We start from the raw sequence: 72,089 nt of genomic DNA on the forward strand, positions 1-72,089 counted from the left end.
AGCAGGATTTTATTTTCTTTTTTCCAAATCATGCAGATTTCACTCTGGAATGTAAAAACATTGTTTGGAAACCATACCAAATTGTCGGCTATATCAATGTTTCTCTTTAAGGGATGCATATGTCTGGAATCTAATTTAATTAACATAGCATATATCTGATTATATTAAATCATGAATGATTAAAACCCAAACATCAAACAAATTTTTATTAACTTTGTCTCTTTACATTACACCAGAAGCAGTGGTATGCTGCAGTCTCAGTGGACACTCAAAAGCAGTAGTGGATGGCTGCCCATCACCTCCCTGCTTCGATCCAGGCCAAGCTAGGCCCTGTAGCAAAGATTTTCATCAAAGGGAAGGGCTCAGTTCTGACCAAGAAACAACAAAATTACCACAGTTGGAACAAAGCCACATCACAAAGCTCCTATCCTGCACAGATTAAAACCAAGATGAAACATAGACAAGCACCTGCTCCTGCATGTTTTCCCAGGAGTCAATGTGCTTAAAATGCTGGTGACTAGGTTGCAATTCAATATGAATTCCTGCCTGAAAGTCCAAGGCTATAATCAAGTAAAAAGCCATTAAAAAACATAATCAGGCCTTCCCAGTACCAAAAGGTGGTTTACCCTACAACCACAACTGATGTTTAGGTGCAAAGTCACTCATAGATAATATTGTGACTCCACTCACTGCTAGCTCTTGATACTTTGACATAGATGCCTCACACCACAAAATATTTCAACTTTTGTGAATATAGACACAATTTGTTTTTAAGCACAGCATGGATATATGGGGAAATTTCATTTTAGGATATATTAAAGTAGTTCAGAAGTAAAAAATGTGCAATGGGAAATATGAAATAAATGGTCTCTTTCTGTACATGGATGTGTGCTGGTATAGCAAAGGAAAGCAAAACACATTGCTGGGTAGAACAATGCTACTGGATTTTTATGCTAATACTAAAAGACAAAAGACAAAAGTGATTGAAAGTAGGAGATAACAAAGTTTGTGAGAAGCAATTAATTAAAATGAAAAAGCATGCATGCTAGCTAACCATCTGCCATCAAGGGAACAAATTTACCTGGTATTAATTTTGGAGATAAACAGAGCTGAAAAACCAGATTGTACTTTGAGAACAAAATTATTCACGTGCAAAAGGAAGGAATATATCCCACAGCATTTAATTTAACATCTTTCACATAGCTCCGCTCTCTTGAAATGAAAAACAGGCCAGAGTCTGATACGAATAGGTGTTTTGTACAGACAGTGTAGAGCTACCTAATATGCTCCTTGTGACACTTTTTTGACCTGACTGATCAGCACCCAGTATAACCTACTAGAGCAAATTGATCCATGAATCTATACAAACAATGACAGTGAGAAATCAAGAATATTCCGGATTGGAGAGAGAGGTAGTTCAAGTTGCAACTATAAATAATACTTGAGTAATTTTAACATAACTGTTTTATGACTTAAGAATTGCCAGAGGAAAAAAAAAAGTATTTAACATACAGAACTGCAGATGACAAAGTTCACAGAGGTGAAAGACTACAGAAGTTGCATTAAAGACTATAAAATATCTGCCCAAAAATGCTGTGGATACTTGTCACAAAATATGAAATAGACCAGTTGAAATATAGGATGGCCAACAGACAAAGAACTTGAAGAGTTCAAAGTCTGTAAAAAAATTAAATCAAATTATTCCAGAATAACTGGAAAGCATGATCCACCATACATAGCAAGTTAGTTATCTGATATATCCGCAATCAAATCCAGTAATACCTGAAATCATGTTGACCACATGTTAATGGTATCCGAAAATCATAGCATCAGAGGTACTGAGAAAAGGCATACTGATGTTTTATAGCTTTGGAAAAGTACCAGCTTTCACGCTCCTGCTGATTCATGCTATCTTTGAAGTGCCTTTTTGAAAGAAAGAAAACCATTACAGAGCTATCCATATAGCTCTCCATTTGCATTTAGGATAATATTTAAAGGAAAGACAGTGTGGGAGGAGAAAATAAAGAACCAGGAGACCCGCTGAGAAGAGAACAGGTAAGGAAGGCTGCTTCTGCAAATAGCTAGCATATTAATTTACTATCCATGAATATGCAGACAAGCTGTATAGAACAAACAGTGTACACATAAAGCTGTAATTCTGACTGCATTCTTGTGCTGTAGGTTTTAAGATCCCTTGTTCACTTATTTGAAGTAAGAAAGTGGCCTGGTTCTCAGAGACATTTAAATTCAAAGGAGCACTCAGTAAAGGTACAATGTCTTAGACGAGACTAGTGAATCTACCCTATGAATGCAGTGTCGGGTGCCTGTGTTTATTTTGGTTCAAGTTCGGGTTTGTTGTTCTGGGAAGGGTTTTTTTTTGGTCATAATTGCTTGAATTAGATTATGAAAACAACATTTTAATACTGACTAGCACAGTAATCTCAGAGGCCATTTTATATTCTCTAGATATCCATGTAATGGAAGTTTATATTCCCAGAGATTGTCAATCTATTTCTTTAGTTAAAAAATTTCATCTGTTGTCCAGAAGCAAAGGTATAAAAATACCTCCTCAATGCTACAGAACTTTTTATTAAACATAATGATTTTTTTTCAGTAGCAATAAAAACATTATAAGGCTATTTTTAGTTGAAATGAAGTATTTTTTCACTAACGTTGCAAGTCCTTTGAATTAAGGTTTTCTTTATTCCACCACTGCTCCTTTCCCCACCATGTTTTATATATACACATGTATTTATTTTTTGACTCCTGCTAGAGTAAAACACCTGAAAATTAGACATTAGAATAATAGGCTAGATACAGTACTCTGAAAGAAGAATCACTTTCAACCCTATCAAACACTGACACAAAATCTGTTTCTTTAATTCTCCAACATTTATCCAAGTAGTTTACAGCACTGTCGGTCAGGAAATAGAAAACAGGGACATCCAGTAAAATTACTTGCACAGCTAAGATCAAAAATCAGCTTAGTCTCATGAAAATTCTGTTAATGAGAGTAGGAAATGCTAGAACAGCAATCTATACAAGGCAGAAAGTGGGAACACGGGAGAAAGGTACTTTCTGTAAAAGAAATGGGATGGTAATGATGCACTGCTTCTGATTACCAGAGTGAACCAGATGGAAGTGGTGGCTGCAACCTGCACCTAACTAAAGGGCAGTGAAATATATATATATATACACTGCCAAAATGAAGAGTATCCTTTTTGGAGGTATACATATAAGACGAGTACACACACAGGAAAGTTAAGAAACTTTTAGTGAAACTTTCAATTTGGAAAATGCTAAAGAATTACTGATTTTATTACTTAGAAAACAGTACAATTTTGAGCTCTAATATTTTATGCATGATGCTTTGTATAGGCACAGAAAATTATTTTACAAGGGACCTGAATCAGCAAAAATATCATGCCAATTTCTCAGCACTTCAATGAGACAGATTCGCTCTGTCAAATTCTGTTCTCGTTTATGACAATATAAATATAGAGTTAACCCTGCTTTGGAGGAGGTGGTGGCAGTTTTTAAGCTTTAGTTAGGAAGGTTCCTTGCAAATTACTCTAAATCCATTGCATAAATAATGTGTTTCTCATTTCTCTGTTTAGTATATTAATAGAACAGGATTTCCTGAGTGGTAAACAAAGTACTGTCTGTAGGACTCACTCAACTACACCTCACTGATAACTAACAGTGAAACTGCTACTGAGAGACGTTTGAATGCATTACAATTTTGATTTGTTTCTGATGTTAGAAGATATACTGTATTAACTCTGAACATATCTGGAAACAACATTTTTTTTCAGCTTCTAAACACTGACCTGTGTTGTAGTCATAAGGAACAAAATGCAGCATATAAATGGGATTGGTCCAGGACATGCAGCGGCTTGGGATGGGTTGAGGGTCTGGTTGTTGGGTGAGCAAATTGCATTCTGTATCACCTGATTGTATATTCTTTTATAAGTACTGCTGGTTTTTCCTCTCCCTTTGTAAACCATCCTTACCCCAACCCACCAGTTTTGCCTTTTTCTTTGAATTCTCCTACCCATCCCATTGAACAAGTGGACGCCTGGTGCTCAGTTGCTGGCAGAGCTAAACCACAACAGTAAAGATATTGATTTTTCAGATAACTAAAGACAACACTAACTTATCTTTATATTTTTTAGTTATACAGGTCAAATTTAAACTATAAAGTAGCTGCCATTGAAGCAAATCCAACTGAGTTATTCTAATTTGTGCTGTTACTGTTTTGTGCCTTTTATTCTTCTGCACAAACTGAGCTCTTTCAAATCAATATGCACCAATACCCTTGGAGCCCAGTAACTCATATCATAGTTCTTCAAGCTCCAACTGCAAGTCCACTGAATTAAAAACAAGTGAATAAACACATACATGAAACCTGCAGACTACCCTCTGTTGATATTTGTTTAGCAGTTCATACCTCTACTGTTAATATGAAATACATTTTAACTAAAAATTTTCATGATGTAAACATTAGCACTCAAAATCATTGGATTTACAACTTACAAATGAGCTGGCACAGTCAGCAGCTAGCAGACTCTAATTACTGTGTGGTCATTTCTAATGCCTTATGTCCCAGCAGTGGCTCATAGGCCATGGTCTGAATAGCACTGCAGTAGAGATTACATGAACTTCAAGTATCCAAGCAATCGATCTTTCACACATGCAGACACCCACACACTGTCTGTCTCTATTTTTTAACTTGAAAATTAAATGTGAACCAGATACTATTTTTAGCTATTACTTTTTATGTTATTAGCAGAATTGTACTGATGGAAGATCTCAATGTTTCCTATGAGATACACGTGGCTTTGATAAACATGCACCATGCCAGAATCTGACAATCTATTTCAGTCCTTGAATACCATTCCATTTCACAACAACCCTATTTACTTCAGTGGATATGCTCACGGAGATTTCCAGTTTGAAGCATGGGAATCTAGCCCTTTTGAGACAAGTGAGACTTCATTACACATTACAAAGTACTTTTTAGTCTCAATTTTGAAAAAGAGAAACTGTCTGTGGTTTCAGTGAATGAAGACCTGCAGAACTGGATCACAGATTTCTTTGGATGACTTGCAAGAAGCTACCAACTGTACATTGGTTACGTAAGGAGTCATCCATTCATAAATAACACCCCCTACTATCCACACATTAGTCCAAGCCCATTCTGAAAACACAGAGTTCTTTGAAACACAGATCTTTGATAAGTTTTTTCTGTGCACTCATATTTTCAAGCAAACAACCTGATGCTAATATATGTTTTTTTTAAAATAATCTAGGTTTTGAAACATGAAGTTCTTTTAAAACGTCATCAACTTTCCAGTCCAACTGAACCCAGAAGCTATTCTCCCCCATAAGGAGTCAAAAAAGACGAACTGTCTTTGAAGATTCTGGAAGCAAGATCAAACACACCTGGAATTAAGTCAGTTCTCAAGTACAGCACTACTTAACATAATCGAGTGTATTTTTTATTCTCAATGCTTGCCTCTGCATGACTGCAGGACTCCTAGCATTGCTTATAAATCCATCAGAACTTTGCAAATATTCTCCTGGGGCTTGACCAAACATCCTTAGCTCATCACAGCTCCCAAAATTACAATGTTGTAATCCCATCATGCAAACAACAGGGGTTCAGTGTCCAAATATCACAAGAAAGACAGGTTACTTGTATTTTTCTCCTGAATTTCAAGACAGAGAGAATAGCCCTCACCCTGATCCTATATAAAGATTCCAACCCTCCTGCATACTCCTCTCTTGATGCCTCACACCTTTAATCCTTTTTCATTCTGATCAATTTCCATGTATTTACTACAGAGAAAACACCAAGGAAGTCTGATTCCAATGTGCAATAGGGCTAAATATTGATGGAAAAGCTCAGTGTGTGCATATATCCCTGTATCAGCCCCATGTATGCCTGGGCACAGCACCCTTGACAAAATTACTGCAGGCGGTACAGCAGTGAATTTCCTTTGTGTGACCTGTGTAGCAAGCAATGAAGCCACAGAGTAGATATCCTTGTGTTTCTTGTTTTGAGTTTAACTTTGATGGCTAAAACGGAATTCATTCACTGTATTACAGACTTTGAAGTAAGGACAGATCCCAAAAGGATTCTAATCAATATATACCCATTGTCAAATCCACATGGGCACGTACACCTCTCTAAATTTTGTCTCCTGTAAGCTACACAGTAAGCTATTTTCTCAAGCAGAATAATACACTCCAAAGCACATATTAGAGGAAAGCAAATAACCCAGAATATTTCCATTAAAAAAGTATGACATATGAACAAAATATTTCGGGCTGCCTAATTACATTTTCCTCCTTATTTTCCAGATTACAGCTAAATGAAAAAGGTGGTCTAATAACTTCTAAGACATGCTGCTCAAATTCATATTGATTATCAATAATATTAAGGTCCATTTATTATAATATACCTAGCAAAGGTGCCAAAACTGGTAGGTATTGTGTACATCTTAACTCTGTGTACAACTTAACTCTGTGTACATCTTAACTCTGTAAAATTAGATGTGTTTGCTACTTTTGTAACTCTTTAGAATTTCTTCCTTTTTATCTTACCTACTTGAATATATATTTCAATTTCACAATGATCATCCCTCAGCCCATTATATATTAATTTCAGAAAACCATACAGTAAGAAAGCTCAATGTTATGCTAAGCCACCTAATGTAGCTTAATAGAGCCACCCTGCTAACGTTACAGAATGCAAACCTGTTCATTGGATCACAATGCACAACTGTAACTTTCCATGGTGCTGCACTGGGCTCAGAGGACTATAAAGGAGTTTTACAATGCAGGCAGTTAATCTTGGACTGCCTGGCCTTACGAGGAATTCATCCATTTCAGACATTATTTGTGCACTTTTATGTCTTTCTTCCTTTCTTTTCTTTAATGTCTGCTCTTCTTGCAGTAAAAGTTTAACTCTTGTTTGGATAGATATCTTGCGCTGGATGCAGCCTATATGTAGTCAACAAAACTGTATCATTTAAGTGCAGTAATGAATGAGAAAGGTTAAGGTAATATCTGAATATTGTCTATTAACTTTAAAAGAGAAAAAGCTATGAACATGCACTGATGTGGTCATGTGCAGTACCAGAGAAATGCACAAGCACTGAAAAAGAATGTGGATAGCAAAGGGAGCCAAATCAATCTGTTAACTTGCAAAGCATACCACTTTGTCTGGTCCATCATCTCCCAAAACCCACAGCTTTTCTTCTCATAACAACTCTAACCCACTTCCCAACCAAGCTAATTATGCTATGGCATGCTTAATTTTCTTTGCATCTCTAGCATGTTCAAACTGAAGAGCTACTCACTGCCTCTTGTTCACAAGTACATGAATAAAGGTCATGGACTGTGACCTTTATCAATTAGTTTTCCCTTTGCTGACTGAACAGACAAGGCAAGGAGCCTTTATCCAGATAGGCAGCATCACCAGTGACTTTGTCATCTTTAGAAAAGACCACAAAATTAAAGTTGCTTTTTTTTTCTGGGTAGCCTGTAAGATCTACTCTAAAATAATATTAAAAAGAAAAATCATATCTACAGATGAACTGAAAGATAGTCTCACAGTTTAATATTTCTGAAATGTTGATTTTTTAGGAACAGCAAATTTAGAAATAGAACTTGAATAACTTTGATATTTAGTTAACATTTGGCTAATAAATAGGAAGCTTTATTCAGAAAGATTAAAAATATTTAAAAATACCTCATTGTGTTCTTCACACAGAAGTGAAGTCAAAGTGCCAGATGCAAAGATTTATAATCATAAATCTGTATTAAGGTTATTCACTTAATTCTACTGCACATAACTAACATTAAGGGAAGTGTCTCAGTGACTTTCAGCAACTTTTTATTTTACCTAGTTAACCAAAAGACATGCTTTTGGATTATGTACACCTTTGCCTCAATAAACAGTGGAGCCAGCGTTCAAGAAATCACTTCGGTACTTATTTGTCCTGGTTTCAAATCGGACAGAGTCACCTTCCCCAGCAGCCAGCACAGGGGCCAAACTAGCTGAGGGTGTTGTCCATACCATGTGAGGCCGTGCCCCCATAAACGGGGTTCAGCAGGAAGGGATGAGTCTGTGTGGCTCTGGAATGGCCAGGGGTGTCTTGTCAGTGAAGTGCTCCGTGTTACCACCGTTGTTTTTATTCTGTTAGAAGTCCTGTAGTTGTTATTTCCCTGTCCCAGTAAACTGTCCTTATCCCAATCCATGAGGTTTGCCTTTCTCTACCCATTTTTCTTCCCATCCTGTCATGGGTGGTGCATGAGAGAGGCACGTGGTGCCAGCTGGGGCTAAGCCATGGCACTACTTGATTTTAAGCTTGCACATTTGATTGAAACTTTCAGCACAGCAGCCCATTTAAGCTTAGATAGGCATGTATTCTGAATAAGAACCTGTGTTACCAATAGATAGAAAATAGGTATTTATGGCAATTACAGCAAGCGCCTAGTCTCTCAAAGGAGTAGCTCAGCAGGAAGATTTCTTTTCTCCTTCACATGTGTGTCATATACCTTGCTTATTCCTTAATTGAACCTTGCTCTGACACAACATCAGAACAATTTGTGACAGTAACGTCATTTTTCATATGTATACAGTCCATCTGAAAACACTGGAAGAAAATTTAATGCTTACATAGTTGTAAAACTAAAGCTGGTTCTCTCTGGTCATTCTTTGGGTACCCCAAGAAACTCCCTATTGAGTTAAGGAGATATTTTTTTTAGTGTCTTCAATAACCCTATGACTGAAAATGATGGTAAAAAATTGTATACTGACATATATAAGCATAGGTCAAAAATATATTGTAATTGCTAAGGAAAAGGAGGCAATGGCAAAAATGAAATGTATTTTCATTGACTGAATTGTTCTAAGATGATGGAAAAGACAACACGGTGACAGCAGATGAAATGAAGAATGGTCATAAAATGTTAAATCATAAAGGGGTAGGGCACATATTTTTTCCCATCTAGTTTCTTACTATTTTTTCAAGGGAATATATAAAACAAAGACCTTAGTAGAATTAAAAAGTTGATTAAATATTCACAGCAAAGATCTAGATATTATAAAATAAAACCCATGATTTTGTGGAAGAGGTATGAAGTCTCAAACCCAAAATGACAAGCGCTAACTATAAAAGAACAGGTTGAAAAAAAATATATGGGAACAATGAAGGATGACATTCATGGGAACAAACTACTGAATTCCCAGTCTTGGTGACTAGACCAAAGATAGATTTTAGATCATCTGAGTCTCATGCAATCAGTAATTTTGTCACCAACTAAGAGGCGGGCTTAACAGATTTATTTCACCTGCACTTCAGATTGGTAGAATCTTCATAGGGCTGGTGAAGAGCTTCCTATGTCTAGGGGTTAATTATATTTCAGTGTCTCTTTCCTGTGGTTTCCCAAATTTCTGTCACATCAAAGCATCTCCTAACTAATTTCAGCATCAAGTTCTATATAATAAAAGTCTACTCATTGGTTCATGTTTTATCATTTTCCCTCTTTGATTCACAAAAGTCTGAGATAAAAGGCACTTTCTTCAGTGCTAAAATGGTAATTCAAGGATTTATCTCGGAGTGATTTTTAAGTCATTGTTATGGATGTTATTGATGATATCGATTTGTACTATGGCAGTGCCTGGTATGGTGCCCAAAAATTAGGGTTCAGTTATGCCACATCATTCACAAACACAGCGAGAGAGAATCCCTACTGAAAAAGATGACAACAATATTAAGGCTATCTTGAGACTTTATTTAGCCAGGTAAAAATGCCTGGAGATTCAGTGGCAGGATATATCTTACAAATTAATAGTACAATTTAAATAATAATATGACTAAATTAAACCTTTTAATGGATTGATTTAGACTACTAGTAGGAGCCATGCAGGAATAATATCTTTTGCAGCACAAAAAGCTTTTTTCTCTGTGCCATTTCGTTAATTCTTACTGTAGCATATGTACATTTGAAGACTATTTTTCATCTTGGCTTTAATTCAAGGTGTTTTACCAAATGATATTTCTCAAGTTGTTTTTTTCCCTTTTTTTTGTGGGCTTGTTTGGGGTTTTTTTACAACTTATGCTTTTTATTCTTCCGGAAGAGCTAATCAATATTTATTATGCACCTTTGGAGTATGTAAATAAATATAGCATTAGGCTTCTGTTTCACTGCCTTTACTAAAGGCACATTACTAAAATATCTAAAGACAGACTTGTAAGATTATTTTTAATCGACAATGAGACTTGTCAGGATTTTCTTTTGATCAGTTAGCTATGCAATACTGAGTCATGCTTCATTATCAACGGCTGAATTATAAAGATGTTACCTTGACTTTCATAGCAATGACAGTAAGTGTGGTCTTATAACATAAGCACCTGTGAGTTGAACATGAAGTTTATAAGTCTAGAAAACTTACAGATTAATATGGCCAAAGAGAATCCACTGCAAATCCACCCAAAGAGGAGGAGAGCTATGCAGCATTGACCGTGTTGCAAATATCTGGCTGTACTTAGCTAGAAGAAAGAAAAGGTATCAACAGTGCTCATGTGGCGTGTTCACTGTGTGAGCTGACTAGGCAGGTGTTTGCCTACACTGATGCTATTTCAGGGCTGAATCTAATGTTATTTTTGGTTATATAGCTGCCATGTCTGTGTCCCGTCCCACCCCCCTCCCTTTTTTTTTAATTGAGATGAAATCTTTTTACTGAATTTGCAGGAGCATTATCTGCTTGGAAGTGTGTCTTCTTCCAAGTTCTTTATCTTTTCTCTTTTAATACAATCAGCTTTGTGGGGCAGGAATTGAGTTTTCATGGCACATAGTGTTCTAAAACTTCATCAAATTTAATTAATAATACAGCACTGCTTTGCATACAGCCATATTTTTGTGCTGAAGCTTGTAGAAGGATGCTAATCCCTAAATAGTTGATTCATTTTTCAGAACCATGCTTTCCTCCAGAGTAGTACAAATTTCAACAGATCTACATTGAGATCTCCAGCTAGGAAAAAAATGAAATTTATAAAATGAAATTTGAGGATAGCAAATCTTAGAGTGTGCCTCTGATTTCTAACCATGCCAAGGGACAAAACTAATATATTTTTTGGTTATGATATGCCAATCTTTGGCTCGTTTAGATTTGTATTAACACAGTTTGAGAATTAGGTAGATGACTGTTTTTTTACCACAATATCCTGCTTGTGGATAAAATATAAAAAGTTCAGTTTTAAAATATTTGTACCAAGGGAACTATAACTATTCATCACTCTGCAGTAAGTTGCCAGCCATGTTGCTTATGTATTCAAGATAATCACATACTATGCACAACTTTCTGTTCAGAGAGCAGTAGCACATGTACTACAAAAACAGGCCACAAGATAACTTCTATAAATTCAGTTCCCTTTTTCAAGGGAGATGTATCAATATGAATGATCTACAGCTTTAGGCACACAACATGGAAAACCACCTCTGTGTTGTGAGAGCATTCCTTAGAGTTACAAGGTCAAGCACACATGGGTTAGGAAATGCTGTCTCCAGAGTAGCCTGCATAACCTCACTGTGACTTTCCTTTACTTGAGCAATCAGACATGATAATGCTGAGGGCCAAAGAAAAGCCCGAGAGGACACAAAGGTCCCTGGGTTCACTCTAAGGTTTGAGCAAGGCAGAGTAAATAAAGACTAAAGAGATCTAGTCTAGGATGTCTGGGGACATTGAATTTGGTCTGCTAGAGTCTTCCATAAAGACCACAGCCTTTTCCCCAGAGCAGATGGAGCCGCTCAACAGCTAACATCGCTCAATTAGGTGAAAAGGCTTCTCCCATCTCCTGCCCTGTAACACCCAGAGCTGGGATGTGGCAGTGGCTGCCAATGGCTCTGGAGGCCAGGCAGCACAGACAGCAAGATGCTGCAGCTGCTAGGGTCAGTGCCCTCCCCACTCCCCACAGGATGGGCAGCAGCATGGGAGAGCAGGGGAGCCTGGCTTTCCAGAATGGCAGGGATTCAACTGCGAGAGCTCAGCCCCCTGTCAGAGAATGGCTGTCGCAAGAGACTGCATTTGGCAGAAACTGCTGCCAGAGGAAGGTGGCCAAGGAGTAACCAAGCATGGAAGCTGCTACAGTGGGGATGTGAAGTGTGACACAAGAGATGCTGAATGCCAAGATCTTCATCCAGGCCCAAAATAACTCAGTGTGGATTATTCTGATGTTTGTGATCAAATTGCTCGTAATTCATACATTAACTCTGGGTTTTCTTCTTCCTAACCTCTATTCTGAGCCTCCTACTTTATCCTCTCTCCCTACCCACATCCCAATTTCCATCCTAGTTTCTCTATCCAGCTAAACCTGTCTTCTTCTCTGATCTCTGGTTTCTAGTAACAACTCGTCTCCAACTCTAGCTTTCAATTTGCTCTCTTCCATTTTACCTTTACCCTTTCCAGTATTTTTTTTTATTCCACTGACACCTCATTACCAAAGACACAGGAACCATGTCTGCTGCTCCTCGTGTCTTGGCCCAGAAGAAGATTGGTACAGTCTGCATGAAAGCTAGAACATACTGGTTTTCTCCCATGACCCTAGATTCACAAGTGAACAAAGGCAAACAATTTATTTCATTTTTTTTTTTAATGAAGACAAAAGAAGGTACTTGTCTGTCATTGGAACAACACTTTAAGTAAGTTTCTAGTGCCTGTTATAAAGCATGTAGGTCCCGGCCTGTCTTAACCTATATATTCATGGAGGAGAAAAAAATATTTTCTACTAAGTACATTCTCTGAAACAGCTGAATCATTCTGGTTGACACTGGAAAAATACAGCCTCAGGCAGATACCTGACAATGCAATTTTCAGACAGAGTGACTAAGGTTTTAAAAAGCTAAGGAGCAAGTTCTTGCAATAGGATTCATTGGACAGCCACATGTACAGGCTTTACTTACAACATTAAGTACCAAGATAAATATTTATTGCAGAGAAAAAGCCTTTTCAGATATCAGTAAATTCCCTAAGATCAGCCTAAATATTTAAATTACTATCATCTCTAACACTACAGAGTGAACACAACCTTGAGCTCTTGGTCTGTTCAGGAATTCTCTCCATTAAGCCAATTTTAAAGTCACAAACTATTATTTCCAAAATATAACTTACCTTATGATATTTTGCTTATAATCTCCCTTATCATGAACAAGTAGTTATTTCAAAACACTACTTAAGGGCAACTAAAACTGGAAAAACAAAGAAACATATGCTGACTTTGATGTTGTTGTCCCTCTGGTTCCCGTTAACATTTTGGAGAAAAACATCTTTGAAAACTAAGCAGAGGGAGAGTGAGGGAGGCATACATAGAGAAAAGCTCATATTCTGAAAAAGCCAGAAGGCACCAGATAAAAGCTGATAAAAAGTAGGTCAACTAATGATTCACAACACACAGTGCTCACAGAACCTTGCTAACAACAGTGGTGAAGATGCAAATGCAGAAACTAATAAAGGGGAAATGGATATAATGCAAACAATTGGCTATGCACACATCCAGGTATGGAAACTGCAGATGTTGAGAACAGAGCTCCACTAATAATGACCTTTATTTAGGGTGCGCTGGAAATTCAGAAGTCTGGACTTGAGCACCTGACTTCTTCCATTCCATTCTGGATGGAATGGATTCCCTCTCCCCACATCCCCTACAGCTTCCCCCCCACCCAGGATCACTCAGGGCTGTGAGAGTGGGTAATGCTCTCTGGAGTGGCAGAGGTGGTAACATCATCTTTGGCAATCATCTGTCGGATGGCTAATCAATCTGATGTGACACAGGTTCACTCAGTGGTGGAAACAACTTCTTTATAAGGTAGATAGCCAACACAGAAAATAAAGGACAAGGAGGAAGGTAACTCATTACAGAAAGCTCCTTTTTGTGTTTACAGACACCCTTAAAACTGCTGACAACAAGGATCCACAGTGTCTTCCACAGGGGAAAAAATCATGCTCTTTTGTAAATGAAGCCTCTTGCAGCCTGATTCTGCAATGAGCTTATTAAGAAACTTGAGTGAACTGATAGGAAAACAGACCAATTTCAGTTTGGGATTTCAGTGAAATCTCACCAGTGTAAACAAAGGTGGCCTGAAAGTACAGCAGTCCTCACGCTTTCCCAGTCAGCAGCGCTGACACACAAGCTTGAGGATATTTTTCTCCTTTACTGTTTGTGACGGCATAATAAGCCCGTGGCAACTGCATCAACTGCTTAGAAGCACAGGGAGAGTAATTTATTTTAGTTATGTTTTAATGTCTTTTGTCAGCTTGAAACCAGGGGAGTCAGCTCCCTTTGACCAGCTGGCTCTCCCCAGACCACAAGCACGGCTCCGTGGACCGCAGTCTGAGAACTTCCGTGGCAGACGTTATTGATTGCACCGTTCCTTTTACACAGAGAATGAAGCCTGTGACATTTATTACTGCAACAGCCTTTCTGTGCCAAATCATTCATTTTTTTGACAGTGTATATTTATATGAATTACAATCAACTCTTGAGCAATAAAGAGGCTTCATCACAAAAGCCACTAAAATTTACTTGAAAATCCAGGATCCCAAACCCTAATGAACCCTGGGTCACCGACTTTGTCTTTTGTGAAGTGACATCGGTTGACACCAGCTGAAAACTTGGCACATTTTCTCAGAGGTTCCTACAATAATTGTTCTGTTTCAAAAAATGTGAATTATGGTCAATTTTTCTTTGACAGGTCTTATAAACAGAACTAAAGGCTCTAAATTAGGGCTGACATCTTTATTTAATCAAATCTAGACACTAAATCTCCAAAACTTTAAAACAAATACTGATCAGAAATGTTGTTAACAATATGTATTAAAAAATTAATGTTATTGCAGTTGAAATTGCATTCAGAAAATAAGCACATTAAAGCTGACATTTTCTTTATGTTTTAATTATTTACAAAAAAGCTTAATTTTTTAAAAAACAAAATTTGTAAATCCAAAAGTTAATTATTCTATTCTGAACATGCAAAAATGTCTCAATTGATCCTCCCCAATAAAATTTTTTATAGAAAATATATATTTTTGTATTATTCATTCTAATTCAGGAAAAAAATTACCCAGTTCATTGAAAAAGTAATTTTTTTTTTTTGCCCATATCTGCTTAAATTAAGGTTATTGGGATATTCTTTCTGAATTCATATTCCCTCAGGATTCACTGGGCCAAATTAATTCCTTTTAATTAATCTCAACTGATTTCACTGTGCTTTCTTCCAAAGAAGGGTTTAACTTTTATTTCTTTAAAATGTCAGCGTATGCCATTGATATTTCTCAGCATTTAGGTCAATTTTATTTGCTTAAAAACTGCTACCAAAAAAGAGGAGGAAAACCTCCCAAACCTCTGGTACAATGTACTTTTTATTCCTTCATAGTGAACCAATAAAGTGGTTCAGAATGCCTTATTCAAAACAGATCACAATCTAACTTTTGTTTGGTATGGGATTAAAAATAAAGATTAAAATTCATTACATCAATGCATTTTTTATTACTACAAAATTTCTATTTTACTTAGTATAAATTTTAGCCAGAGTAATATGTCTTGTCATTAACCCTCAGAGATACTCTTTTCTCAAAACCCTTTTCATGCAGCTGAGTGCAAGATCACTGTGAAAGGAGCAGTAACGCTTCCGTGCCCTTTAGCACAACTTTAGAGCATTATATTTTACTCAGAAAATTATAAGACACACACCAGGCTCTCCTTCAATCTCAACAAGTGAGTCCACAAGCCATTCTCTGAAGTCCTTCACCACCCTGTATTAGCTCGGCCACTGTCACTTCGAGGCACTGCAGGCGGCTGAGGTAAATGGTATGTGTTGCTCCCCTTTATACGCCTGTATAAATTACATTGGGGAACTGACATGCTTCGCAGCATTAAGAATGATGCTGTGATGTTTAAACTCTAACCTGTCACCTGATGAGGCCATTGCTTTCACACGGGTAGAAAAGTTGTTGACAGACCCATTACAGTAGGACAATTACTAGTGTCTGGACAAGACATGGCTCCTCACCATCATGTCCAAGGGATATGCCAAAAGCCAGGATCTTTTAGAAATAAGCTTACTGGAAAAGTCTTAGCAATGGCTATGGCCATTAAATATAAAGCCTGTGATGTTCTGACAGTTCATTAGCAGGACTAATTGTACTGTGTCAATTGAGGTAGGTGGGCAAGTCAACTTTCCTTCCTTAGCTAATAGAAGACAGACTCTACTTGGAGAGAGAAGGATGCTCTTCGTAGGAAGGAAGCAAAAGCTCAGCAAACCACCACAGCTCCTTCCCAAGGTGGCATGACCCTGTTCACAACTCTGTCACAATTTTGTGTAAGCTTATATAGCTTATTTTCTTGCAGAGAACAGGGGATGTCCCTAAAATCCTTCTAAAGGTACCTTTCTAATTGTGGTGTTTTCTGCATGGTCAAGAAATACTTACGGCTGCATAATGATCCTTCCTATCATAAAGCTAAATAAATACAAACCACATTCCTAATAGTCCAAGCACAGCAATAAGAAATCTGAATTTAGGTTCAACAGACAAGGTAAATGCTCTTTATGCATGCACAGCTCCCCATTCAGATTCAGATCTTTCATCTAGATCACTGAATTATTTTGAGTTGGATATTTCTGTTGCATTAAAACCCTGACCTGAATTATTAATTGTATATAACAACATTTAAGGTTATCTATAACTGGGTTATAGATAAACATAAATCTCATGAAAAAATTCTCTTTGTTTGATGGTTTAATTTTTTCAAGGTTACAAGCTCAGAAAATCACACTTATAGTCAGGTATGTCCATCTGCTGGTTTTGGTAAATATTTGCTGCTGTATAGCACTAACAAAAAGAAAATGCTATGAAATCTCTTTGGGTCACACCTGCTTTACAGAGACGTATGTGTTTCATGCCCCTGTAGTGTAGATGACACTCCAATCCAATGTAAACATCTGAAACAGTTGATTGGGCAAACTCTGATAATGGAGGACTATCAGCATCATTTCTTTATATTAAAAAAAACCCCAAAAGAATAAAAATATACATTTTTATAGGTTTCTTCCCTAACCCCACCCCTGCCCCAATACTGTGTGTTCTCTTTACATGTCTCTAAAGAACTGCCGTGGTTTAGACCCAGCCAGCAGCTGATCTCCCTGTCCACTCCATGGTATGGGGAAGAGAACTGGAAAAAAGAGGTAAAATTTGTGGGTTGGGATAAAGGCAGTTTAATAGGAGAGCAAAGGAAGAAGAAAATAACAACAAGAGTTAGAATATATAAACCAGGTGAGAGACAAAGCAATTTGCTCACCCCACTGACACCCAGCTCTCCAGCCAGCCTTTATATGCTGAACATGATGTCATATGTTATGGAATATCCCTTTGGCTAGTTTGGGTCACCTCACAGCTTCTTGTGAAAATCAACTCTCTCCTAGCCAAAGACCAGAGCAAGAATGGGAAAGAATGACAGATGGTCTAAGTCACACGTCACACTATCTCTCCATGCCTTGGTTCTCACAACCTGAAAAACCTTTCCAAAGGAGCAAAGAAGACGGGACTCCTGAGCAATATTGAGTCTTAGGATCAAAGCAGAAACAGAAGTTGAATGCAGAACATGTGCCAGTCACTATCTATTGTCTAAGAAAACAGAAAAATTACCTTATAGCAACACTACTTAAGAAAAAAAAAAATAATTACAAATACTTCTGTTGATCTAATCTTCAAAATGAAGCAGTAGTTACTGTGTTAGACACTAAAAAGTAATAAGATGAGAAAGAGATATAGAAATATTAAAATTATAGAACTTAATAGTAAATGCTAAATTAAAGGTCAGCATTAAAATACTTGAAAATTGATTCCTTTGCAGTTTAAGTCATGGTACTCACAAGACTGCAACTCCTAAATATTTGCTGTGATTTAAGAAAAAAAAAGCAATGCACCATTTTCACTAAACCTTTACAACATGTAACAGAAAAAAAACCCCAACCCTCTAGTGTTCTGCAGAGGTACCTTGGAGCTACTGCAAAATGATTATATTAGCAGATGATTATATATATATTATACTGCAAAATGATTATATTAGCAGATAAATGATAATATTAGCAGAGATATTGGCTTAGACCTACCAAATACTATGCGCTGCCTAAAATGCAGTAAGTGTAACCAATTTATGTTACTTTCAAATACACCCGGAGAATCAGCAAGACCTAAGCATCCTATTGGAAAAATCATGCAAATATGACAGAAGCAAGTAAAGACTGGTCAGTAAAATGGTGATCTTGCTTGAACTGTATCAGATTTTTTCTATAAAAGACAACCCAGAAATCAAGGAGACCTACAGCAATAAAAGACTTATAAAATATCTACTATACATTTAATTCAACATCATTGATAAAGAAACTTAGATACTCTCATCAGCATAAGTGTAAACACTGGGAACTATGCACCCTGCACTTCTGGAGAAGGGAGGGTTTGTTTGCTTTGTTTTTAACACCGCCAAGAGAAAGAAGTGTGGCACTATTAAATTCACAATCAGTAAAGATGCACGTGTCCTTTTTCTTAATTCAAGGTCAGTGTTCTAACCTTTCATTCCCTACGTACTTCTAACCTTTGAACACTTCCACCAAAACTGCAAGCAAACTGGAAATACAGCATCCTTAATAGAAGGAGTTCAACATCACATTTCTTTCACCAGAAGTGACAGAAACATCAGCTCTTTTTTGCCGTTGCCAGATCCCTTATCACTAGAAACTGGAATCAGAGAAGAGTCACTCTATACGGGGCATGTTTATGGCTTTTTAAGTGCCTCTGGTTGCAGCTGCAGATAGGATATTGGACAAGGTGAGACTCTGTGCTGGACTAATGCAGCAGTTCTTCTAAACATTTTCTTAGAAGTCACACATTTGCATTTATTACCCCGGATGAAATTCACTCTCCTGTCTGCCTCTCTTAGCTATGCTCTCAAAACAGGAGGTGATTAAGTCAAATATCCATTTGTCTAATTGCGTAAACCAAATATTCAGGCACTTCCAGCAATACTATCTGAAGAATTGTTGCTATTTACCAAATGCTGCTATTACTGGAACATCTATCCAGGATTCAGCAGACAGATGGAAATTTCCCTGTGATTTGAATCAGGCGGAACCTGCCTTTGGCATGACGCTGAGGCCAAGCGCTGCTGAGAGGACAGGGCACTGAGCTGGGATTGCTGTCACGTAAGTAGAAGTCACAAGAACTCTCATCATTTCCCACTGTTTATATGTCTGCCTCCAAAAATATTATGTTGAGACACCAAGCAGCATGTAAAGTACAAACTGTGACTCTCCTGTATGCCTACTTGAGAGTTGATAGATCATGAAATAGTCGCTTATCTGATGTGAAGAGGTTAAACAAATGGGTTTTCAATCTTCTTCAGCAGGAGCCTTCCTGACTTTCAGAGCCAAGTATTGACCTGTACATTTCCCCATACATCAAAATATCAAACTATCATCACATATTACTTCTCAAATGTAACTGGAAACAACAAGATATCCCAACAAAAGGATAAATGAATTGCCTTATGGAACTTGATTCTTTCATGTCATAGACATAAGAAAAATATTATTGTTCTCTATGGCGCAAGATCAAGCTGCTGATGGACACTGCAACTGCAGAGCAGAAAGAATTAAATTAGCCTTAGACCTTCTCCTAACCACTCTCTAGGGAAAGAAGTTTTCCCGATCTCTTGTCTCCTGCCACATGGCACTTTGAATATTGCATGTTCTGGGACAGATGAAAGATAGACATGGAAGGTAGTATGAGCAGGACTTACTTGCACCCTATGCTTTTTGGCATTCAGCAGTGGACAACATGCAAAATTAATAGTATGTACGTTCATGTTATCATCAAAGCTACTCTGGCCAGCCTTATGGACTGAAGTGGTCTGTGCAGTCCCTTGAGAAAGCAGAAGTTGCTTCACTTTGCCCAGGCACAGTCTTTGCATCTCACTAGGGATGTACTTGGAATTTAGGTCTGATTTTGTACATCAAAATTTGAAGCATTAAGGCATTTTTCTTCTTGACTCATTTCATTCACTTTTATTGCTATAAATTTACAAACTGTTTCTGTAATAGCATCTAGAGGCAGTTTTTCAAAGTGACACTAATTTTGACTGGCTCTGTTGGTGATGTTGCACTAAAGAACACCACACTTACTTTGAATTCCTCTGGACTCCTGAGTGCTAGAGGAAAGCACAGCGCCAGAGATCAGGCATTTATTTTTTCCAGCAGAGCACTTCGGTATGAGCCTGTCCCCAAAATCAGCAGAATCCTGATCTAAAATTGCCTGGCTTCCTCTTTCTGGCCCCTTATGCAGTCCATCCTTTTCATTCTCCTTTACAGCATAGGTCCCTTTAACTATCTAGAGACCTAGGTTTTCAGCTTCTGTTCATACTTTCACATTCACTTGATTTTCACTCTGGTAACCTTGCCAAAAGCAGATTTTTATTAGGTGCAGTAATTTCTATCACATTTGAAATGAACTTAGCCTATATGAGTTGTACACAAGAGGTTCAAAGAAGCACAAGTAGTCTTGTCTGACGAATAGGGTCTTAAATCCTTCTTTACTTCAGCTGGGTATGTGAGCAAGAAACTGCCAGCTACTCGTGGAATGATGTAATGAGGCAATCAATTAAAATAAACACAGGTTGTGGCAGCATAAAGACACTGAAAGGTTAATATTTTTTCTGCTATCTGGTGCATAAATCAAACTCTTAGTTAAATTAAGAGGGAAATTTTTCTTTTAGGGCTTATAAAACGTCCTTGTATAACTGACATGCTTTTAGTGGTGATGATGCAGAAGCTTGTGCTGCAGCAAACACAGCCTCTCACACCTGACAGTACAAACATTCTCTTGAACAATGCCTTGGAAGTAAACATCAGCAAGCAGCAAGAAAACAATGAGGCCAATAAACACACTACTGCCTCCACTTAGTTTCCTTCTAGCCTGCTCCCAGACTTCAAAATATCAAAGGAGTGTACAATATTTGACTTCAGTGTCAATACATGTTTCAGCTACAACCAGGAGATTCGGGACATTTATTTTGAAAGCACCATTCCTAGACCAGGCCAGTATGTTCTATCTACAGATCTCATTTGAAAACATGAAATGTCCTAAACTGTTCTGACATGGTAATAAAGATCCACCACATGGAGCAATAGATGAAACCACACAGAGACACCTCCCTGTCACTCTTCTGATTTTACAGGAATTTCAACCAGTTACAAATAAAGCTGGCTCATTTTATAACCCTGGCTGCAAAAACCATGCTAAATTTGCCATTTCACAAGGTTTTGAAATTAATCCAGGTGAGACTCAGTAGTTAAATTGGTTTTGCATTGTGATTTTATGTTCATGCAACCTCCAAACTCAAGCTAAAACCCAGGGCCCTTGAAAACCATTATACTGAAAACATAGGCAGAGGCAAGGGTGAACTCAGCATCAGCTTTGCAGTTCCAAGGGAGCTACAAGTTTCAATGATACGTTGTACCCAAATTTCCTTTATACAGTATTAGAAAAAGTGAAAGAAATTCATAGTTTTTTTTCTTTCTTTTTGCTCACGTTCTTCTGTGATTCTTTCAGCTCAGACAATTGATATATAAGAAAACCTGTCACCTCTTCCCAATATTGAGATACTACTAGAGAAGGTTTATAGTTTAGCTTTTAGTAATGAAGTTTAACAAGACACTGAAGATGACAGTGATCTGGGGGCAGCTGACTACCACTAGCTTCTCCTATTGATTCCAATGCTACCATGTGGTGACCAGGTGCAAAAGTTGGCTGGCCCCACAGGCAGACAGCCAAAGGCTGAACCTTGGCAGGTGACTCTGTTGCTTTTTGGGAAAGGGCCACAACTGGCATTGTCCAGCTGGCTTAGAAGACTCAGTTGGCTGGGCACTCACCTGGGATGAGTATTTTCCTCTGGACAGGAATCTGATGTTTCTTCCATTCCTATAATTACAATCAGAGCTTCGTACTCAAGCTCTGTATGAAGTTTATGCCTGTAAATGAAGCTTTTCATTCTAATTGCTTCAGTATTTAAAGCAGCCTTTGCCATATTCTACATAGTCATCTTCATGTCATCACCCATATTTCTGAGAAAAAAGCTGCCTGATAGGGTACATGGAGCCATAATGGAACATGGTACTTCTACATAACTTTCATTTGTAAGGCAGGAGTGACACTTTGCTGTGGGTTTCTGGTAACTGGATGCCTCTCTAAACAAAATTGAAACCTCTGTTTGGAACACATGGAATCAACTTGCTGTGACCCACTGAAAAATCCAGTCTTTCATAAGAGTCTTTTCTTGGCACAAAAAAGATGGGTGGTTTGTTTTTCTTTTTAGTCCCTTTCTTATCATGACTTAGGTACTACTAAGTATGTTCAACCGGCGTATAATTGCCCACTACAGCTATATCCAATGTCAAGCACAGGGGGCAGTTATGTCACAATCAAGTTACCAAAACAATAATCAAATGTTTTTGTATTTTCATTACACTTTGGTTTTTACTTTTGGACTCCCTTTCAGCCTTCCTTTTTACCTTCTGAAATCAGAGCAGCTGGAGCAACCATTTAATTCTTTCCTATCCCTCTATTCCTCAGGGATGGGTAGGGCAGATAGGCAGATGCTACTCACAAGTGGTTGTTTCTTATTTGGAAGTGTCTACCCACAAATTATTCTAAGCCATTTGTCATATGCTTGCACTTATGATTATGTAATTGCAGTAGGTTAAAACATTATTTTTCTATAGAATAATAACATTTTCCAGCATTTGCTCCTGAATTATGTTTACTACTGTCCTTAGAAGGGAACGGTGCATCAAATGAGAAAACCTAGTATTCTTAAAGGATATCTTTAATTGCTATGACTCTGTTAATTACACAAAACATATAAATGAGAAAAATGTGCAATGTAAATACACTAGTGTATTTACAGCACTTATACTGCAGAAGAGGGCTTGAGCTCTGATTCATGTCTTGTTCATACTGGAATCCAACTCTTTAGCCAAATTTTCATTTTTGTAAAATGCATCCAAAAGCAAACAGGATGAAGCTTGCTTCAAATGGAAAGTGAAGCCAAAGACATTTTAAGTAGCTGTGAATCCAGTTATTTTTCCTCACCTACTGGCATGGCACCTTCCAATTCCTAATCTCCCAACTGCTGGTCATTTCCCACCAGCAGTGGGAATTAAGGTTCTGATCCTTCAAAGAATGACATGCATTTCAATGGCCAACCTGCTTCAAGAGCGGGATAAGGCCTGCAAAGTTAAACATTTGCCAGTCTTTTCAGGCTTGAGGGATAAACCCTGTTAGCAATTACCCAACATGCCTAGCAGTGCTGGCTTCAGTGATTTACTGTAGTCTTCTCTTGGCACAGAGTGTCCTGCCAGGTTCTATCAAACTTTAACCCTTGTGAAAGCTGCCTTCCACTCCATAGAGCCACAGCCTCCACCACCCCTTGGAAGCCATGGGATACCTTTACATCAAACCGATATAGAAAGGAAGAGGCAGATTGTGCAAATCATCCCTCGGTTTCCAAAAGCCAAGGGAGAGGGTTCAAACCCTGTCAGAAGCCCATATTGCATGTCTGCTTCAAGGTGGAGAACCAGGAGAAGTACCGGTGTGTACAGTGCCTGTGAGAACTCTAGAGGCTTTCGTTCCCAGTATCCTAGTTCCCTGGCCATAATGTACCACACAGCTGAGACGGACCAACTGATCATTTTAGTGAAAATTGAACTGTCTGGTAGAAGAGTCTCTGCTAAAAATTGAGAAGAAACTGCCCGCAACCTGAAGTGACATCCCTGCCCACGTACTGATAACTTAGGAACTCCCATTATTCCTGCAAGCAGAGAGCCTGAATTGAGTCAGAGACTTGTGTTGCTTTGGAAAACCAGCAAGTGTCACTGAAGATGAAACACATTCTGGCAGTTTTACGGTTCTCACACCACAGAGAGGCATCTCTTGTACATATTGTTCAGTATATCCATTCCACAGTGCTAACCTATTGGCCCCATACATTAATGCCACTGTTACACGTTTAATTTTCTTTTGGATAATGAAACACAGAGGTCTTCATAGTCCACAAAAATTGGCCTTATCATTAGAAATATATGCCTCCATACTCAGCACAGGGCACTTGTGCTGTATGATATGAATGCTACAATATGCTAGGCATTGATTACTGTATGAAAACAGCACCTAAGGCCAAGAATTGATGAGAACAGCAATCGGTCCTGACAGGGAGCTACCTGCAAATGTTTTTGTTGCTAAAAAATATACTGTAGTTTTGTTTTTTCTCTCCCCCACCAATCTACCTCTCCAAGTCTTCATGATTACTACAGACTCACATTCTACTTTCTCTTACTTTAACCTTAAATGGAATTATTTCTCCTTCCCCTAATTTTTATTCCTTATTTCCTTTTCACACTTGGGTGATCCTCCTGTGCATTTGTATGTTACCAAGAATTTCTCAACTACTTTCATATCAATTATTTTAATTCTATTTTTGCAGCTTTATATTTTTTTAAAACAGATACTGCTGCAGCATAGTCAAGGCTCTATGAAGTCTGTAAACTGTAATTTAAATTTAGAACGAAAATTTACAGTTCTTTAAGCTGCATATTGCTGGGATTTTGCCCTATAACAAGTCCATCAATTAACTTTTACATTTAGACTCTGCTTCCTGTCTAAGGCACTTCTCACATGAACAGCTCAGAGACAATATAGGCTAGTGAGGCACACCAGAATATATATAAAAAAATCTTGACTCATGAACAAGGTTCACCAACTGCAGGTTTTTCCTTCATTTGTTCTTCCTGTATTTTTAATACATTTTTGTTGGTTTGGGACTTCATTGTGCTTCCCTCTCTTCTTCTTAGACCTGAACTGCCATGTGAGACATGCTTGAAATTTCTATATGACATAGCTGGAAAAGATGCAGAAGTACAAGCTGTGCATCTAGTACTCCCTTTGGACCCTGAGTCCTCTCCTGCCCTTCACCTGTTCACTGAGATAACAAGCGGTACTGACACACGTTCCCCTCAGAGGAAAAGGGTATATATTGCATTTCTAAGGATCCGCCTTTTTCTTGTTCTTTTTCTCCATAAAACTGCAGAGAGTCAGGCTGCACCTCATTTAAATCTGATCTTGCACAACAGCCTGAGTGATTATTTAATTGTTTGCACCTGTTATTTAAGAGTTCCTGTCTCATTCAGTTAATGAGATATATTTGGAGTCTAATATAAAGCTCCACAAAGCTACTGGGGCTTTTCCAAGGGATTTGTATCACATCATTTTTGTCCCTGCTCACAAATGTGTTGAAAACCATTTGATTTTACATTCTGTTTCGACTTATATATTCTTAACATTTTGTGGCGGGCATGAAAATCCCCAATTTTACTAAGGGGTTGTTGGAATCAGATTTTTCTGTTTACACAATTTTTTTAAAAGGTTAATAATTAATTATATCGTCTTGTCCTTCAGATTTATACCAGACCCTGACTTCACAACAGATTAAATAGCAGTTGTTGACCTTTAGTTTGATGTACTGATTTGACGATTTGAGAAATCCTGGTACAACTTATTTTTGTTTGAGAACAGAGACTCTGTGTTTCAGTATGCAAACTCCATTTTGAGCTGAGATCTTGTCTGCCTTCTCTTTTGCCTTGGTATCTGGTGCTAAACAATAGAACCGCCTCTCCACCTTTATGATCATTTATTTAAGGGGTAAAACTCTCAAGGAAGAGCCCAGGGTAAAGCATGTTTAAATCCTGATATTTTCGAAGAGGGAATTAAACACTACTGGCTTGAAGGGAAGTATAACTACAGTAAGTCTGGTCTCAGAATTTCTCCATAAACTGATTAGCACAAGACAGCAGAAGTTTGATTGTAAAAGAAACTATGTGAGAGAGAAGGGACATCAGGATTCCTAGAGAAAATCCTCATATCTAATTGAAAGATGCTAAAGGCGATAAAATCTGTAGAAGTACTTAGCTTTGTCTAACTTTTGCTGGCTGAAGCAGAGTAAATCAGCTTTTGAAACCTTTACAAACCCTTTATGCTTATCATTTCCCATGTTGTGTTCTTAATGAAAAGCAGCACATAAGTGCAGGTTGCTCACTGAATTGGAGTTTTAGCAAAAGGCTCATGATTCCTAATTTCATCATTGTTCAGGAAAATATTTAAGCACATACTTAAGCCCCATAGCATCTTTTAACAGGGCTCTAACAACTCCCTGATTAAGTAATTTTGTATGAGAAGTATTCTATGGGAGAAACCGAGGAAAGGCAGTGATTGGAAATTAGTATTCTGCCCAGCAAGCACCTTGAGCAAACCATTGTTCTAGTAGTGAGCCGCGTTTTTATGTTGGCAAGGAAATGTATCATATATTAAATCTTTTTAATATTAAGCCCAAATAGAGATACTGTCATTAGAGTCTGCCCTCCTAATCCTCATATAGACTCGTCTCTGAGCCTACATATATGTAAAAAAATCACAGAAAATGTGTCAATAGACAACAGATGACATTTTTACTGCGTAACACAATTAGCATCTTATGACAACATGTAAGCAGAGAAATGTTTGAAGGCTCTTTTCCTGAGTGAAAGGCATCTGAAACACATATGGGTTTTTTCTCTCTTCAGTCCCAAGCCTGTGCCTGTGTGAGTGGAACCGAGGATGGATTAAGTAATGCATTGGTTTAGTGTGATGGTTGAGTAGATCTCAGCAACTGTGACATTTAATGTCTTTTTGGAAAATATTTAACAAATGCAGCAGATCGGTTTCACGTGAATGGAAAGCAAAGATTTATTTCTTCTGTGGAACTGCAAGATAACAATTTTCAAAGCTGAATAATTTTGAAAGCATGTGTGTAGAATGGGTCTACATATAACTCCCTTACCATATATGTATAGACACTGGACATACTTTGGGATACAATCAGAACAATTCCATGCATATTTAATATGCCTGTCTAATTTTGGATGGTAAAAGCATTTTTAACATTTTCAAAAATCCCCTTACATTTTTTAAAGCTGTTGTTCTACCTTCCATTGATGTGTGCAGGTTCTTTGCTGGCTCTTAAATTGTACTAAAGCAGCTTTACATGTCTAAGAGTTGTTCTACAAAACACAGAAAAAGTGGAAATGGAGATGCAAGACTAGCGTCCAAAATTCCTGAGTCTCCTCTTTTTCCGGAAACATGGCAACACTTACCAGTAATAAAAACACAGAAAATACAAAGATTAAAGAAAAAATAAATATGAACCCTTCTGGATAGGAAATGGTACACACCTCAAACTTTAAAGCACACTTAAAACTGTTTCCATGGGAACAGAAATTTGGCACAGTTATGAAAACTGTTAGGAGGCAGCTTCTACCAAGCCAGATGGTTAATATGTAGCAGGGGAATATAAGAAGGAAAGTAGGTTGTACAACCCCTTAAACCTTGATAATGGGTCCAAATGGACCTAATCACAGGGCATATCTCCAAGAAAATGTCATCACCACGACCAAGGGTGACAATATTATCAAAAGCAAGTGGAAACATTCCTGATCAGATGAAATATGAAAGGCTGCATACATCTTTCTGAAGTGTTTTGCCTACAGGAAAAAAATAGAAAGTGGCTGTGGCCACCAAATATGGCAATTATTCCCACATTGTTTCAGTTAAGTGGGATAAAATATTTCAAATGTTTAGTTTCCAAACACATGAAGCTAGCAAGTCCAAAGAGGGTTGTGAATTTCTCCAGACTGAAAAACTGAATTTTCTATGAAGCTTTTGTTAGGGTGGCCCATGGATGGGGAAGGTTTCCAAGTAAGCACAACTTTCTTGAAGTACTACAGAGATCCCACAGTCCAGATCAAAACCCTATCTTGAGTTGTACTGTTTAGCTGCAGCCAAGACATCACTTGTCAATAATCAGCTCATTAATTTTATTTCTCTACCTTGAATACTCCTCAACCTCTACAGCCTTTGAGTACCTTATGGTCGTTATGGGCGTTTGCTCTCTGCTATCTCCCACAGAGGGGCAATATCTGCCTCCCTCTTCTCCTGGGAGAACCAAGTCCCAAGACAGCACAGATAACAGTTTAAGCACCTAATTCCCACTGAATTAAATACAAATGCCTAGATATTTTGGTATATCTGACTCTACAAATTTACCAAACAATAAGGCACTGGATTAATGATTCAAATCTGAAGTGCTTAACTAGACCATGTATCTCCAGCAACTATTGTTTATCAGCCCATGTTTCCACTGGCTTTGATGAAAAAGTATTGATAAGCATAATCACCTCAGTGATAGATGCCTCCCAGATGATGTTCTGAGGAGGCAAACATTCTCATCACAAAAGCATTGTTCTGGAATTGCTTCCAGCCCATACCAAAGTGCTCATCATTAGTGCCTCAGCCAACTGCATATTAAAGGTGGATTTCTTTTTCTAATATGAGCTGCAGCGTAATTCAAATTCTAGCAATTTAATGCAATAACAGATAACATTATGACTATGATGCTAGAGGACGATTTCTTCTTGATTAAAATAATAATCAGCTATGGAAGTTGTATGAAGATTTATTATGTGCCTAATTTGTAGATCGTAATTGTAAGCCCCAGAATCACACATCATACCATGTGGTCCCCAAGCCTGCTGGAAAAATGCAGTCGGAGCTGATTCTCCATTGCTCAGTCACACACATTATATGAATTGGAGGGAAGATGCAAGTGATCCTGTTTGTTTCAGGCTTGTCTTGTGTTTGCATAAAGGATGCAGTGACCCAATGAAAAGCAGTCAGAATATAGGATCAAGGTACTGAAAAATTTGAAGAAATGGCTGTTGTGATCAGGGTATCAGTGCAATTCTTTTTAGGCTGCTAGAACTTGCAAGATCATTACTAAGTCAAACATCTCTTCTGGAAGAGACAACACAGGAACCCTTCCCAACACAAAACTCATCCCTGATCTGTAGGGTACTTATTCAAACAAGGTTCCAGTGTAACATTATGTAGCTACTGAATATCACATCCAGAATAATACCTTTTACCTAAGGAGAACCTGAAAAATTCTTTAAATTCTTGTGCTTCTTTCATCCTGGTAGCATCTAAAGGAGCACCTTCATAACTTCTAAGAGGATTTTACCTACTTATCCTAGTGCTAGGATTGTAAAGATTTCCCTTTGTGTTCGGAAAGTTTTGTATCAATAGCTCAGAATGAAACTTCAGCTCAAACCTTAGTTATAGTGAGGATATTACAACTCCATAACATTGTCTCTTACATTTTATTTTTTATTCAGACTAGGTTCTGCTTGTCATGTCAGATAAGTACACATTTCTTTGGCCACCTAAACACAAGTATCTCAAGAAAAAAAAAATCCAAAACAATAGAAGCTCAAAAACCTTCAACATGCAAGATAAATAGCATAGGGCATGGAAACAAAGGCTGTGTTATGTCACTAATGCCTTTATTTATTATGCATAAAGCAGTTTGGACTCTTGTCAGATTAGATACAACAAGACCTTGGTGAATCAAATCTATGTGGGGCATGTCAGAAACCCGTTAGAGAATTTTATATGCTGGCTTTATGATTAAAATGAGAAAAAAAAAAACCCACACCTTTAAAAAGGTGTGGATCTTTCTGATAGTCCAATACAAGTCACACCCCTGCTGTTTTAACTTTTGAGGACTGGACTCCTGGTTAATGACATTTTTAGCACACTGAGGTAGCTATCCTTAGCCCTAAATCAAAAGGTCATTCCAGCCAACTGGAAACACTTTCATTTTCTTTGTGTTTCATGGCAGCTTAACCTGGCTGTTTTGCCTTATTAGTTTGATAAATAACTACTGAAAATCTGGGCTTTTTTTTTTTATTTCACAGAAATAGTAAAGGCCAGACACATGAGGCATGAAATGTAGTCAGGTAGTGCAACAACTCACATTTGGGGAATCTTTCCGTAAGAGCAAAATCCAAACCCATAATCTGTCCCAGGGAACTCTGAAGCCATCAACCAGACAACAGATAGAGACACATCTCTCTCCAAAACTTAAGGACCTCACCTGGGGCTGTGTGCAGGCATTGCTCTCTGCTTAGGATACTGACTCCAAAATCCTCTCTTCAGAATAAGCACTCACCTAAAACTGTGAGGTCTTTGGGGTTTTTTTAAGAATCAGAAAGATTAGTCCTTTCTTTTCAACCAAGGATAGTAGCAGTAGCAATGCTTGTGCTTATCTTCCACAGAACAGCTTTCTGGCTGAAGCAGAGAGTCAGGAAGTGGGAAACAAGGCCTCTTTTCCTCCTGAGCTTCAAGGAAACTGTATCTCTTTCAAGTGCCAGAAGAATGCCCTAATCATCACATTTGCACATGGATGCAGCAAGACAGCTTTGACTGTTTGAAACAGTACATGGATGCCATCTGTTTAAAAGAAATGCAGTCCCATGTGCAGTTCATTCCTACAGCGATGACCTTTTCTTGTCTGGGTTCAATGCCAGAGCTCGTACAAACTGTAAAAAGCTGGAGAGGAAGAGAAATGAACCACCAAATTCTCCTGTCTGTCCTTCAGGAATAAAAAAAGAATGATGAAAGAGACAAAGTAAGTTGAAAAAGCATTTGCTGGGTTTTCCCATGAGCTAGAAGTTAGTCGTAATATCCCTCTAAATTTGGGTTTCACCAAGGATATATGGTGCATATATGCAATATACATTAATTTTGAAGTGGAAATCAGGTTCCTAAGTCTCATAGGCACTTTTTAAAGCTTTTCCCAACATAGCCTGTAGCACCATCTCAGAAGCTCTAACTGGTGGTATAATTAATTTTAGGTGACTCATGCTCCATTACAATCCCTTTCAGATAAATAACATGTGGTGCAGCCCTTAGAGCTAACACAAAGGAAATGCTTCACTATTACTTTTGAAGAACACTGTAAGAACTATAACCTCAGCTGGTTTGAACTGGCAGGACCAAAGTCGATGGAATTCAACTGACATCATCTGAGTGCCTTGTCTAGGATATTTAATTTTGGTGATAGTGGTTAGACACATTAAAGGAAAAATATCACACAATAAATCTATGTATTTTTGAAACAAAAAAATTACATTGATTATAATTTTGGGGGCTTATGTCCTGCACACTACAGATAGACACCAAGTGAGGTGCATTCATTATGGAGAGCTAAATGTGTTGAAAAACCTAATGACATGTTTGGGAATTATTTTATTTTTGGAACCCATTATTAGATTTTGAAGAACTGACATTTTATTTTCTTGCACTCTTTTTCAGTACAGTCATTTGTAAGTGTCATCAGGTTAACAGACCATACTACCTTAGCTTTTTGATAATGAAACTATAGCAAACTAGGAGCACCCAATAGCAGATGAGCTGTTCAGGTTGGTGATTATACTGCTGCTAATTAAAAAAAACACAAACAACTATCTTCTACATACTAAGAGATATTTTCAAAGACTCTTTACTATGAATGCAACATCCTGTGCTGTTCACAATCTTCAAATGTTCCCACCCAAACAAGTACAAATTGCTGTCAGATAACTAGAGAAACTTCTAATGTACCCTGATGCTTTTTGTGAAAGATTACACTGATGGCTGTGAGCCTCTGGAACAAAACACAAATCAGTCTGAATTGAATACTCAGTTCTTGTGTTAACCTCCCTACTTCATTGTTTCAGTGAGAAGTATTCACAAAACTCATCCCTTTATGTTGAATCCAGATGCTTGGGATGGCAGATAGCTTCTTGCTGGTGCATGCATTCAAAGGGCTGAGTACTTCTCAGATTCTGCATGTATAGCACTAAGACAGAAAGGCAAGAGAGAAGGGGAGAAGAAAGAAAAAGGAGAGGAGGAGGGAACCTAGCATCTGCTTGATTGCTAAAAGCTCTGTATTTTGTAAGATTTAAGTTATTTAAACTGATCACACATCAGGGCAGTGATGTCTGCAAAATTCACAATTCCTAATAAACATAACTACAGTAATGCACAGTAAATTCATTTGGGAAATAAGTAATCAACTATTTCCCAGTTTATAAAGTCAACATTATGTGGACTACCGTAAGTAAATATTCTGGAAAGCTAAGCCTAGATACAAGAGAGCTCATCTTCAGGACTATGTATTTATATTTGATAAGGACTTTCTTTAGTTAAAAGTACCAGTGGCTTGCAAGCTTTTTGCAATACATTTATGTCCTAACAACAGTACTTGGGATTTCATTTGCATTTATTAATTATTTTTCCCAAGCTGTGTCTGTAAAATTTTGGACTGGATAAAGAAACAAAAGGACAGAACTGTTGGCTAATGAAAGAAAAGCCCCGTTCCCTTCTGGGAACATGATCAGGCACAAAAGAGTCTGTCCTGCTCCTTCTGCCCCCCAAGCAAGTCTGCCAGTAGAACCCAATGTGCAATCCATGCTGTGAGCTCAGCCACAGCGCAGCATGGTACCCAGCTGAGAGGGTGACAGCAGCCTGCCATTCCTTAAAGAACAAATACTGTACTGATAAACGTATCCAGGCATATGTTGCTGTCAAAAAAAACCCAACAGGTAAGATGAACGCTAAGAGACAGGGTTTGTTATTGTTAGGTTTATTACTTTTAATACCACAGTCTTCCAAACAGCTTGCATTATCACAGTAGAATCACAAAGAGACCTGATATCACCAGTCATTATCATATTCTAACTAAAAAGAATCAGATTTGAAAACTGCAAGCACAAAAAGCCAGAAAGCCAGTAGGAAAGAAAACTCCAGCACGTGATGCTACAGCTTGTGCAACACCACCCAGCAAGGCAAAGCAGACAGCAAGGACTATATACCACTACATCAAATGCCCATTGCATATTCTGGCAAAGGAAAGTGTCTCTAAAAACGTAGATCATAACCTGTTTAAACAGATCTTCAGTGGTACCAAACTATATGGCATCTATCCAGCATGGTCCAGCACGGGAAAGTATTTGCTTCATCCCTCTGTGACTGTTCTTATTTTTAATAAGGCTGTGTTGCTGTCGGTTTTAAACCTTGAACTACTACTACTAAAGATGAACATGTCTAAAACAAGCTAAAAGAGAGAAATCAGAGCTTAGAAGGATCTTGATCATATCTTTGCACACATGTGAGGCTGGATTATTCTGTAATCGTCTTTTCTAGAGAACCTCATTGAAAGAGGGGTAGCAAGGGGCAGGTACACAAACCCAGGCTCTCTTCACTTCTCCTTCAGAAGCAATGTAATAGCACTAAAGTTAATAATACAGGTAAATAATGACATGATTCAGCCTGCTACCGGGACCTCTTTCAAATCTTATCCCTGCTGAGTTGCTGTAATATTTTCCGTAGTTATGGAGATAGACATGCTGTCCAGAGGTGTGACAAGCTATATTTGAAAAGTCAATTCACAGGGAAGAAAAAAAAAAAAACAACCAACCCACCCCAACCCCACACCACCACCATATTCAGCACAAGCTGATTTCTCATGAAAACTTTCCAACCAACATGAAAACTTTCTAAGTTAAGTTCACTACACCAAAGATATGGATGGCTCTGGAAATCTGAAGCCAGAGTCTTTACAGTATTCCCGGCTTCTCTGACCTAACCACTCTGTAAGGTTATCCCTAAGAAGGGATCTGCGCTGGACAGAAATCACTGTGCAACCCATCTCCATGCTAATAACAAGTATAAATAATAAGACAGTCCTGGGTCCAGTCTTATTCAACATCTTTATCAATGACCTTGACAAAGGGATTGAATGCTCCCTCAGTAAGTTTGCAGATGACACTAAACTAGGAGGAAGTGTTGATCTGCCTGAGGGTAGGGAGGCTCTTCAGAGGGATCTGAACAGACTGGACCGATGGGCTGAGACCAATGGGATGAAGTTTAACATGGCCAAGTGTAGAGTGCTGCACATGGGACATAACAACCCCATGCAGCGCTACAGGCTGGGGGAGACTGGCTGGAGAGCTGTCAGGAAGAGAAAGACCTGGGGATGTTAGTTGAAAGCAGGCTGGATATGAGCCAGCAGTGTGCCCAGGAGGCCAAGAAGGCCAATGGCATCTTGGCTTGTATCAATAACAGTGTTGCCAGTAGGTCTAGGGAGGTAATTGTGCCCCTGTACTCGGCATTGGTGAGGCCACACCTTGAGTACTGTGTGCAGTTCTGGTCTCCCCACTATAAGAAGGACATTGAGGTCCTAAAGCAAGTGCAGAGAAGGGCAGCCAGGCTGGGGAAGGGGCTGGAGGACAAATCCTATGAGGAACAGCTGAGGGAGCTGGGGATGTTTATTTTTACTGAAAGAGTTATCAGGGCCTGGAACAGGCTGCCCAGAGAGGTGGTTGAGTCACCTTCCCTGGATGTGTTCAATAAAAGGGTTGATGAGATACTCAGGGATATATGGTTTAGCATAGGATGGGAATGGTTGGACTTGATCTTCAAAGGTCTCTTCCAACCTTGTGATTCTGTGATAAACAGTCAAGAACCTGCAGCAGGATAGCTCTCAGAGTGGTTCTGACTGGGTTTAGGCCTTCTGGAGAGCAGAATGTAGTGTCATGGTAGTTGCTGTTTCCTTTATGGGAAGGGAGTCTATCCAACTGCTACCCTCCTTCAACAGACATGGGTTTTGTCACCTGGACTAAGGTAGGAATCCAATTCAGATACTGTTTCTCAGTCCAAAGTCTACAATCTTCCCACTACGTACTGTGAAAGGTTAATGTCTTAACAACCTTAATGCAAAAGATCTGGGAATGATGCTTAAAAAAAAAACTTTCTTAGCTACTAAATTAAAATCTAATCCTTCCAGAAATCAGGCAAGATCAATCTTTCTTAGCTTCTCTGCTCTGTGTAACTTGGCTTCAGACCATCTTATTTCTCCAGATTAATCTGTCTTTTCTTACTAGAAAGAGGATTGATTTGCACAGCTCTAGTTTGATATCAGCACGTGCTTTACCTTTTAACAATATGCAATTTTTCCCTTGTAGTTTTGTACGTTTTCTTGCAGATAGTTGTCAAGATGCTTATAACTACAGAAGTGTTTTAAGTGAGGGGCACTGACACACATTGATGTATACTGAACACTGGAAGAGTCTGAACTCAGTGTCCAAAAGCTTCAAATACTTTTATGCAGAGTGGAGAGGGAAGCTGTTGTTTTTCATATTGGTAAAAATTTCAGGTATGTACTATACGGTATCCATAGTTATGAGGTTGGCTTGGGAACAACTTGTTAAAACCAGGGAATTATATCCTTCAACTGTTTTCCAATCTGGAAGCAGTTTGGTGGAAGAGAAAGATCCAGCAAACCCAGCTGCTGCCTGAAGCAATTCTGAAGTGATTCTTCCCAATAAACAAACTACCCACCTGCCCCAGAGATCCACTGCTTCAGCTAAAGGAGTTGGGAATTCCTCTCCTGAAGACAAAAACCAAAATTCCATTCCATCCTTATTGTCAATTAGAAAACTCAGAGCAGAAAAATCCCAATCTGATGCCCCTTCCTGACTTTTCTTGGAATGATGTACCATTCTGCTGCACCAATATTAAAATGAACTCTTATTATTGCAGTCAACTATAACACTACATAAAATATAGGTGTCTTTCAGCAGATTGTTCTGATAGTAGTAAAATCCCTTTGCTTTTACCGGGGAAAAGATACCAAAAAGTACTTCCTGCCATCATAGACAATGACAAATGAAATGAATGAAATGGGGCCAGAGTAATAAATTTATAGTATTTTCTGCTTGATAACTGTGTATTTGTAATAAAAATGTATGTATGTTAAACAGGAATAATACTTTAACATTAATAGAAATATTATTACTACTATTATTATTACTTTCATAATAACATATGAAATTACTGTCCGTATCAGACTGGCCTTCTCTACCTCAGCAGCTTGATGGAATGTGCTGGTTCTGGTACAAAAGCACACTTTGACGTAAGACTTAGGTTTTGAGAACTTTGTTGAAAGAAGTGGGATTGAAATGCAAGAAAAGTCTAGTTCATTAAAAAAATCTGCAGTTTGGGGCTATTGTATTTCCCTTACAGAATATGGCACCTAGACTAAACACATGACTGTGTGTATGAAGTCACAGTAGACTTCATAGTCAGCAGTATCACCCTTTCACCACTGATTAAGATCCCAGCTTGGTAAGAGAACCAGGATATGTGTGTGATGCTGCCCTTTGGGACTGGGATGCTGGTAGCTGTCAATAACAAAGCAGAACATAGTACTAGCCATCTACAATCAAGGGTTCATTGAGACATGCCATTCTTTGCATGCAACATTAAATCCAAATCCCATTTCCATGTCAATATACAGAATCTCAGAATCACAGAATTGGAAGAGACCTTCGAGATCGAGTCCAACCATACCTGTCCTCTACTAAACCAGATCCTTAAGCACGTCATCTACCCATCTTTTAAATACATCCAGAGATGGTGACTCAACCACGTTCCTGGGCAGCCTGTCTCAATACATGGTAACCCTTTCAATGAAGAGTTTTTTCCCAGTGTCTAAGCTTTTCCCTAATTTCCTACCTTTCACCTCTTACACAAAAAAACCCCACAGCTGCATGAGCAATATTTTCCTCTGTCAAACAAAACCACTGAAGATTAAACTATTAGTTTCATACCTGCATACAAAAAGCTGCAGCAAAGATATGCCTATCTACAAACACTTTTCATAATACTGTGAATATATTCTTTTGTTAATGGAAACATTTTTGAAACAGCATATAATAGGAGTCTCATTAACTACTAAAGCGATAGTGTAAAAACACCAGTAGATAAGTTATTTAAAAAAAAATAATTAGAATGTGATGCTACAATAAAATGCAGAGAAACTAAGGGGCAGAGATTCAAATCAGATTCAAAAGCCAACTGTGAGTCAAACAACCCTGTATTTGGCCCACACACTCTAGAACTTCTGCACTTTCATAGCTACAATCTGCAGAGACACTTAACATGCAAAGAAACAGATTTTCTTTGTTTCTTTTTGTGTTTTCATTAAGGCCTTTGGAAAGATGGTGGAATAACTGAAAACTGCTTTTCTGCATGTGCAGCCCAGTTGATATATATCTATAGGAAGCTGCCATTAGAGTGGTCTGACAAATGGAGTACCACCCATAGCAAGCAGGCTGGAGGCTTCTGCAAATAAACCATTTAGTCTAATGGATACAGCTTTGGTATCTAGCAAAATCCTTTCTTACAATATGCCTTTCCTCCACTTTGCTGTCCTAGATCCATCGGTAGAACATACTACATCCTTTTCAATGTAAACCAACTCCCTTGTTTCCAAATTATGCTTCAAATTAACAAAAGAATATTAAGAATACAGGAGAATGCAGAGAGAAGGAAGAAATGTGCAACAATCCAATGTCCCATGTTCCCCATTCCCCTCTGCTTCCCCACCCCACCATGAAAATAAATTAATTTTAAGAGCACTTCATAGTAAAATATATTTTTATCATTTCCCATGAAACCTTCCTCCCCCACCAGGGAGGGGAAGAAAAAGATGTAATTTCCTTCATTTTCCACAGAATACAGACAGAGACTTGCTGTCATTTAAATGCTGTGTCTGCTAAGGAGGGATTTAATATCAAGCGAACAGGGGAAAAAAAACCCAAAACGTACAATTTCAAGGACTAAACCAATGGGATATTAATGTAAATATTTCTGCTATATATTATAATGGACCATAAACAAAAATAAAGGGGACATGCAGAAAAAGTAGTGAGGTAAAACATATATCTACAGAGTCAGATCTGATATAATATCTGATATTAGAAGAATACAGCTCTAGATCAGCAGTGAAAGTGATTGAATGGTGTTATCTGAAACTAGGATTAGCAAAAGGGGAAAGAAAATGAGGAAATACAGGGGAATGACCCATAATATCTATCTTGTGAATCCCCAATCCCATCAATCATCTCTGCCAAGATTACACATTGCTGGAGAGAAATTGGGCTGAAATGTTAATGATCTCATGATTTACATTCTGCCAGAATCCTTTCACTTTTCTCTCAGAAATAGCACACAAGCTCAGGAGTTCAGAAAAGGCAGGAGGAGGGGAAACCACAATCTCTTAAATTGTGTTTTACAGCACAGGTTGTTATTGTTTGTTCCTGTAGCAGTAGTAACACAGACTACAGCATAACAGCTGTTAAAACATTTCAAGGACTTCACAAGAATTGGGGTGATGATTTTAATTCCTTCCAGAATATAAAAACTGTGATAGTGATAGCAGAGTTTAAAACCAAAGAAACCAACCCAAAAACCACAACCAAAACCAGATAAACATTGTCCTGCAAGGAAAATTTCAAGGTTAGCCAAATTAATTCTAGGTTGGTAAAAAAAGAACTGTGTTCTTTTTAATTCAAGTTAAACAAGATATTCAGTTGTTTCTAATTACCAGTGAACTCTAGTTCCAAGAACTGTTGAACTACCACCAGAACTGTTCTAATCTTCAAAAAAACCTTTGCCAGGACAGATTCCAAGCTGGGAACACATGCTCAGTTATACTGAAATCTTTTGCAAGCTGTGTCAACTGTCAAAAAATAATTTTAAAGAAAAACACTTTTAAATCTCAATTTCTTTTTTCTTCCTGGTGAAGGGAAGAAAATTATTCACTGACACACCCAGGAAAGAGCAAAAACACCCCGTTAGGGTTGGTTTTTATTTTTAATAATTGTATTATCTGCTACCATTATTAGTAGATGTTAAAATATTATATAAAAACTAAAACCCCATAGCAATTCTAAAGTAATTAGGCATAGCTTCTTTACATAATTGAAATTCTTAGAGTATGTTCCATGTCACAACATCCTCCATTTGTGTTATAATGACAACAATTTTGTATTTGAACAATAAGGAAAGCTTATTTAGCGTACTAATTAGGGGAGAAGTTGTTTTGCATCGTGTATATTATATCTGGAATAATTTTTCATGAGTGCTTGAAAAGGGATCCCCTCTAATTAACATAAAATAATATTTTTGCTTCTTGAAGAATCAACATGGAATAGAGAGAAGCAATTGACTTCAGCAAGCACAATAATGACACAGAAGCAAGAAAGATGAATTGAAGAAAGGCACTGGGGAGACAAAGGAAAAGAAGGATGAAGAATCGGCATGGGGATGATTAGTAGAGAAAAAGAAAGATGGGGGAAACTGCAGCATAACAGATATAGGAGGAGAAGGAAGGAACAAACAGCAGCATATACTCAGAAGCATAAAAGATTGCATTAAATTATGTAATGAGGAGAAGGCAAACATCCAGAGAATGGTAGAGAAACAAAAATATGTATTTAATGCATTAAAGCAGAAAAATTAAAAGTAGAAAGGAATAGTGGAACACACTTTTTAAGTTCTCTCCTCTACACACTCCTGCTCACAATGGGAACACAATTGTCTTCGAACCCCTAAAAACCCAATAAAATTGCTAACCCTCACTATCACTGAGGAGTCATAGAGTCAAGGAATGGTTTGGGTTGGAAGGGACCTCAAAGATCATCTAGTTCCAACCCCCCCTGCCACGGGACACTTCCCACAAGCCCAGGGTACCCGAAGTCCCATCCAACCCGGCCTCAAACACTGCCACGGATCCAGAGGCAGCCACAGCTTCTCTGGGCTATTGATTCCAGTGCCTCACCACCCTTAAAGGGAAGATTTTTTTCCTAATATCTGATCTAAATCTATTCTCCTTCAGCTTAAGGAGCTTATACCCTGTCCTGTCACTCCCTGCCCTTGTAACTACTCCCTCTCCATCTTCCCTGTAGCCCCTTTAGGTACAAGAAGACTGTTCTAAGGTGTCCCCAGAGCCTTCTCCAGGCTGAATAAGTCCAAATCTCTCAGCCTGTTCTCATAGGATACATGGTTCCAGCCCTCTGATTGTCTTCATGGCCCTCCTCTGGACTTGCTCCAACAAAATCACTAATTAAATTCCTATCCTACTAAATATTGATGTTTTCTGAAATATACATATATTGGTTCTTGCAAGTCATGCCTTTCTCAGGAGTACAACTGGTCAAGACTAATTTCACACAGATGGTGGTAGTATTTCCCTGTCTAACTTCCTTGAATCCTTTTACTTCTTCAATAAAAAAAAAAAAATGGAGACACTGAACCCAAAAATAATGTTCTACATTTGGAAAGCAGTCCCTCAGAAGCTCTTAATTATTAAGGAAAATATAATGAACAAAGTTTTAGTGGGCAGCAGAAATGAAACCAAATAGAAAACATGTGCCTTTGCCCCTTCTTAGAAAGAAGGAAAATATACTTGAGTTTAGTTGGTGTTAATACACCATATCATATAAATAAAATCTTAGCAATTTTGATCAGACACACTGATTCTCAACCTAGTCCATGTTAATGAGGGAAGCCTACAAAATGTCAAAATGCATTTGATAAATTTGATAAGTTTCTAAACATAGAAATGGGTTAAGATTTCTGTTGAAGCAAGCAGAAACTTATCAGGAGAACAACAAAACCCCCAAACCTAAAATACAAAAAATGAACCAGTTGCTTCTGTTAAAATGAAAAAAAACATACCTCACTGAACACTCTCTAGTTTCTGCATTACTCAATGATTTATAACAGAACCACACATTAGAAAATAAGTATAAATGATGGGATGACATTTATATATTGTCAGTATGTAGTCACTTACTTGATACATGTCTGTAATCACGAGTGTTTATTATGCTCTTTCTTATAATTTTATTTCTCATAAATCATACATTATTCCAAATTTCCCTTTAATCTCTTCATTTAGCTTAAACTTCCAGTGGATTACTAAATGCATGTAACATTGTATCCAAAGAGTAGTCATCACTTTCAATGCACTTGCAAAATGCATGGCATGTGTGTGCAACAAGAAATTTAAAAAAAAGAAAAATCTGAGCTACTGTATGTTTCTCTTCACATAAAAGTAGGTATATTAATTAAAATAATTATCCTTTTAAAATAACTGGTATTGTTCAACATTGCTAGTATCAGCATTTGGAACACACAAGAGGTGGGTTTGAATTGCTACTAGATCACTTCACAGTCATTTCAGGTGCCTAAAATGACAGCATGGAACAAAGCTGAATTAATCACTCTCTTAAATTAGGTTTTATTATCCTTTTATACTCACCTGAGGAAGAGCACATATTAAGTATAATTGACTTGTTATTAGACAAATCAAGAACCTTTTTATTCCCTCTCATTTTCCTTTTAACTTGACTACACAAGCAGCTGTCAAATACCAAAATACCATAGTGAAAAAAGTGATGGAAAACAGTAAAAATGTTGTAGAAGATCTTAGAAAACCAGGTACTGGAGGAAGTGTATTTGCCATTTTTTTTTAAGCTGTTCTTTATTTATACTATAATTGTATTAGATAGATGGCTCTAGTTCACACCATGAGAGCAGGACTGAGTTGCTTTGTGGAGTAGTAGCAGAGAGACAACCTGCTTTTATTATCATTCCCTTACATCCACCTACTGCAAACCTCTTAGCACTTGTTAGTTAATAAGCTGATCAACGACCACTGGGTAGAAGAAATTCTCTGGTTCCCAGAAAACTGAGCTGCAAGCAAAATTGTATTTCTTGGCATAAAATGAGGTGCCAGTCATACCAGCACACAAATTCTGAAAGGAAATGAGTCACCAAGCAGGAAAATCTACTGAAATGGATAATTAATGGAAAGCTCTTGAAGGTTTTGCTCATTGTTGGTTGCAGCATGTGCCTTATTGTATTTGCAATTTCCACCCAGGGGTGTGGAGTAGAAAAGGAAGAAGGGGAGCAAGAGGAAGCATGCAAACAGGAGACCCAATATAAACTGCATCCTCCAGAAAAGACACAGAGACAAATCTTTTCTGGGTATCAAGACAACATAATGCTTCTGATCCATTTTCTCAATAGAAAACACCTGATCAGAGTGTGTGGAACTATAGCAAGTTAAAGAAACCTCTGGAAACCTTTGCAGCAAGGACCCATGGACTGCAGCAAGGATCCCAGCATGGTGGGCCAGGTGCTGTACATAGAAACCTCTGAAGGAGAGATTTCCACAATCTGAGTATCTGTGTATGATGCTCCTGTGATTCCTCAGGCAAATACTGTTTTAATAGTAATTTAACATTAAAGAAGTAGATACAATACTTACGGTATTAACTATTCTTGTTAAATAGCCCAAGCTGGAAAAAAAAACACAAAACACACTGATTTCTGCATACCTAGTGTAGACTTCCAGGATTTTATGCAATGCTGCCATTCTGCCCAAGGTCATACTTCAACTGAAATCTAGTGACACATCATTTGCTAAAAACACCTGATAAGAAGCAAATGCTGGTTGGACTGGAATACACTAGACTTCATGCAGTACCTGTTTCAGTTTACCCATAGCAACGATTATTATAAAAGTAATAAATCCGAGTTTTATGTTATTTCAAGACTTTCTGGTGCCTCGTGCTCATCAGATGAGCTTGTTAACTTACTATAAACTTGTCACAACAACAGCCTGAATAGAACTTTGCAGCAAAAAGTAGCCTTGTATGTAAATATTCGCAATGAATACAAATTTTAAAATTTGCATTTATCAGTACAACCTGCAAATTCCCTGCTTGAAGGTCATTGGCAAGACAATGCAAAATCTGTCAGAACAAAGGCAAGAAGAGTCATTTATCTAAACCCTTCTTTTCTTTTGAAACTGCTTAAATTATGTTTCCTGAGTGATCTAACAATCTGATGAAGATGATGGTGGTCCCTTCCCCTGCCTGCTTGCAATAGAAGAAATGACTAAGCTTACCTCACAACAGCAAGCTAGCAGATACTGCAAAAAATGACCCCAAGAGTGATGAGAAACTGCTGAGTACTTGACTTTTTGGACTTGAATTATGCAACTGGGGCTTAATTAAACTACTCTGTAAATATTGTGTTCATTCCTTGCAAAGAATCTACGTTTCGGAACAGATCAATATGACTTTAGAGTCCCTCAGTATTTATTCTACCTGCACTGCACTGGTGCTTAGGGGCCTGTATTGGGTTTGAGTGGTAAGGTTTTGGTAGTGGGAGGACTACAAGGGTGGCTTCTGTGAGAAGCTGCTAGAATGTCCCGTGAACCAAGGCCAGCTGGCTCAAGAAAGACCCCCCACTGGCCAAAGCCAAGGCCATCAGTGACAATTGTAGCATTTCTGGGATAAGACAGTTAAGAAGGGGGAAAATAGCTGTGCAACAGCAGCCAGAGAGGAGTGAGAATATGTGAGAGGAACAGATATACTCCCTGGCATAGAGACAGGACTGACATAGTGGCAGAGACCTTGTGCAGACACCAAGGTCAGCGAAGAAGAGGCAGGAGGTGCTCCAGGAGCTGGAGCAGAAATTCCTCTGCAGCCTATGGAAAAGATCATGGTGAGGTAGGCTCTGCCCATGCAGCCCATGGAGGTTACGGTGGAGTGGATATCCACATGCGGTCCATGGAGGACCCCACACTGGAGAAGGTGGAGAGATATGAAGAAGGCTATCTATTCCTGAAGGTCTGGAGCCTGTGGAAAGGATCCACACTGGAGCAGTACATGAAGAATTGCAGCTTGTGGGAATGACTCACCTTGGAGGAGTTTGTTCAGGACTGTCTCCCATGAGAGGGACCACACACTGGAGCAGGTGAAGAGTGTGAAAAGGAGGAAGGAGTGGTAGAGACAATGTGCAATGAACTGACCACAACCCCCATTTCCCATGCCCCTGTGATACTCAGAGGAAGAAGCAAAGAAATCAGGAGTGAAGTTGAACCCAGGAAGAAGGATGAGGTGGAGTGAAGGTATTTTTAACACTTGGTTATATTTCCCATTATCCTACTTTGATTTGATTGGTATTAAATTACATTAATTTTCCTGAGTCTGTTATGCCTATTATTGTAATTGCTGTGTAATCTCTCTCTGTCCTTACGTCAACCCAGAAACCTTTAGTTATAATGTCTCTCCCTGTCCCAACGAGGACAAGGACTTATAGAGAGGCTTTGGTGGGCTCCTGGCCTCCTGGCAGGGTAAACCCACCACAGAACCCTACCAAAGATGTGGTCTCATCTTCATGTAAGAAGGAAGGACTACTTTGAAAAACTTACACTGCTAGTAAGCAGCTTGGGGCATCATCCTTGTTTAGCAGAATGCTGTAAGGGTTGCTATATGGCTTCATAAAAATTAACCAATACATCTATTTACCAAAACATTTTAAAGACTGCTTATTCATTTTTTGCAAAGTTTTGAATGAATGAACTATCAAGCACTGAAGAAATATGTAGTAAACAAATTCACAGACCAGCATAAACTGGCCTGGCTCCAATTTTCTGGGAAATTAGATGACTGCTAACTATGATTCTTTTTCATGGCATCATATTCAGTGAAATTACTTGTAAAATAATTAGTATTACCTTTATCTTTCTTGAATTGCTTCTGTGACAAGTTTTTAACTACGGTTCCAGCTATTACCCTTCAAACAGCTTTTATTTGATTATGCTTACATAAAAGTAAACTGTCAGTAATTCCTCCTCTGCCAGGACTTAAATCATAGGCAGCCAGTGGAGTAAATCAGCTTGAGTTCACCTCTGTGGCAGCAGACCTGTCTACCCCTTAATCTGTACCAGATTGAGTGTATTGGCAGTAGGAGGCCACCAGCCCACAGAGAGAACGGAAATACTGGGATTTCTGGGATTTGCTACTTCTCATTGGGGTTAGGGGAGGCTCGTGCATGGAAGAGCTTCGTGCATGAATGAGGCTCAGAAAAAGCCTTTTCTCCCTCTCAGCAGATTAAACAAAAACATAGGCCCTTCTGCAGTCTTTTAAAACAATAACCCCAGATGAAAAACTTCTATTTTAGCCTCCTGGCTGAGTAAGAGTAGTTTTGTGTCAACACAGTGTCTGAAACAGTCACCTGTAATAACGAAGCGTCACCAGAAAGTGTTTTATTGTTTTGTCTGCTAAATGACAACTATCTTCCTTCAGTTCATTCAGTTCAAGACTCAAACTACCCACATCACAATTTAGAAAATTCTGGGTAAGCAGATGTTAATTTGAGTCAAACAGCCTGAAGTCTCTCCTGATTGCCCTTGGATTTCTTGTTGCAACTTAGTTGCTGCCTACCTGAAAAATCAGTAATAAATATAATCCGAGGGCGGTCCCAGGGTGGGAAGCTTTCCCTTCACATCCTTAACCCGGGTCCCAGGGAGGCAGCGGGCTTTCCTAAGCAGTGAGTTCAGGGTGCATATGGGGCCTTCTGCTCCCTTCAGAAGGCAGTCTTCTACGACAGTGACCTGCTTTTTTTTTATGCACTGGGAATAGCAGTGATCTCAAAGACTGCACTGCATTTCTTCCAGCCATCTACTCATTCTGTTTGATAGCTTTTTCATCCCCTAAAGCTGATAACAGTTTTATTAGATTTATTTTAGGTAGGTTATCACTGATGGAAGGAAACTGAATTCCTGTTCTAACACACAGGTCACAACAATGTCATAAAGTAAAATTGATTAAAAAAAGAATTAAAAAAATAGAGACAAAAGAGAGAAAAACAAGAACAATGATTTTAATTTTATACTGCACATAGTTAAGCTTTCTTGCTGCTGTCTGCTGTCTCCTTCCTCCTGCTACTATGTTGCCTTCTTAGTGCATATCTGATGTTGCAAAAAGGAAGTTTTGATACTAACTATCAGTACTTGGGAAATAATTAACACTTTATGTTTGGTAAACTACACGATCCTTTCACATTTCAAGCAGCTCCCATGGTGTAAATGTAATGCTGCCAAACTTTGTTACAGAAATAACTACCATTAAAAAGAAGAAAAAAAAGAAAACAAAGAGAAAAAAGACTAGTTAGGTGATGGATGACTGGGAAATCATTTTACAAGGACCTTATAGCTACTCTAATTTTGCTCCTCATTCTAAAACAACAGTGCTAGTAGTATTTCTTGTATTATTTAGCTTTCACATAACAACCAGGAGACTAAAATAATGACTCAGAAAATATATGAGATTATTTTCTTCTTTATTCTAAACTGTATTTAACATTACTGCCTCATGTGACAGAAGATTTTAAATTATGTCTATTTTTTGAGTTGTTAAATCACTTCTATGCACTTCTAAAGCAGAAAACTAGCAAGGCAGCCTGTAAAGAGCTGCTAAAGCAGATCTCTATGTGAAGTCCAAGCGGTACAGGGGCAACATGGAATAGTAGATATTTCAGGGCAAAGCAGGATGAGAGACTGACAGAAGTCCAGAATCAACGTGAAATATTCTAACTGACACACAATTACTGCACCCATCTGAGCGGGCTTGTTTACTGGTTTAACTGCTGGATATATAATTTCTATAATTAGAGTCTGACCGGCTAAGCAACATTGCAATGCAGCTGCAACACCCTAAAGAAATTTCAGACAGGCTATTAAAGAATGATTTATGAAGCAGGCTTTTGTTCAACCAAGTGATTAGAATTTAATAGCGTTGCCTACTTAGTGTTGAACTGGACACAACCAAGCTAAGAAACAATAAACAAGCAAATAAAACCCGAAGGAAAAGCAATGCAATATCTTCTGCATCAGAGATATGAAGAGGAGCATCATGGTAAAGTGAGCAAAAAATGTCACCTTTCCATTTTAGGCACACATCTCACCCGAAATATTATGATGAATAGCTAGACCAGATGAGTCTTCCAAAAAACAAACAAAAAAATCAACCCAAAAAACAAATAAACAAACCTCCCAAAAACCCTGCCATATAATGCCTACCAAAAGCTTATGTTTGTTTTTGGGGCTGAAAAGGGGGAGAAAGAATACCTAAAGAACATGCTTTGGAAAGTGGGAATTCTTTGAATATTATGCTTTAGAAGGCTTTTCTTAATGACTTTCAGAAAAACAAAAAGACAAAGAAAAAGAGGGAAAAATTATTTAAGGATCTTAGAGATGATGATAACTTTTTTCCTCCTTGAACAAAATTTCTTACTAAATGATGTCCTGTCAGTTGTCAGACAACTCTGAAACCTGATTCCCATTAACTTTAATGAGAGTTGGATTGTGTTTGCAGGTCATCTGACCATTAACACACATTTCTGTTGGGAAGAAAACTGTCTTCTTCATACAGAACCTTGTAACAATGAATGACAGCAAGTCCATTTAGTACTTTTCTGGTGGTGGCGATTCAAAACAACTTTGCGCTCAGCAAAAGAGAAATACTGTCAGATAGAATATAAATTCAACAAAAATAGGCTCTGCCTATTAGAAGATGGTTTTGAAGTACAGATTTTAGTTGACAAAGAACGTACATAATTGCAAATGATATCCTATGTCCTGGTTTTGGCTGAGATAGAGTTAATTTCCTTCCTAGTAGCCCATATAGTGCTGTGCTTTGGATTTAGTACAAAACTTGTGTTGATAAAACACTAATGCTGTTGCTAACCCTTATTTACAACTAAGTCAAGGGCTTTTTAGCTTCCCAAGTCTTTCCTGTGAGGGAGCATGAGCCCTACACAGGAGGTGTGGAAGAATCTGAGAGGGATCACAGACAGGACAGGTGATCCAAACTGGCCAAAGGGATATTCCATAACATATGGCATCATGATCTACATAAGCTGGGTGGAGTTGGCCAGGGAGGGCTGCAGATCAGGAACTTCTTGCATCAATCAGCGTGTGTTGAGAAATTGTGCTGTGCATCACTTGTTTTGTGTTTCATTATATTGACATTATTATTACTATTGTTATTATGACTCCAACATTCCATAATACAGCACAGAAAGTCCCTGAAGTGCCAGCAGTGAAACAAAAGATACACACGATGAGCAACTGACATTGAGAAATCCAAGGGATAATTTGGGAACAGGTGTCTCCAATTTTATGTGACTACTACACCATGTGGTTTATCCTAACAATTGTCTTCTTGATTTCCTGCTCTCATAATTCCCTCATTTCTTGTGCAAGACCCAGGCTTTTAGGAAGGATTGAATGTGATTAGTCAAGCTGGGCTAAGGAAATTATTCTTCACTTCTAAAAATTACTTTAAAATAGGGGTGAGGGGAGAAAAGAGAAGCTGGTAATATTTGTGCTGACAGAGATCAATGAAGTGTGACTTTTGTGATGTGAAGATGTATTAAAACTGTACAGGAAAATAAAAGCTTGATAAGATGACCTTGATGAACACGTTTAACAGAATGAGAGAGAACTGTAAAGGGCAATCTGACTGATGAATTTCATTTAGGAGAAACAGAAAGAGGGGATGATATTTTTAGGAAAGTCAAAGTTGAAAAAAAGGTGTCAGTACCCAAATCTAAGATCAAAGTCAGAGTATCTGAACAAAGAAAAAAGCAGACAAAAAGTATAAAAGAAACATCAGTGATGTTAGGACACAATGGGGACTTAAAGAGGAAAAAAGGAGGGACAGCGATTTGAAGCTTGTACAGCAGTTAAGATAGTTTTATTGATTGAATTAAAACAATAACACACTGTGATCCATTTTGAAGAACTATCACGGAAAATACTTGACTTGTGGAGAGAAAACTAGAAAACTGAAGGTAATCAGATAGAAACTGGGGAGGGGAGAAACACAGGAGCTAGATAAAATGCTATTTATAATTTCTATAACATACAAATATTACATCCATATTTATCTTTGCCTGTGGCATCAGCATACATTTCTGTCCCAGAGGACTGAGCCTGGGGTGTCAGCTCCTGCAGGAATCATATTGGGATAATTCACGGACTGTTGTCTGGTTCCCAGAAGTAGTGCTTTATATCTGAATCATTTCTAGTAAGAAGTTTACTACACAATGCTCAGAGTATGTCAGGTTCTCTATAGGGAAGAGGAATTTCGTATTCAAGTAACTAAACATGTCAATAGCTCAGAGGGAAAGTAATAAAGTCTTTTATTTAAGGGAGGTAATGAAATAACCTGCTATTGTGATTCTAAGTGTGGAGATGAAAGATGCTGGTAAAAACTTTTAGGGAACTTAAAGGATGAATAAACTCATCATCAAACCTTTCAGTGAACTGCCTCCTGGAACAGAGCATCTATTTGTCAAAATACCTTTGAGACATGCAGTATTTTATCTCTTGCTTTGTAGATAGCTATGGATTTTTTTTTTACTATTGCACTTTAAATATAACCACGTAATATATTTTTTGCTGTCTTTTTGATTTCCTCAACATCAAATGAAACACAATTACTCCTCTTCTGAGATCCTTTGAATAGCTCCTAACAAATTAAATCTTCAGTTATACACAACTCAACAGTATTAGCAAAAACATGGATTTAAACTATATTAATGAAGAAAGTCCAAATGTGCTGATATTGACAGACACCCATACATTTGATCACAAGTTCACATAGCACAAGAAATCTTGGATAACAGCCTAGCAAACAAGTACTTGCATTACTAGAAATTTAAGTGAAAGAGAAATTCAGAAGAAAGAAATTTTTGATTTGGGATACCATGCTGCTTCATCATTAATATTGTAAATCCTGGAGTATCTAAGAGCATGCTGGGCTATAGCAATCTACACTAAAGATTGAAAGAATTTATTCAAATTTCTCTGTTTATCAAGGGATACTGAAATCCAAAGATATTTAGTAAGCTTTCTGAATGTAAACGTGAAATTTTAAGGCCAGAGATGGAACACAAATGTTGTTGTAACCAGAAGAGGCTGCAATGCTGTAACTCATCCTTGTCACCATGTGAAATATTTACATTAACATGAAACAAAGGCAGGATGCAAAGGGAGAGTTCCCATAGTCCCTATCTGAGTCTGCAAACCATAGGACACACAGATGCCACTAAAAGGAGGAAAGGTCATGAAATATTAGGAAAAGAGTGCCTATAACTTTTAGAAACCCGTTGCCAATTGACTGGCCATGCGTTACATATACATTAGCATTTTACAGCAGAAATAGGTCTTCTGAACAGCAGCCTATTGCACTATGAAAAATATCATGCAAACTCTCATTCAAACCTGCGTATGCCCAAAATTTTTCTCTAACTCCTCACTGAGTATTAAATTGCTCAGAAAAGATGCCTAACACCTGAAAAATATCTGAAATTATTTCTGCAACATCACAAAAAACACAACTTACCTCCTGTTCCCCCAGTGTGAGAGATGCAGCTATTTTTACATCATGGCTTGATGCTTATTTGCTTTCATAAAAGACGTAGAATGCTTTGGGCTCTGTCTGAAAAAAAAAAAAAAAGCAAAGACTTGTGCTGTTATCTGACACTGTAAATGGTGAAGGTTCTTCCATTATGACACAATCTTATGTCAAGTTTTAGACTCTCAGCCTTCCTTTTTTTTTTAAGTATACATCAATAGAAAACAATAAGCTACTGGCATAGGATACCTAACATAACAGGTAATTACCAGATAGAAGTGACCTTTTATTAAGCTGCTACGGGGAGAAAAATCTGATTATACAGAAAGGACTACAGCCAGATAGGAAGGAGTGTTGGATATCAAAGGTTCAGTACAATGACCAGGGCAGCCAGGTGATCAGATCCAGTTAGCACAGATTTGGGAAAGGCAGGTCCTGCTCAATAACCTTATCTATGACAAGGTGACCCACTTGCTGCACAAGAGAAAGGCTGTGGATGTTTTCTGTCTGGACTTCAGTAAGGCCTTTGACACCTTTTCCCACCACATTTTCCTAGAGAAACTGGCTTCTCATGGCTTGAATGGGTATACTCCATGATAGATAAGAAACTTTGGGCCATGCCCAAAGAATTGTGGCAAATGGAGTTATATCCAGTTGGCAGCCAGTCACAACTGGTGTCCCCCAGAGCTCAGTGCTGGCGCCAGGTCTGTTTAACATCGTTATCAATAGTCTGTATGAGGGGATCAAGTGCACCCTCTGTTAGCAGACAACATCACAATGAATAGGAGCATTGATCTGCTTGAGGGTAGAAAGGCTTGACAGAGGGACCTGGACAGGCTGGATCAATGGGCCAAGGTCAACTGTGCGAGGTTCAACAACGTTCAGTACTGGGTCCTACACTTGGCTCACAACCACCCAATGTATTGGTACAGGCTTGGGAAAGAGTGGCTAGAAAGCTGTCCAGCAGAAAATGTCTGGGGACATCAACTGACAGGTAGCTGAATATGAGTTATCAGTGTACCCAGAGAGCCAAGAAAGCCAACAGCATCCTAGCTTGTCTGAGAAATAATATAGTTGGCAGGACTAAGAAAGCGATCATTCCCCTATACTTGGCACTAGTGAGGCTGCACATCGATTGTTGTACAGATTTAGTCCCCTCACTGCATGAGAGACATTGAGGTGCTGGACCATGTCTAAAGAAGAGCAGTAAGTGCTGAAAGTCTTCCCAAGAGGGAGATGACGGGTCACCTGTCCTAAAGGAATTACGTTTAGTGTGCAGTGTGTAGAATGCAGCCTGATTGCAAAGCTGTATCTGTATTTCTTTGCTCTAACTAAAAATGTTAATGAGCTCTAAATTAGTGTGTTTCTCTTTAGACTATCTTCCTTAAAGATTTTTTCTCAAAAATCTTAGAGTTTTGTAAAGAATCCTGTTGCATGTGATAATCCTCCACGTAACAAGGTCTGTCTTGTGGATTTCTTTGAGCTTAATAAAGCCTGCTAAGAGTAAAGCATTTTTCCTGTCCCAGGTTGGAACATTATTACTTTTAGACTAGTTTGTCAAATCGTTTTAGATAATACATTCCTTCATTAAATCTATATCCAGTCTCATTTAGGTAGCATTAATTCCCTCAAAGTCAAATCTTGCTTAATTTATGAGATTGGTAGCATTGTTTTCAGAGGTTTAAGCCACAAAAATACCTGCACGTAATGGAACAATTGTACTAATCCCATTCCTATATATCAAAGATTTCTTCCTCCACCTCCTCACCTTTCCCCCTTTTCCACCTTTAGTAAATGAATTCATAGAATCACAGAATCTCCTGAGTTGGAAGGGACACATAAGTACCACCAAGTCCAACTCCTGGCTCCACACAGAGCTAGCCAAGTCAGAGCATGGGACTGAGCACATCGTCCAAACACTTCTTGACTTCAACCCAGCTAAGTGCTGTGACCGCTTCCCTGAGGAGCCCTCTCAGTAAGGAGCTTTTTCCTAATGTCCAACCTAAACCTTCTCTCCATTACTTATGTTGTTCTTCAGATGACCGTATGCTTTTCAAATAAGCGCTTAGTCTCTGACCCCTCCTTAAAGCCAATTTTATCCTTTTTTCTGTTTCAAACTGAACTTTACTTGACCTTTCATCTACAGTGATTGAAGCCTCTATAAACCGAGTATGATGTTTAATTTTGTTTTATTTTAAAGGGTTTATTCCTGCAATGGATACTTAAGTGAAAGTTACGGGCATGACATGTTATCTTCCAGTCCAGTAACTTGCTGTATATGATTCTGAATGCTTGCTTCGATGCAAGAACAAGTAGCAACTGAGACACAATGTTACAGGTACAAATAAATCCCTGATTCCATCCATAATCCTAGTGGACTGGAAGTGAGTACCACATAGTTCTCTACAACTTTATACAATGGTAACAGCTCAGGCTTGCAAAACATTTGCCTAACTACTGAAGGCTGAAAACACCTCTATTACCCTTTCAGAATCTGCAGAGGCAGTGGAACAACAGGAGACAGAACTAACATACCACAGAAAGAAAACAGGAGGGATCACGCATATTGATATTCTGTTATGGGAAGAACATAGAAATTGCCAGTTAGTGCTTCTAGATTATCTTTGAAAGTGATTCACACAAACATCAGACCCCTAATTAATACTGACTTCATAAGAAAAAAACACAATGTTTTGCCATAAGACAACAGAGATTTAAAAATACTAAAATACCAGGTTGGAAGGGACCTCGAGGATCATCCGGTCCAACCTTTCTTGGGAAAAAACACTGTCTAGAAAAGGGCAGCCCAGCACCCCTGTGAGAACTGGAACATGTTGATGGGTGCTCCCCTAAGCCTTCTTTCCTCAAGGCTAAATAAATCCAATTCTCTCAGCCTTTCCTAATACATCAGGCTTCCCAGTCCTTTCATCATCTTTTAGGCCCTCTGGACACTGTCCAGCCTGCCCACTTTTTTTTTTTTTTTTTTTGTAAAGCAGGAATCAAAACTGAACAACTAAGAAGTGCTGAGTAGAGTGGGATAATAATTTCCTTATCTCTGCTGGTGATGCCCTTGTTGATGCAGCCCAGCATCCTGTTTGACCTCGATCTTTTGTGACCAAGATTTTCAATATTATACCCCCCATCTTTATTTACAGTCCATATTATAAACTGCCAGTACAGGTGGGAAAAAAAGCAAAACTGAGAAGGCAAGATATGTACCACAGTGAAAAATAATTCCTTGCTAGCTTGAAAGATTTTGATTAATATTCTGTAACAGTGATGCAAACAAATGGTGATCCAGTTTCTTTCTCAGCTCATCTCCTGAGAGACAACAGCAATCCACAGGATACTTGAATATAAGTTTAGACTTCTACCTTTAGGAATTCCATTCAATTGCTTATAGAGAACAGAGTAAAAATCTTAATAAATTATTCTTATGAGGGAAGAACAAATCTGAAAGAGCTCATAATGTGCTTTTATGTACTATAAAGATACATAAAAACACTCTGTTCATTGTGGCTCATTCTAGCGATGAGTGTACTCATAAGTAAATTCCTGTGCCTCAAGTTAAGCAAATACTTTATTTTTACAGAATTGTAATCCAGTTATCTAGATATAATCCAGTCTAATCTCCCTGGATTAACATATCATCTAGGTACGTTATTTTCCACAAGCAGAGTGGACTATACAATTCTCTTTGATCTATTAAAAAAGTACAATCTTGATAGGGTTTTAAAAGCTTCTTAGTGTAAATACTATCTTTTAGTACTAGATTTAGCAGAACATTAGTTGCTGACTGTGGAATTTTTTGCACAAAAATAATTCTTTGTATTATTTTAGAAAGCAATAAAACCTAAGTGAGATAATTTCTGACTATAAATCCATGAACATACTGAATTAGAGCTTATTCTAAAGAAACAAAAGTGCTACTAATTTAAACAGAGACTGAGTGTTCTCAAAATTTTTCAAGGTGACAAAAAGTATACATCAATTTAAAGTATGACAAACATATGCATAAGACAGTAGTAACATAAGTAATTATACAAAGTTTTAAACAGCCTAATAAAAATATGAAATATTTGTGAAGAACGAATGTGTACACTGAAGCCATTAGAATTTCACTACTTTGGGTCCCTAATAGCAACTGACTGGCACTAAAAGCAAATCTGGAGCTTTTTGGCATATTTTAACAAGCCCTCTGCATAAGATTTCTCATTACACATGGATACAAGTGACTGACAGAGTAAGGTATGGAAATAGGGTATCAGTTATACAATTAAAACGTTCTGTTAAGGAAACATTACAAAGCGTAATATTCTCCAAAGTCTCTTTCAACAGAACTCCTTTGACAAGACAGGTAATTATTGGTGGTATTGTCAGAGAGCCCATTCTGCAATATTTTTTTTACTAATCTGTTATTTTGTGAAGTTACTCCTTGAAAAGACGGTGCAAGGACTTAAGATGATGGTAGAGTGATACAGGAAATTAACCTTTTTGCTTTTTATAAGCCTTAAAAAGCTTGCTTTTGTGCATCAGCTAATTGAAGGTATGAATTTTTGTGGAATTGACATACCAATATTTCTATCCTCTAGTAATTATGTCTGCTTGGATATGGAAGATATGTGACGGCTTCCAGGAAAGACAAAGGAAAGAAAGAAGGGGAGGAGAAGAGAGAAGGGAGGGCATGAAAAAGGGAAGAAAAGGGAAAAGCAAAAAAAAGGAAGAGGGTAAAGAAAAAAAGAACATTATTTGCCTGATAGCTGCCAAGGTAGTATGAACATTAAATTACAATTAGCTCATTCAAACCTTATGCCTAGTTTAGAGACACTTTTAAAATAATCAGTAAAGCTCACTTACAGCTTTCAGGAGTGATAATTAACAATATTCTAGTTTGATAATGCTGATGAAATTGGCTCTGTCATCCTGAGCTCCTTTGTTGCACAGTTCAGGAAGGATTCTGCACTCAGCAGCTACCACCGTCCGATTGCAAGACAATCACCTGCTTGGGTAAGTGTAACTTCTTGCCACAGTACTGTCTGGGTAACTATACTACCAGGGCAAATCTGAGGGCTTTCTTCTACATGAAGTGTACTAAAACCCCCCAGTGGTCCCTTACAGTGCTAATTTGCACAGAGTTGATAGTTTGGTGTCAGCCAGATATATAATTTGGTACAATGGGAAATCCAGTACCACATCTTTGCCATTATAAGATTCAAGAAATGTAAAATTAAGAAGAGTTAGAATTCATTCACCATTGGATAGATACGATTCAGTGAAAAGTACAGCTGATGAGAGGCACTACAGAAGGCAGTGGCATATTTTTACAGACTCTTGTTAGCTTTGGGTCAGGTCCAGAAAGGAGAAGGTTAGAGAGAGGAGAGAAGGTCATTAACCTTATGCTAGCCCCTTTTCAATAGTATGTAAAAAGGAGTGGATTGAATCTATACACAGCCCATCTTGGATTCTGTATGTTCTTCATCTCAGCTTCAATCAGCTCATGATTGATTTCAGATTTTATTTATATGAGGCATGACAAAAGGTGTTCATTATGAACAACAGTTTAACTTATGAATTTCAAGAGGTTCCTGGAACACGCTGATGACAGCTTCCTTTTCCAAATCATATAGGAAACAACAAGGAGAGGTGCCATGTTGGACCTTGTTCTCAACAACAAAGAAGGGCTGGTTGGGAATGTGAAGCTCAAAGGCAGCCAAGGCTGCAGCGACCATGAAATGGGGGAGTTCAAGATCCTCCGGGGAGCAAGGAAAGCACATAGCAAGCTCACTACTCTGGACTTCAGGAAAGTAGATATTGCCCTCTTCAGGGGTGTGTTTGGTGGAGTGCCATAGGAGAAGGTCTTTGAAGGGAAGAGGAACCCAAGGAAGCCGGTTAGTGCTCAAGGATCACCTATTCCTAGCTCAGGAGCACCCCAACAAAGAGGAAGTGAGGCTGAAACTACAGGAGACCTGCAAGAATGAAAAAGGAGCTCCTGGACAAACTCAAACACAAAAAGGAAACCTACAAGTGTTGGAAACAAGGACAAATAGCCTGTGAGGAAGGAGGAATACAGAAAAATTGTACAAGAAGGGACCGGGGATCAGCTTAGGAAAGCTAAAGCCCTAATAGAATTAAACCTGTCCAGGGAAATCAAGAGCAAAAGCTTCTATAGGGAAGACATTGGTAAAAGAAAGCCTAGTGAAAAAGTAGGCTCATTCGGGAAGGAAACTGGTTACCTGGGGTATGGAGATGGCTGTGCTGCTCAACTTTTTTTTCCTCAATCTTCCCCAGCTAGTGCTTTAGCCACACTGCCCAAGTAACAGAATGCAATGTCAGGGATTGAGAGAATGAAGAACCACCCACTGTAGAAGGTGAGTTTCAAGATCATCTGAAGATGCACAAGTCCATGGGACCTGATGAGATGAATCTATAGGTCCTGAGGCAAATGGTGGCTGAAGTTGCTAAGACTCTCCGTCATATTTGAGCAGCAGTGGCAGTCTGGTGAAGTTCTTGCTGACTGGTAAAGGGGAAACACAACCCCTATGTAAAAGGGGAAGACCCTTTCACAACTTTTACAAAAGGGCCACTACAGGCCTCTCAGTCTCACCTCTGTGCCCAGCAAGATCATGGACAAGATCTGCCTGGAAAACATGGACCTTCATGGGCTTGGGCAGGTGGGCCTCTCAATGGGCCACTAGTGTTGTTGTTTAGCCCCACTGGTAACTGAGCACCATGCTCACAACTCATTCATCCCTTCCCCTACAAGGGAAGGAGAAGGACAATGGAAAAATATCCCCCTGAGTTGAGACGATGACAGTTTAACAGCTTAACAAAGGAAGAGAATAACACCACCACAAGTGATGCACAAATGCAATTGCTCACCACATTCTGGCATAACAGCTGCTCCTTCCAAAGTTAAAGGCTTGTTTAGTATTAAAAGTAATTATTAGAAAGAAAAAAAACCCACCCAAACTATTACCACAACACTTTTGAAAATCAATTAACATATCTGTTTTTTGTCATGTAAAAGAAAAACACCTACTTCATTTTCAACCTGTCTTTATGTAGACCTTCTGTATAGGACACAGGGTGTTGGGGGTTTATTTCAAGTGGTTGGGAGCAGTTTAACCTAATATATACATTTGGAACGTACATAAGAAACTGAAGATACTTTTGTTCTCAGTACTATAGATAGGAATGAAGTGAAGCTAAGGACCAGATAAGTCACTGTTAAAGAGAAACAAAGACACAAGTTATATAAATAAATGCATCTCACTGAGGTGGAATACAACTGACAGAATAACAGCAGAACTGCCCCACCAATCTCCCACCCAGCTAAAAGTGAGCAAAGGACACTTTTTAATCAAAATTTCTGAAGTTAAATGAACTAAGAAGTTATGCCTGTAAAGAAGGAAAATACTTCCCCAACTTGCTCCTCTCCAAAGGGAGCTCTGGCAGTCTGAGGGAGTGCAAAAGCTTATCTTGACCTAATTTTCTCTGCATGTATCCATTTGTGACAACATCCTTCTCTTACTCAAATACTGAAAGACACACAAGTCAGCATTTATAACTGTCAACGTGATAGATAAAAGCAAATTTCCTAGTCATTTAGGAATGATCAGAGCCACTGGACAGTAAGAACAACCTCCCACATTGTGAGAGCTCAGGAAAAACCTATTAATATGTAGAGGGAAGGGAACTGTCACATTGCTATTTGTTTTTTCCATTTTGCTGCAGTGTTATTTTAGTGCATCGTAGGGAAAAAAAATAGTCTTTCAAAAACACCACAGATAAGAAAACATATCTCAGTAGTTGAGAAAAGAGGAGAGATAGCAATTCCAACCTAAGAAGAAATCACAGAAAATAATCCTCAACTTTCCAAAAGGAAGCGTCAGTGCTTTATTGCTACTGGCAGGCTCATGCGGAGCTGTGTATCTTGTACGATTCATAACCTAATTGTGTCCAAATATATACAGGTGTGTTTTTTGGCTGGTGTTTGGACTATATAAACAATCTGGAGAGAGACCAAGGGTGATATTTAGCATTGCTTCCCTTGCTCAGGTAAGCAGTGCTGCCAGTCACCTGAAACCTCCCAGCTGGCAGCACAGCAAGGGGCCTGTTTCAAGCTCCACCTTGTTACTATGTCTATAGCTACAGTCAGTCCCACCATTCCTGCGCTGAATTTCTGGTACCATGCCAACACACTGTAAAAAAAAGGGAGTTTTCTAATAAATCAGTTCTTTATTAAGTACAGTTTTTACTTCTCTTTGTCATACTGCTGCAGATTTTCCAGAGTGACTACACGCACAAGACCTGTTGGGTCACTTTGTACCTGGATGGGTCACACTGTCCCCTTTCTAGCATTAATTCTCTTAATTCACTTGTATTATGTTATTACTAGGAGACCAATTTTATTCTTCCCAAAATCGTCAATCTCCTGCCCCTTTGCTACCATTTCCCACTTCTATGAAATACAGATAGACTAGTGCTGTGATTTTGTCTCTTTAAATCTCAGAAACTGTATGGCTGAAACGATACTTCTCTTCCTCAGTTTTCTTTTGCTATGTGATTTTCCAGCCATATATTTGCATCCCTTGTTTCTACACCCTTTCAAGTCCTCTTTTCCCACCAGCTTCACTAGCTTCCTGTTTGCCTCCCCCCAATCACCTTTCAGGTACAATAAAAGATGCAGCAGGACTGGCAGGTTTTATGCCTCAAATTGTTTTTCAATTCAAATATTCCACCTAAACCCTGTACATACCAGAATGCCATGTATATTAAAAACATCATATCCAATTAGAGTAACAGCTTCTTTACAGATAAAACCTATAAGGATCCATAGGAGGACAGTGGAAAAATTAATCTTGAGTTGAAGTTGTAAAGGATGGTTTTCTTACTCATAAGTACTACGTCCCCAGCAGATAAAAACCCCCAGGATTTTCAGCTCAATTTGTCTGAGGTTGGGTTTGGTTTTTTGAGATTTCCAAGGGTTGTTTTCTTTGTTTAGAGGCAATAAATCAATACAGTTGGCAAAATCAGTCAGTCATTTGCTAGCGTTTGTTTTAACATCCTCGGCTCTCATGGCCATGCAATTTATGACAAAATAGGGAAGGAAAATCCTGGATAGAATAAAAGTAATTGGAAGGGAGAAGGGGCACTAATATAAACTTGACAAGTTGACTAAAGAACTTTCTCCACGTGGACAAATTTATGCAAAAATGTTCTCCCTAGAATAATACAAAAAGTGCCTGATTTAATATGTTACATTTTTAAAAGGACTGTAATGTAAAGTGTCAATTATCATAATAGCAGAGCTTAAGTTTTCCTAGTCTTAGCTTTTCCAAGAATTTCATAAACTGCCTACTAATAAGTTGAAAATGTGTCTTAAAAACTTCCCAGTTTGAAAAAAGCTAATACCTTTTTCACATTCATTCGAGTACGTTGTATTAACTTCCTTTATATTTAGTTTTCTTTTTAAATGTATATAATTTATTTTAAAAATTGTCTGATCCAATGTATTCTACTCATTAGAAACAGAAAGGGCTCTAAAATTATGAAAAATAAAGAAATTATTTTGATACTATAGGGCTATGTCATGAAAAGAAAAGGTTTTGTCCAATAACTCCTCATCACCCCTAAAAGAAAAGGTGTTACTTGTTTAAGGTTTTAGGTTTTTTATTTATTTACTTTTGTTAAAAGGGTTTATGATAGGTGCCTTTGAAAGTTGCCTGTAATCTTTGAAGAAAACACAAAAAAATCAAATGCATGAGCTGGCAAGCAGAATGTGTTCATGATGCCCAAGGACAAACAAAAGACTGTATCATTTATCGCTTTCATTAGAAGGGTTATGTAATCATCTTGAAGTCTATTTCTATTGTAGAATGACTAAGAAGTGCTGTGATGTTAAGACACAACGCCCAAATTTCTGGAAGGTAAATATTCTTTGATCCAAAATAAAGAACAAACACCCGTCTGCCCCTCTAAAAGATAACTGCAGTCATACAATTAATAGTACCAAATTCCACTAGTATATATTAAAAAATAATCCCAATAACCCACACAACAAAGAAACTGAAAGGGCAGGAAGGTGATTTCTTGGGAATGAGATGCTGATCAGAAAAATAAAGGCCCAGTCAGGAGACTGAAGTCACTGAGTAGAACTGGCCAACGCTTCAAAATGCACAAAGCTGGGTAAAACTACTTGCACATGGTAGCAGTAGGAGTGTGTACACATACACACACTTACAAGCATATCTGCATTCTCATTCTATGCGGAAACGGAACAGTTTCAGAGATGCTTCTCAATTCTACATCATTTCACAGAGTAAAACAGTGTAGATGCTTTTTTTTTTTTAATAAAGCTTGCATTGCCCTCAAGAGTAAATCTATAGTCAACTTTTGTAATTTTTACAAGGGTCTTTTATGAGGAAAAATACAATTGTGTTTATACTGGAATTTCTTACAACAAATTAAAAGGAGCAACTGTGCATATTACTTGTATTCAAGCTAATCCAGTTACATCAACTAGTTAGCATATGCCAGGAATACACCCTCTGAAATACTGAAGCAAGGTTTTAAGCAAGCATATTTCACAAGGATCTGGATTTATGATGTGTCCACTGAGCTGAATTAATTTATTGGCAAGTGTAAAATAACAAACTCACTGTAAAATAATTAATGCTGTAACTATTCTAAATATGGACACTATTTCAGATTTACCATTAGAGCAATTCTATAATAATAAAATATACACTAACTTCCTTGCATTAATTATCATGTTAACTTCCAATTAAAATCAAAATATACCTCACAAAACACAATGTATTTATAATAAAATGAACCAGTAAAAAAAACTAGGGGAAAATAAAAAGAACCACTATGTTGTCTACGAAAACTCATACCAACAACTTACTCCTTAAAGTCTTGCATTTGTTTTGTTTAGGAATCATTTTAGATGAAGTTACTACTTTTAGAATAAGATACAACCAACAATATTAACTTTAAGGTTAGGAAGATTCTTTCCAAGTGCTTCATAATAATGCACTGGTTTCAAAGGGCCCATCATAGAGCTTAAGTTACCTCAGTTCATAAACCTTTTGCTGATTCAGAATTCTTAATTATTTCCACAGAATAGTCCTACATATCAGTTCATATTTATGAGTCTGCCATCTTGAAGGTTCTTGCATGTTCTAGGCTAGCAAGACACATCTCAAATAAGAATTAAATTTAAAAAATATTTTTACATTGCATTTGAAAGGGTTTAATTCATGTCAACATCATCCAAAATATAAATTGTGACCTTGAACACTAATTCTTCTTTAGGCCCATAAAAAGAGACAATTTCTGAGGTAATTTGCCACAGAGAATACATTACTATTAAATAAGATGTTATTGTTAAAATTTTTGTAATTTTATGTGGTCTTGACGTAAAACAGAAAAACAGGGAGCATTGGGATTTGTTTTGGCTAAAAAAAGAAAATTTTCTCAGCTCCTGGCTCCAGGATCCATTCCTCAATGCTGTGGGCATTTTATGACAAAACGAAGATGCTAGACATCCCAGCTTGCCAGAGTGGCTGAGTACTCACAAGGGTAACCAGTCTAACCACATACTTGAGCTCTAGGACTAAGTTGTACAGGATGAGCCAATGTTATAGTCTCTTTACAGACGAGCACGCAACATGCTGTCTTTCTTTCACTTAATTTGCCTGTAGTTATTTAAAAGGTTCTTTAACATTATCAGGTCCGATGCAGAGTTGTACATAAGTGTTGCCTGCGAACATGGCAGCAAGGGCTCATCTGTGTCCTGGTTTCATCTAGAATGTGGTTAATTTTCACGAGAAGCTGGGATGGGACACATCCAGAATAGGTGACCCAGCTGCCTTAGAGACAGAGGAAATTGAACCTTTGTCCACTTTGCCCAGTCTCTCAGAGGACACTTCTGTTATGTAGTTGCTAAAGGCTGAAGAACAACAGGTGCCAGTTACACCAGCAGCATCATTGTTCCAACAAAGACTCCCCAGTTCCCATCCATAAGTTTATTCATGAACTGGAGAGTCAGGGAGTCAGCAGCAGAACCCGCTCACCCTTTAATCATCCCACATGGCCAGTGCAGAAGCCCAAAGCAGAGTGAAGGCTGCAATTTGGGAACCTAATCTAATTATTGTTAAATCTCAGTATTGTTAAATCTCAGTATACAAGTTCATTAACACAAAGCAACCAGACTAAGAAAATCATGTAGCAGTTTTGCTTACATGTGGCACATTAGGAAATGCCTGCAATAAGATACTTTTTCACTATTTTACTTGGTTATTATTTGCACTTATAGGTACATAACTATATACATATTCTAGAAAAAATTTAGACATTCTTACTAAAGCAAACGAGTAATGTAGCATTATCATCAGAAGGAATATATTTGTACTTTCCATCTGCCTTCACAAGGGCAAGCTAAAGCTTTAATGCAAACTCATTCTGTGTCGGTTCTTGAAGGAGTTTACGGTCTTGACAGTGTTATAATAAAGATTATATGTTTACATTCACATTGGCCTTACACACTCCCAGTGGATATCAGAGTCCACATTTTTGCTTTACATGGATTTTCTTAAATGAAATAAGAAATTTACAAAATAGCCATCAATTATGAAGAGGATCACCAATCACTTTATTTTTAAAATTAATCAATCATATTATCCATTTTTATTCTGCATTTCAAGTGACAGTAAATCCAAACCTGTGTACAATCCTTTTAACCCAAGAGCAGCTGTAGGTGTGCTATTGGTCATTATGCAGCTTCTTTTTTCCATTACATATTATGATGCACAAGTGGGTTTATTATTATTATTTCTATTTCTATTAACCATGGACCTCTAAGCCACACCAGATTTCCATATCACCATTTTGGAGATGCATTTTTCAGAGCAAGATGCACTGTGCATTTGCTCTTAAGAAAGACTTAAAGCACTATAAATAATAAAAATAAAGAAAAAAGCCTATGAAAATCATGATGTGCCTCAACATAAAAGGTTTAAATTTGGCCAATGAGTTACGCAGAATGAATAATTCAAGGATGTCTATTCATATTCACAGTACTGTATAAAATTTAATTTAAGATTTTAAGTATTTGCCTCTTGTGTGATTTTTATGCCTCTAATTTAATACCATTTCCTTTCTCAGAGAAATTACTGCAGCACATTTTGACATCTGTTCTTCAAAGAATTACAGGGAGGGTTCTTAACAAAATATACTTTATAGTGTTTTATGTAAACCTGCCCATTTCTATCAGACTCTACAATAATTAATTTAAGTTATGAGGGATTGCTTTTCATTTCATTCATATTCATTAGCAGTGGGCAGATAACAGAAGAATGTGGGTTACTGAAGGGAGCTCCAGAATTGAAAATTTACATCTACTATGAAGTGCTGCAGGGAAAAAAAAAAGTAGAAACACTCTGTATACCAAGTAACTCTTAGGAAAGAAAACAACTTCTAGGTATCTCGGAGATGTCAGTCTATTTTAGAAAACATCAGAGTTCAAGCTTCATTACTAAACACAGGAACAAAATAAAAAGCACATCAATAGTGTTAGCAATTATGAATTCTAATCACAAATACTGGTCACCACTACTTCGTGAAGAACTTCACAAGCAAGATAATCAATTTGTCTCTATTTGGCCAAAATATAAACTAAGGTAAAAAGCTAATACAGAAATTCAAGCCAACTTCCTCCTGATATCCACTAATGAACTGTAAAACAAGAGCAGTGGAAGTGAGAAGTGTGCGTATACCTCAATAACACTAGCACTTTAAAAGTTAAAAATCAAAACTTTGAAAGCAAATATGAAACATTGTCCAAAAGAAAAGCAATACACCCACAAATTGCTTAATAAAGAAGGTGTCTGACAATCAAAGAAAAATATTACGTTGTTCACTACACATATGATGGAGCAGATGTGAAAAGCGGCAATTTGAAATGTTAATGTATTACAAAAAATTTTTAGAAGCAATGTAATTGCAGTTCACATCAATGCATCTGAGAAAATTGTCTTCTGCAAGAAACAGCTCTAATTATCTGATATTTATGCAGTCAAAAATATTCATTGGCATTGCTTATTCTATTTATAAAATGCAGTAATCGTTATTTGTATTTATACAATTACAAATCCTGCCAACAGTTTTGAAAGTGAACTCCAAAAAGAATTCTACCTGCAGTGGAAGACTCTGGTTTGCTATTAATCGTTTTAATTACATTTATTTCATTGGACAAGAGTTGTAACCGAAGGTTATATGTCCAGGAGAATAAAAATGTTTATGAAGTTACTTCAGTTCTTCTGTGAGGAAAACAGACGTATGTCCAAAAGACAACTATATTTTTAAGCATGCCATTGTACTTCTGCAAAAAGACCTTCTTGCAATGACCAAGGGGAAAAAAAAAACCTCTCAGCACAGTGAGAAAATTATTCTGTACCACTAAACTTTTCTGTCAAGTCTAAAACAGTCATGATCTTAGAGAACGTTTTTATTCTATATGAAGTCTGGTATCACCACCACATTCTGAACATCATTTCCTGTTAAACTCAATACACAGATTCAGTGAGCTCTTCACTAAATTCCTGATACAGTCTCATTAATATCATTACCAGATACCAAAGCTACTCTTATTCTAGGGAACTCAATCCCATTCCCACACAAGAATGGGAGCATCTTCTGTAGACAATAAAATAATTTATGTCATAGTAATAATAATTAGCAGTATTGTAGAAGATACTTCAAATCTCTTGAAAGCATTAGAAATGTAAAGTAACCAGATTATACACTAAGCAATCTCTGAACAGGGATATTTTTGCTTAAGGAAAAATGGGTAATGAACTGGAAATTACAGAGATTGTAATAATTGACTTTTTAACATACAAGAAAACAGAAAGGCACGAAGATCTACAAAACCAGATGTCAGCGATATTTTAAAGCAGCTCTGTTTATATATGAAATATTTGGGAGGACTATTCAAAATATGCTTCAGTAGGTATACAGTCCATAGTTACCAAACTCACAGTAACACAAACACACGATAAGATACCGAAGGGCCACATTCTGCATTCAAGGCCAAGTCCTGCAAAATGCTGAGAACCACAGAAAATTCTCCCAACTCCAGAAGGAATGGATGGGGAAGTACCTAGTGTATCAATTTTATGTATTTTTGTGTTTAAAGAAATGCCCTGTCCAGCAAGACTCAAGTTACCAGATGCAGAGTAGTAGTATATATAATACTAAAACTTTGCATCTATCACTTAGCTGAGCCAGGTTTAACCTGTCTGAAGAACCACACATCAGGCCAGCACCTTGCAATCAACAGTTATGACTTCCAATAGATCATGAATTTCTGTCTTCGTTTTTTGCCTTAGTTTATATTTTGGCCCAATGGAGACAAATTAATTATCTTGCTTGTGAAGTTCTTTATGTAATAGCGGTGGCCAGTATTTGTGATTAGAATTCATAATTGCTAACAGTCTCTCTTTGGATTTGAGCTAAATCATTGAGGTGAAAAACTCAATCATACTGATCTTTTTCCAGAGGAGCAAAAGCAGGAAAACACTACATTTTGCTTCTTTGTCTGTTCTATTCATAGTACAGTCTCACCCATAGCGTTAAACAGCAATTATATATTTTGGTTAAGGCTTGCACACTAGTAAGTTATTTTATCAACGTGTCCCTGAAAAAAAAGAATCAAAGAAAGCTAAATCACCTAAGAAACCATAAGATAGTATTTTCTTCTTCCTCACATCATAAATTTTATAACCTTCAGTTACATTATTCTTCAGCATCGCAAGTTCTTATCAAATAGGTATTGATGGAAACAAAAAGGGGATTTGGCCAGTGGCTAGGGAATACTCTTGTGCAATGTGGCAGATCATGCTTCAAATATCCACTTTATCACAAATCCTTTCAAAACAAGCATCCAGTTTATAGATATTTCTACCTGTCTCAGTCCATACTCCACATGCAAAGCACTTCTGAGAGGAGGACAAGGCATGCAGGTAAGGTAAGGAGGCTGAAGATGTGTCTTCGACATCCTGGGCAATACCTCAGACATTAGGTTGTGGAAGACGGGAAACAGGCAGTACAGAGTTTATATAGCCTTATTATGCAACAGTGTCTCTGGGGCTCTACTCCTTTGTATATCTTGCCATAAAATAGGAAAGAAACCATCTTGTGAACAAGCACTACACTTAAATGGAAGAAATTCCACCAGATCCACATGGAGATGAGGAACTCTGTCATAAATATATGTAGCAATACCAGACTGTTCTTGGGAACAGGCAAAATGGCCTGAGTTTTACTTCAATTTTGTTAATCAAAATGACCAAAACGTATTTTAATTGAATAGAAGCTAACTACACAAAAGCACTGGGGTCATACATATTTTTTAATTATAGATTTTTTTTTGGTGCTATGCAAGCTATTTTGAAGAGGAGGCTTCCTGCACCTATGCATGTCCTTCTGTGAAAATAAATATTGACCTCAGATTTACTTTTTTTTAATCTCCCTTCACGCTTTGCAAGGAGGCTTTACTCATATTAAAGAAAGATATTTTTTAAAATCCATCTAAGAGGCCTCATTTTCCCTTTATTTACTCCATATGTACTTTCATCACATGGGTATTTAGGGGGTTCGATTTTTTAAGGTTTCCCTTCCTCCTGATGTGTTCTTTTTTGTGTTATAGTTTTCCTCCTTCACACTCCAAAAGATTGCTCTGGAGAAGTGGTATCAGGAAACTACCTGACACAGAAGATTAATGTAGAAGTCTGTTTGAACTGTTATTGCATAGCAAACAGACTTCCCTTGCCCTCCTTTCATTGCTAATTCCAAGGCACAAAACTCTTTTACTCACGGGTAATTTTAATCTTCATATAAACGTCTCCTTTTGCTTTCCTTCAAGAGATCTGCCTCAGTAGGTTTTGCATGGATTCATATGGTAGCTATGAATGCTTTCTCTTTTTAATCTATCTTTTCACCATTCATTCACTTCTAATATATTTTCCTCCAGCCACTTATTTTAATTCCACTTAATATTCCTTTTTCTGACCTAATTTTCATGTAACAAAGGGTTTCCAGTTAGACAAGAGAGAAATAATAATTACAAAATCCTGGAATGGAAGTCACTTAGACATGGCTACCATTTTGACACAGTATTTTTTGTAGTAACAGAGAAATAAAACCCTGACCACAGTGGTATAGAAAACTGTTGATTTAAGTTCATTATTAAAATCATGTCAATATCAGAACGTCAGCCTGACAATAAGAACACCTACATTGCTTCACTTCAAAGTGATAGGTCTTAAAACTTACCTTTTAATCAATCATTTCACCCTTAGCCCTCTTGCACATCTCACAAATATAGTCTCTCAGTTGCCATTTCTTCTTACTTAAACATATTTATTATTGCCATTGTTTCATTTCTATTGGTTAGTGCTTGACATCAGAGAACTCCAGACAACATTCATGTTGTTCTGGTGAATGCAGTGGTCCAATAGATTTATCCTAGTTATTATATTCTGACCTAGATACAATTTCTATCCTTAAAGAGATAGTTAAATCCCCTGTATTTCGCTCATACCTTTTAATTTCTCAGGGTCATATTAAAACATGTATCATTCATACAAAAAAAGCAAACATACTTAAATTAATTGTGAGAGATGTTACCTTCAACCAAAGATGTTTCCAATGAGTATCACACTTAACAGACTGCAAAAATATCCTTTGATACAGTTAGTAATGCTATTCTCTCTCCACATCAAATGGAAACCTGCAATGCTTTGTATGTCCCAAGATAACCTGTTATAATTTTTTTTTTCCCCAACCAAATAAGTTTGGAATCAGAGCTGTCTCAGGTGAGATATTAGGCCCTGCATTACCAGAATATCTATCTGCTACTCTTTGACACTGTTCTGAGCTTTGAAAGCTGTCCATAGCCTAAACGTCCCAATGTGAATATCTGGCCTAGTTACAAACACCACTCATTAATTTCTTTGTATGATCACCCCTTAATCACTTATCTAATTAATTTATTTTATGGCCCAAGTTTATGAGTCTCAGATCTTTTAAAATCGAAGTTAAGATTGTCTAAATGCTAATTTCTAAGTTTCGCAAAAACATGTCACTTATCCATCATATACATAGCTTTTCCCTATTTTTATATTTAAGTTACATTCCCCAGTATTCCAGGGATTTTTCTGTCACTGTCTTATTTGCATATGTATTTAAGTTAACCACAGAATCATTAATCTTATTGTCCTTATATACCTGTAGTTTATATTTTGGCCCTCTAATTTTTCAGTGAAGAAAAACCTCTTAAGTTTTTGCTTTAGAAAGACATATCCACTTATAAATTACTAAAAATATAACAGTTTTTCTCAGTCTTGGTGTTTTCCCTTTAGAAAAGGGCAAATTCTTACACTCCTAGGAAATCAATGCAGCTGACAATTATAAATATTCTTGCTGACTCAGTTTAGTTTCTTTAAAAACTACCATTGCATGAGTTTACTAAGATCTATGACTCCAAAAATCTGAAATGTAGCAAGAAATAATTTAAACATTGATAAAAAAAAATCTATGAATGCCAGAAAGATAGGGACTGCAAAGCAGTAAAATCCTTCTAACAAAGAATCACAAGTATCAGGACAAATACATTCCACAAAAGAGACTCATGAGTGCTGAAATGTGTCAATACAAAACCATAAGAAAGGTAAAAGCTTATCAGTCAAGGCATCAGGATCCAACTAGAAATCTTTGTAAAATCAGGCTTACTGAAATTTTCTTGAAAAGATCTGCATTCTATCTGTTTAGGATTAGTGAATCTTGATCTACACCAGGAAGCATAATTTTTATCAGATCACACTTTCAGACACTAACTGGTATTAATGCAGCGTGGGCATTTTAGGCTGATTTTTGAACAGAATTATGTATATATTTCTCCCAAGTAATTTTTTATCTCGCTTAAGCAGTAGGAAAGGAAAGTAACACCACAGAATTCTTCTTAAATGGGATTTCTCTGCTTGGTTCTTGGGAGGGAATTAAGTAGGGGAAAGAGAAAAGAAAGCTGATACATGCAGAATCAAACTATGGTAAAAATGCACACAATCCCAGCAAAAGAGCAATATTTGAACATGTGACAAAAGTCTACACAAGAAGGCTTGGAAAACTGAGAGGCTTACAAAATAAATTTGAAAGAGCAGGTCTTTTTCCTGTGGTTTAATTTTCTCTTCCCTCCAGTGACATCCTCCAGCATAGTGGCAGAGGAATTAAGATATCCTGTTAAAGATTTGGACAAATGATTTTCAGTCCTGCTCTTTCCTCATGCAGAAGCCTACTCAGTATGTCTAGTTGAAAGTGTCCGTTTGCATTAGGGGACCAAAGTAAACCTAGTTACAGTTGTAGACATAATATTGTTTAGCAATACTAAGAAATGTGGCCTACGTAAGCTAACCTGATGAAGTGACTTTAATCTTCACGATCCACCAATTTTCTCTCAGAAGAAGATTTCATGAGAAATTTGAATGTTAGTCTTCATTACAATCCTGTCTATCACATGACCACGATTGGTAGGAGGCTGGCAGAATACATAGAAGGACTGTATCAGGACCAGTACCATTTCATGACATAGTGGAACTGAGTGCTCCCTCAAGAAATTGACAGATGATACCAAACAGTGGTGCGGTTGACACACCTGAGAGATGGGAACCATGCTGCAGCCTTCTGATACTTAAAGAAGGCTTATAAGGAATAAGAGGACAGACTTTTTAACAGGGCCTTTAGTCATAGAACAAAGGGAATACGTTTAAGCTATAAGGAAGTAGATTCACTCTAGATATAAGGAAGAAATTTTTTTTAAAAGGGTGATGAAATACTGGAAAAGATTCTGGGTTTTTTAGATATTGTTTCATTTACATTGTGGAGGCTTTAAAACTGTCTCAACATCTTAGATCTTGAAGATGAGGTAACAATATCACTTAAACTTTCCTTCTCAGAGAAATTACATCTTTCTGCTTATGATCTGACCTAGCACATATTGCTTCACAACTACATTACGATTTTTTTTTTGATTTCTAGTTTTAAAATCTTGGGAGAGTTTCAGTTGTGTGCACGAAATCCAAGACTCAAGAGTATTAGATTGCCCGGAAAGTTACCTAAGTTAAGAATTTCCGCACGTTCAGATTTATTCCATTAAGTTTTCTGCGTGTAACACCCAGATTTCAAGCCACCTAAATGTTCCCTGCACTCCCTTTGATTCTAACTTAGCTACACCTATTTCCAAAAAAACTGTTCACTCTTCATGTTTGAACAAGACATTGTACAACACCATCTTTACTATGAAGATAGTATTTCTATGCCGAAGTCAGACACTAGTTAAAATAACCTTGTAATTCACATCTGAGGATACCCTCTCCATTAAAACTGGATCCTTCAAGTGAAGAAAAAGAACACAAGTGTGATCCAGACAAAGCCACTTAAAAATTAAAACGTTGACAGAGACCTTTTTTCTAAAACATTTTCCCCCAACTCTAATATTTACTCATAATGAGGGTTCTTCGCCATACTTCCTTTTCCCAGTACCTGAACAACAAATACGGAGAATCCCAAGTTAGTGCAGAGAAAAATACAGTTATGTCACTAACACAGTAGCATCAAACTTCCTTTTGGCATATTCCCTTCTTGCCTGCTACTCCAGGGAACAGGCCTTTATTTTGATTCCTGTAACTACAACACCTGTGGTTTTTCCCTGTTAGTCATGTTGGCAAAGAACAGCTGGGCATATTTTGTGATTTTGTTGGTAAAATTCAGCAGCAGCTTTGCAGTACTCACATAATATCTGAAGAAACACCACATGTGTGATGTTTATCATCTTTTTCAGAATACCACCTCCGGCTGCTCAATAAATGAATAAATGAAATGAATAATTTCAGCCTGCAACACTCCCATCTATTCACGACCGATAAATATCTGTACAGTATGTCTGCTTCCCTCCTGCTACCCCCAAGTCATTCATTACTTAAACATTCCCATCTGGCCACTACATCTCTTTGCTCATTGAATCATCTGGCACATGCTTCTTTTCCCTCCTTTGTCTGATAAGATATATTGTGATTATCTTCACTGTGTTCCTCCAATTTGTGGAGACAAATTAGAATGAGGAAAAAAAAAAAAAGGAGACTTAAAACTTTGCAAATCATAACTTCTCCTAGTCATGAGATTCCAAACATCAATATACATTACAAAGTTATCTTTCAAGCTGTTCTCAAACATCACCAATGTAACAAATGCTACCACTATGGTCAGATTTTAGCTAACAATTACCTCTCACACATTTTGCAAACCAATGTCAGTAAATTGGAGTAAGTGTGACAACAAACGAGTTAAACTTAGCTGAACAGCTCGTCTTTCCCAGATGGAGGTGTTCATTTAAGCATACCTCAAGCCTTCAGAACCCCATCAACCTTTCATTTGTTACCTTTAATGTTGTTAAGAATGTTGTCAAGAAAACCTTCACAAAGGGGTGAGGGAGAGGAGGAGAAGCAGCATTTAATTTCATAATTATTTTAAATCTGTAAATTTGATTACACTACTAAAAGTGCAAACCCTTTAACAAATAATGAAAAAAAAAACAACTTTTCCTCCCCTGTGGTATTTGTTCAATGTTTCATGTTTAACAATTGAAGATGAAAATATTGAAGATTGTAGAATAGACTATTTCACTTGGAAGAGACCTACAGCGATCAGCTTGTCCAACTGCCTGATCAATTCAGGGATCACCAAAAGTTAAGGGCATTGTCTGAAGGCCTCAAACACTGACAAGCCTGGGACAATGACTACCTTCTCTAGGAAGCCAGTTCTAGTATTTGACCATTCTCTCAGTAAAAATGCTTCCTACTATGAGTCTGAAC

The sequence above is a fragment of the Gallinula chloropus genome (assembly GCF_964237585.1).
Source record: "Gallinula chloropus genome assembly, chromosome: 11".
NCBI classification, from domain to species: Eukaryota; Metazoa; Chordata; class Aves; order Gruiformes; family Rallidae; genus Gallinula; species Gallinula chloropus.